This window comes from Heptranchias perlo, chromosome 9, assembly GCF_035084215.1.
Source record: "Heptranchias perlo isolate sHepPer1 chromosome 9, sHepPer1.hap1, whole genome shotgun sequence".
Classification (NCBI taxonomy): domain Eukaryota; kingdom Metazoa; phylum Chordata; class Chondrichthyes; order Hexanchiformes; family Hexanchidae; genus Heptranchias; species Heptranchias perlo.
The window spans coordinates 12,067,212-12,139,300 of NC_090333.1; the positions used below are offsets into that span (position 1 = coordinate 12,067,212).

General features: G+C 44.5%; 1 protein-coding gene across 1 annotated transcript; it reads right to left on the bottom strand.

The window, feature by feature from the left end:
• Positions 1-6,213: 6,213 nt before the first annotated feature.
• Positions 6,214-35,412, bottom strand: ptgfr (prostaglandin F receptor (FP)). The gene is made up of 3 exons (XM_067989646.1): positions 35,335-35,412; positions 33,248-34,106; positions 6,214-9,210 (listed from the first exon to the last, which is right to left on the bottom strand). The coding sequence occupies exons 2-3, from the start codon at positions 34,034-34,036 to the stop codon at positions 8,917-8,919; spliced, it is 1,083 nt and encodes a 360-aa protein (XP_067845747.1). The 5' UTR covers positions 34,037-34,106; positions 35,335-35,412; the 3' UTR covers positions 6,214-8,916.
• Positions 35,413-72,089: the final 36,677 nt, after the last annotated feature.

Sequence of the window (72,089 nt, forward strand, 5' to 3'; positions counted from 1 at the left end):
CACCCTCCCACAGCCCCCTGTAAATATTAACACTCTCCACAGCCCCCTGTAAATATTAACACCCTCCCACAGCCCCCTGTAAATATTAACACCCTCCCACAGCCCCCTTTAAATATTAACACCCTCCCACAGCACCCTGTAAATATTAACACCCCCCCACAGCCCCCTTTAAATATTAACACCCTCCACAATCCCCTTTAAATATTAACACCCTCCCAAACCCCAGTGTAAATATTAACATCATCCCACAGCCCCCTGTAAATATTAACACCCTCCACAATCCCCTGTAAATATTAACACCCTCCACAGCCCCGTGTAAATATTAACACCCTCCACAACTCCCTGTAAATATTAACACCCTCCACAACTCCCTGTAAACATTAACACCCTCCCACAGCCCCCTGTAAATATTAACACCCTCCAAAGTCCCCTGTAAATATTAACACCCTCCCAAAGCCCCCTGTAAATATTAACACCCTCCCAAAGCCCCCTTTAAATATTAACACCCTCCCAAAGCCCCCTTTAAATATTAACACCCTCCAAAGCCCCCTGTGAATATTAACACCCTCCCAAAGCCCCCTGTGAATATTAACACCCTCCAAAGCCCCCTGTGAATATTAACACCCTCCACAGCCCCTTGTAAATATTAACACCCTCCCAAAGCCCCCTGTGAATATTAACACCCTCCACAGCCCCCTGTAAATATTAACACCCTCCCACAGCCCCCTGTAAATATTAACACCCTCCCACAGCCCCCTGTAAATAATAACACCCTCCAAAGTCCCCTGTAAATATTAACACCCTCCACAGCCCCCTGTAAATATTAACACCCTCCACAGCCCCCTGTAAATATTAACACCCTCCACAGCCCCGTGTAAATATTAACACCCTCCACAACTCCCTGTAAATATTAACACCCTCCCACAGCCCCCTGTAAATATTAACACCCTCCCACAGCCCCCTGTAAATATTAACACCCTCCACAGCCCCCTGTAAATATTAACACCCTCCACAGCCCCCTGTAAATATTCACACCCTCCAGAGCCCCCTGTAAATATTAACACCCTCCAAAGCCCCCTGTGAATATTAACACCCTCCACAGCCCCCTGTAAATATTGACACCCTCCACAGCCCCCTGTAAATATTAACACCCTCCAAAGCCCCCGTAAATATTAACACCCTCCACAACCCCCTGTGAATATTAACACCCTCCACAACCCCCTGTAAATATTAACACTCTCCACAGCCCCCTGTAAATATTAACACCCTCCCACAGCCCCCTGTTAATATTAACACTCTCCACAGCCCCCTGTAAATATTAACATACTCCACAGCTCCCTGTTAATATTAACATACTGCATGCTCCCTGTTAATATTAACACACTCCACTGGCCCCTGTAAATATTAACTCCCCCCCACAGCCCCCTGTAAATATTTGCGGACTCGATAATCTGTTTTAGTGATGTTGATTGAGGTATAAATATTGGGCAGGAACCTGGGGGGATCTCCCCCCCTGTTCTTTGAAATAGTGCCATGGGATCTTTCACGTCCACCTGTGAGTGCCGATGGAGCCTTGGTTTAAAGTCTCATTCAATTCTCTGGAGTAGGATTTGAATCCACAACCTTTTGCAATGCAGTTGATGTGGTGTATATGGACTTTCAAAAGGTGCTTGATAAAGTGCTGCATGGTAGGCTTATCATCAAGATTGCGGCCCATGGAATAAAGGGGGCAGTAGCAACATGGATACAGAATTGGCTAAGTGACAGGAAACAGAGAGTAGTGGTGAACGGTTGTTTTTCAGACTGCAAGGAGGTGTACATTGGTGTTCCCCAGGAGTCAGTGCTGGGACCACTGCTTTTCTTGATATATATTACTGACTTGGACATGGGCGTACAGGGCACAACTTCAAAATTTGCAGATGATACAAAACTTGGAAGTGTAGTAAACAGTGAGGAGGATAGTGATAGACTGCAAGAGGATAGAGACAGGCTGGTGGCATGGGCGTTCATGTGGCAGATGAAATTTAACGTAGAAAAATGCGAAGTGATACATTTCGGTAGGAAGAATGAAGAGAAGCAATATAAACGAAAGGGTACAATTCTAAGAGGGGTACAGGAACAGAGAGATCTGGGGGTATATGTGCACAAATCACTGAAGGTGGCAGGGCAGGTTGAGAAAGATGTTAATAAAGCACACGGGATCCTGAGGTTTAAAAATAGAGGAATAGAGTATAAAAGTATGGAAGTCATGATGAACCCTTTTTAAATCACTAGCTCGGCCACAACTGGAGTATTGTGTCCAGTCCTGGGCACCGCACTTTAGGAAAGATATGAAGTCCTTAGAGAGGGCGTAGAAGAGATTTACTAAAATGATTCCAGGGATGAGGAGCTTTAGTGGATAGACTGGAGAAGCTGGGGTTGTTCTCCTTGGAACAGAGACAGTTGCGAGGAGATTTGATAGAGGTATTCAAAATCACAAAGGGTCTAGACAGAGTAGATAGAGAGAAACTGTTCGCATTGGCCGAAGGGTCAAGAACCAGAGGACATAGATTTAAGGTGATTGGCAAAAGAACCAAAGGTGACGAGGAAAAATTTTTTTACACAGTGAGTGGTTATGATCTGGAATGCACTGCCCGAGGGGGTGGTGGAGGCAGATTCAATCATGGCTTTCAAATGGGAACTGGATAAGTACTTGGAAGGAAAAAAACTGCAGGGCTACGGAGAAAGGGCGTGGCAGTGGGACTAGCTGGATTGCTCTTGCATACAGCCGGCGCGGACTCGATGGGTCGAATGGCCTCCTTCCGTGCTGTAACCTTTCAATGATTCTATTATTTAGACTCAAAGGCAAGAATGTACCAACTGAGCCACAGTTAACACCATGGCCAGAATGGGCACTAAACAGAATTAGAGGGAAGGTATGGGGAGGTGATTGAAGACAAGGTTAAACAGAAAGTTGGAACAAGTTGCAGGAAGACAGAATGGCCTCGGACGAGAGTTTCAGAATGCAGAGTGGTGATGGCTGAAGGGTCAACTGATGTCAGAGAAAATATAAGCAAGAAACTGTCACAGTAATGACAGTAGTGACTCACCTCCTGACTCCCCAAAGCCTTCCCACCATCTACAAGGCACAAGTCAGGAGTGTGATGGAATACTCTCCACTTGCCTGGATGAGTGCAGCTCCAACAACACTCAAAAAGCTTGACACCATCCAGGACAAAGCAGCCCGCTTGATTGGCACCCCATCCACCACCCGAAACATTCACTCCCTTCACCACCGGCGCACTGTGGCTGCAGTGTGTACCATCCACAGGATGCACTGCAGCAACTCGCCAAGGCTTCTTCGACAGCACCTCCCAAACCCGCGACCTCTACCACCTAGAAGGACAAGAGCAGCAGGCACATGGGAATAACACCACCTGCACGTTCCCCTCCAAGTCACACACCATCCGACTTGGAAATATATCGCCGTTCCTTCATCGTCACTGGGTCAAAATCCTGGAACTCCCTTCCTAACAGCACTGTGGGAGAACCGTCACCACACGGACTGCAGCGGTTCAAGAAGGCGGCTCACCACCACCTTCTCGAGGGCAATTAGGGATGGGCAACAAATGCCGGCCTCGCCAGCGACGCCCACATCCCATGAACGAATAAATAAAAAAAATATAAGATGTAGCAACACTCACTGGGTGTGTATTTATCTTTCTTTTATTTACCTTCATCGTGGCTTGTGCTGTTCTCTAGTTTTATATGAAATGTTATTTTTCACTATATTCCAACCAGACTGCCATTCCACCCAATAGCCAGCAGAGGGAGTGCTTTGCCTTAATATTGAATTTTATCCAGTTGGAGAATTGCACAGAATCTGCAGCACAGAAACAGGCCATTCGGCCCAACTGGTCTATGCCAGTGCTTATATTGCACATGAGCCTCCTCCCACTCTTAATACCTCTTCCCATCCTGCCCCATATATTCTCCTTCATTGCCTTCTCCCTCATCTATGCATCAAACCTCCCTTAAGCAGCTTGGGACGTTTTACTACATTAAGGGCGCTATATAAATGCAAGTTGTTGTTGTTAGATGTGTCAGCCGCTGCTTAAATGAATTCAGAAAGATCAGCTCAGAGTGAAGACGGAAACCCCAACAATGATTTTACTGTTTCTTGCTCTCCTGATATCCTAAAGCAAAAAATAAAAGTATTGCCCAGTGTAGCACTCAACTGTATAAATCGAATATCGCAGGTTCGAATCCCAGTCCTTGCAGAGTTAGCTGGCCGTAGCCAATGTGGTAAAACAGTTGGTCTCAGTTCCTCTGTTCTAGGTTTCAAGGTTCCTGGTGCTGAACATTGTCTGTGATCCCCAATGGAAAGTGAGTGTGTGGTAAGGACAGAATCAGGCTCAGCTTTCCAAAGTTGCATAGCCAGAAACATTTAGGCTCAGATTTCCCATTTACCAACCATTATGAGATACCTTCAGGTGGCCACCTCAGGCAGCCAATCCGGTGGCATCGGAAATATCTCAGGAAGATCCAACAAAATAACATAAAGCAGTACAAGTGTCAAACACATCTGTCTGTCTGTCAATCTATCTATCTGTCTATACCAATCTATCTATCGATCTGTCAGTACATCAGTCCATCTATTTATTCATCTATCTGACTATCTATCACTCTATCTGTCTATACCAGTCTATCTGGCTATCTGGCTATCTATCACTCTATCTGTCTATACCAGTCTAACTGGCTATCTGACTATCTATCAGTCTATCTGTCTATACCAGTCTATCTGGCTATCAGACTATCTATCACTCTATCTGTCTATCAGTCTATTTATTTACCTATTTACCTATCTGACTATCTATCAGTCTGTCTACATCAGTCTATCTGTCTATCAGTCTATCTATCTATCTATCCAACTATGTATCTATCAGTCTACCTTTCTATCTATCTGTTTGTTTATCTATCAGTCTATCTGTCTATCTGTCTAGCAGTCTATCTATCTATTTATCGATCTGACTATCTGTTTATCTACTGTCAGTCTACCAAAGGAGTGAGACTTTCCACTGGAGCCAACATTACTTGAAGAGAAAAATCTACGTTCTTTCACGTGCCAGCTGGGGCCTCAGAGAACACAGGGACTAGTAAGCAAAGCCACTGTCTGATATCGCACTGAACCATACAGGCCAAGAGGTCCAAGGTTCAGCTTCCAGTCTGAGGTAAGTTGGACTCAACATTCGTTGTCTAGGGAGGGAAAAAAAGTCAGTGAGGGTTCTCCACACGTCATCACTATCCAGTGACCCCTGCTGGAAAGTTTGTGTTACATAGAAACAGGAGTAGTCCATTCAGTCCCTCGGGCCTGCTCCATCATTAGATCATGGCTGATCTGTACCTCAACTCCATTTACCCGCCATAGCACCATATCTCTTGATACCCTTACCCAACAAAAATTTATCAATCTAGCCTTGAAAGATCTAATTGTCCCAACATCCACAGCCTTTTGAGGGAGAGAATTCCAGACTCCTACTACACTTTGTGTGAAAAAGTGCTTCCTGATTTCTCTCCTAAATGGCCTAGCCCTAATTTTAAGATTATGTCCCCTCGTTCTTGATTCCCCCACCAGAGGGAATAGTCTCTCTGAGTCTAGCCTATTGTTTTGACATTTTAAACCCCTCGATCAGATCGCCCCTCAATCTTCTACGTTGATGTCAAATGAGGTCAGGATGGAGTCTGGCTGCAGTGCCTTCTGGACCCTGCTGAAACTCACTGGGGGTAACTGTCACCTAAACTAGTTTATTGCTCAAACGGTCATTGATAATGGAAACGGTCATTGATAATGGAAGTTAAAATCTGGCAGGTTCTATAACGGGCGGACAATCCTCTCCGCCAGTTTGCCGCCCAAGCGGTGAAGGTAACAGTTACCCTCACGTTGCCAGCTCAGGCTTGAAAGCTGGCCACTTGGGCAAGGCACTGGAGAGGGTGGGGGGCAACCAGTGCCTGTGGAACTGTACCTCAGCAAGAGTCTACAGGAGAGGAGGGGACAAAACTGGCATCAATTAATAATGATTGCCATCTCATTCATGTAACCTTTCCTTCTATAAATATTGCACTTGGTTGAAGAAATGGTCAGTTAGATGAGCATGCAAGAACTGATTAGACCATAAAAATAAGAGTAGACAATCTGTTGACACTTTCCTATATAATTTGGAAATACATTTCCATTGTACATACAACCTGGGAGGAAAATATGAACAAAAATATTATATACGAAACATATTATAATATCAGCAACTTTAATTAAACTTCAATTAGAAAATGGATTCACATTAGCTCTCTATACAGAAGCATTAGGGGTAAAATTGATCGGTGCCGGTAGAGCGAAAGGCATTCGTGGTGAGTCGGCCGCCCGTTTTACACCGGGCACAATTTCAGCCGTGGCTCAGTCAATGGCACTCTCAGCTCTGAATCAGAAGGGCGTGGGTTTAAGTCCCACTCCAAAGACATGAACGCAAAATCTAGGCTGACACTCCAGTGGGGGAGTGCTGCACTGTCTGGAGGTGCCGTCTTTCGGATGTGCCCTCTCAGGTGGACGTAAAAGATCCCTTTCAAAGAAGAGCAGGGGATTTCTCCCCAGTGCCCTGGCCAATGTTTATCCCTCAAGCGACATCTAAAACAGATTATCTGGTCATTATCTCAGCTGTTTGTTGGACCTTGCTGTGCGCAAATTGACTGGCGAATTTCCTACACTACAACAGTGACTACATTTCAAAAGCACTTCTATGGCTGTAAAGCGCTTTGGGATGTCCTTTGGTCAGGAAAGGCACTACAGAAATGCAATCTCTTTCTTTCTTTTCCATTGAAGTGAACGGAAACAAAAATTGGACGCGGCATAAAACGGACGGCTGTCTCCTTTCCCGCCACTGGCGCTGACCTGTTTCACCCACATTGTCTCAGGCTCAGCCTTTACATTCACAGAGAAATAAATTAATGCAGCAGGTATCAAAACAAGAACACCGAGTGTGCAACCAAAATTTACAAAGAGAAAACATTCGTAATCCAGAGCAGAAACTTCAAATGCTAAGGGGGCCGATTTTACAAGCGCATGCCGTCAGCAGAGAGCTTGGCCCACCAGCCAGGCGCATTAGAAAACCGTGCGTAAACTGCCAGTGATTTCCCAACAGACGGTAGCACAGTGGCTGTAAAGTAGTCCTTAAAACTCCTCGGAAGGTTGACTTCCACTTTCCTTCATTCTTCACAACTTTTTTGAACTACTCAAATCTTTTTGTTCTTTCTCCATTTCTCCGCCCCCCCCCCCCCCCCAACTCTCCCAGTGTTCTTCTCTCCTGAAAGCGCTGACTTCTTGTTAGGGTACAACCCCCAGCCTCTGGACTACAGGCCTCTGCTTTCCCCAACCTGCGCTCCCTGTCGGTGCTGCTCTTTGATGACGGCGCCAAATCACGGAATCACTGTAACAGAGAACCGCATGGATGTACTGAGGTTCCAACAACCAGATCGGCGGCGGCTTCGCAGTATGGTCGCCGCCAATGGTGCGGTATAATATTAAGGAGGCGAGACCACGCCTCTGACGTGGATCCTCAGTGCTCATTTGGAGGCGCAGAAAACCCATGCCTCTTCCTATTAGCCCTCCAGTAGGAAGAGGGAGAGCTCTCGCCTCGTGGGTCAGCTGGTTATGTGTAATTTGAGGCATGACATGCGGTAAGTGTAGCATGCTTGGGAGGACAAGGTGACTTTGGACCTACGATTCCCAAAGCTTTCCACCACTGGGGGCTTTCCTCACCTCATGTCTGGGTCTGTGGTAGACTAACTGATAGAGATTGACTGCCATGACTAGTGAACAACTCCAATATCATATCATGCGACTACCAGGATGGTAGGAGGCGAAATAGATGGGCCTTTTTTCATCTAGCAATTCCTATGTTTGTATGTTATGGGTTCGAGCCCCACTCCAGGATGTGTGCACATGAAACTAAGCTGTTGTGCAGTAGCTAGGGAATGCTGCGTTGCCAGAGATGCTGTCTTTCACATGTCACGTTAAACTGAGGCTCCGTCTATCTGTTCAGGTCGACGTGAAAGATCTCCTGGTACTATTTGAAGAAGAACATGGGAGTTCTCCCAGTGTCCTGGTCAATGTTCCTCCCTTAACCAGCATTACAAAAAAAGTACAGATTCATTGGTCATTCATTCAAATGCTGTCAATGGGACCTTTTTGCATACGATTGGCTGATGTGTTTATCTATATAACAGTGACCACACTTCAAAAGTATTCCATTAGTTGTGGAGTTTGTCCGGATGTCCTATGGATGTGAGAAGCCATTCTATAAATGCAACTACTTTCATTCCAACAGGAACCAGCTCTGACGCTCAGAGGATTCTGCTTGGACATTGCTCTCCCAGAGCCCTGGAACCAGTATAAAAGTGCTTAAGTGTTTATGGAAACAGAGTTGGCAAAGACAGCCCATATATGCCTGTTTGATGATTTCAATATGAAGACTGTCAATTTGCTGTTGCCAACTGCTCAAATACATTAACAACTAAAAATCACAGGGGTGTCCAACCTTGTTATCTTCATGGACCACTTAGAAGGTATCTCACACCCCTGTGGGCTACATTTAAAACGTGAATCAACATTCCTGTTAATTTGCATATATCTCATGTGGCCAATACTAACAGATTCTGATTTGTGATTTATCCACCAAATAAAAACAGCCCTTTCCAAACCTCCGGGCCTACAAATCTCAAGTAATGGCAAACCACTGAGTAAGATATATAAGCGCAAATAAGGCTGAGTTGCCTGGGCTTTGTGGGCTGGATTGAATGGGTTTATAGGCCCCATGCGGCCTACCACTTGTGGCTTAGAAAGCCCTGATATAACACACGCATAAACCAATAAAACATCACTGGCTTTCAATTGTTCTGGATATCAGCGATTGATTTTTTAGCAGTAGACAGTGAGTTTTCCATAGCGGCTGTCTTAATGGTGCTTTGGAATGAGCTGCAGTCCCAACTATGGAGCTTAATGTCTTGTTTTCCCATGCATAGCTGAGTAATTTTGCAAATCCTCTTCAGGACCGCTTTCCGAAGGAGGATGTAAACCCAGGGATCTAAGATCTGATTCCAGGCTGCCATTCGAACTCCTAAGAGAAGTGAAGTGATGGCTTTTGGACCCGGATGTAAGCTGCCTATCGTCACCACGGTCACCTGAATGAAACAGAAAAAGGGGGCACAAAAAAAAGTTACTTATTAACAGCAACAATGATTAACGTTCAGCTGCGCATCTCAGGGCCAGTTTCATTCCTCTGGTCAAAGTAGACATTTAAAATTCTCAAACATTTACACTAAATTAAGGGCTTCTGAAATCACAGTTTGGAATGGTAGTGCCCAAATATGCAACATGTTCACCTGAAAGGCCTCTCTCAGCCATTTTGGCAGAGAAGTTAATGCCTCCATTAAAATGGCAGAGAGGGGAACTTCAGGATTACCGCCATTTTTTTTTGCGGGTTCCACCGGTCTCCCGGAGTTACGGCAGGAGATCGGGAGAATCCTTGCGGAATTTCAAGAGCCATTACAAGTCAGTCAGGATCTGTGAAGAGAAAAGTTTTGTTATGACATTGTAGGTGTGTACCCTCGATTAGAATTGACGTAGCTCCTTATCACATCCTCAAAGCCCTTCACAACCCATAAAGTACATTTTGAAGTGCAGTCACTGTTCTTACATTGGAAAAGGACGCAGTCCATTTGTGCACAGCAAGGTGTCACAAGCAATGAATGAGATGAATGGCCCCGTTAATCTGTTTTCTGGTGGTGTTGGTTGATGGAGGAATGTTGGCCAGGGCGTCAGGAGATCTTCGAGCTCTTTTCAAATGGTGCCACGCGGTTTTTAATCTCAACACGAACGGGCAGACTGGGCTTCAGTTTAACAACTCATGTCACCTCCAACAATTCAGTACTCCCTCTGGAATGCATTGAGGAGGCATCTTAGATCATAGGGTAAATTCTGCAATGCACTGAGCTGCAAACAAGGCCAGCATACTCGTGAAATCACGGGCCCGCTGTCCGTATTTGAGTTCGGCTATTGACAATCGGGCCTAGGCCCCCTCCCCCCTCCATCCCCTCTCCTGCCGATTTATCAGCAGGCCTGGTACAGGTGACAACAGAAAGCAACTCGGGGACATTCTTCGCTCGAGTCCCTGCCTCCCCAAGTCCACTGAGGGGGTAACTGTGCCCTTCCCCTCCACCATGCCATTTTCATTCCAGGATGGCTGGACTCAGGGCTTGCCTATTAAGCTACGGTGTGAACGTACAGAGATCAAAAGTGGAGGGGTCCCGGGCCAAAAATTAAAGAGGGGCATGTACAAGCATTTATAAATAGTTCTGTTTTGATGCCCACCACAAACTGTCTATATGTTACCTAAAAATCTTGCGTAGGCCGCACAAGTTCACAAGATGAGGAAAAGCCGCTCAGTTCAAATGAGTTCGTTCATCCGGAAAGAACCTACGGTCTCCCCATTCCAGCATCCAGCTGTTTCCTAAATAATTCCAGGCTTTTTTGTCTCCACCAACTTACCCTGAAGTTCAGGTCACCTTTCCATAACGCTGTGTGAAAAACTTGCTGTAGTCCTAAAACTGCCTTTTCTTAGTTTGAACCTGTGCCCCCTTGCCCTACTACTAGGTTTGCCAACTCTGGTTGGGCATATTCCTGGAGGTTTCATCACATGACCGCCTGCCTCCAACCGCTCCGCACCCACGTTCCCGCTATTGGTCACCCAACACGTCCATCCTCGTGGTGCACCGCCTTCTCATGCCAATTGGGAAAAGATCAGACTCTTTGTTACCCGATTGGATGATTCCTGACTCTTGGTCACACAGCATTTTTACCCCATCTCCAATATTTTCCAACTAATAAGCGAAAGTGTTCAAAGAAAATTAAAAGGAAACATTTTTTTTAATGCCCCGATGATTTTTCTCTCTGGTTGCTCGCTGCAGTGTCCTGGAGATTAAATTTCAATTGCTGGAGACTCCAGGTCAATCCTGGAGGGTTGCCAAAACCTTCCCTACTATCATAGTTTAATTTGAAGCAGTGCTCCAGATTTACCCTCCCTACACCATTTGCTATCTTATAGACCTCTACAAGATCACCTCTCAATCATTTCCTTTCAAAGCTTAAACGTCGGCCTGGTCTTTCGTTCCAATTCATTACAAGATTGATATGTATCTGACTGCTTGGCAATACCTTTGTGAGTTCAGGAGTTACACCAATATACAAAACAAATATTGTGTCAGTTGCTTAAGGGAACCAGGAAGAATCACAGGTTTTAAGGCCAGCTATATTTTTAAGAAACAGAAGCTTTCAAAGATTTCTCCTGTGATGAACTTAAACAATGGAGCAGGTGTCTCATAGCTTGTAAAACAGGACCAGCCAGCATCTAAAAATACACATTGAGAATTACTAGGAGGCAAATTGAAGGTGTTTACTGAGAGGCCTCACCCCTCTGAGAGGCCTCACCCCTCCCAATCTCTCAACCTCCACTAATCCTACCACCCACCGAGAACTCTGTGTTCCTCCAATTCTGGCCTCTTGTGCAACCCCGATTTCCTTTGCCCCACCATTGGTGGCCATGCCTTCAGCTATCTAAGCCCTAAGCTCTGGAATTCCCTCCCTAAACCTCTCTACCTCTCTTCCTTTAAGATGCTCCTTAAAACATACCTCTTTGACCAAGCTTTTGGTCACCTGGCCTAATATCTCCTAATGTGACTCGGTGTCAAAGTTTGTCTGATTACATTCATGTGAGGCGCCTTGGGACGTTTTACTACGTTAAAGACACTTTATAAATGCAAGTTGTAGTTGTTTGTTGCACTAAGCAACAAGTCCTTTATTTTAGGGCCCCTGTTGCCACAGAACAACAATGTGTCCAATAACTTTAAACAGCATTGAAAATGGACAAAATGCTTGGAATACATAAATAAGCAACAACTGAATATAGACTAACTCAAATTCAAGGGTCACATAAGCAAACAAACCATAAGGCCTTAAAACAAAAATAAACTGAAAGATAAAACCAGGAAATATCTACTGGCCGATCAGCCTCCTCTCAATCATCATTAAAGTGATGGAAGGAGTCGTCAATAGTGCCATAAGGCAACAGCTACTCACCAATAACCCGCTCACCGATGCTCAGTTTGGGTTCCAACGTAACGACTCAGCTCCAGACCTCATCACAGCCTTGAGCCACACATGGACACAAGAGCTGAATGCCAGATGAGAGGTGCGAGTGACTGCTCTCAACATCAAAGCAGCTCCTGACCAAGTATGGCACCGAGGAGCCCTAATAAAATTGAGGTCAATGGGTCAAGAAGGCAGCCCAACCCCATCTTCTCAGGCCAACTCGGGATGGGCAAAAAACTCGACTTTGCCAGCATCACCCACATTCAGAGAACAAATAAAAAATTGATCCACTGAATAAGAAAGCCAAACATTTTGGATACTTCCTCACCTTAAGAATAATTGATTGAGCAAAATCCGTACAGTAATGATGTCGGCTTTGGTTCAGTAGTAGTACTCTTACCTCTGAGTTCAAAAGTCATAGAATCAAAGAATTATAGAAAATTTACAGCACAGAAGGAGGCCATTCAGCCCATTGTGTCCACGCCGGCCAAAAATGAACCACACAGCCTAATCCCACTTCCCAGCAGTCATGGGTTCAAGCCCCACTCCAGGGAACCTGAGCACATAATCTAGGCTGACACATCAGTGCGGTACTGAGGGAGCGCCGCACTGTTGAAGGTGGCGTCTTTCGGATGAGATGTTAAATTGAGGCCCTGTCTGCCCTCTCAGGTGAATGTAACAGATCCAATGGCACTAATCGAAATGCAAGGGATTTCTCCCGTATCCTGATCAATAATAATTCCTCAACCAACATCATTAAAATGGATTATCTGGTCATTTATCTCCTTGCAGTTTGTGGGATCTTGCTGTGCACAAATTGGTTGCATCCGATTTTACTTTCCATTGGAGTCAATGCGCAATGGGGCCTGGTGTAAAACGGGTGGCCAATCCGATCCTGGTAGTTTCCTGCCTAGCGGGTTCGATTAAAATGATTTTCCCCACCCACCCCCCGATGTCTGTCCACGCCTGTGAAACACTTAAGCCATCACACTCCAAACATCAACTTTGAGATGTCATATTACAGATACAAAACAACTTTTTTTAAAAAAAAAGGAGGAAGAAAGCCAGTCACATTGATGACAGGTTCTTCTGACCCGGAGCCAGACCTTTACAAGTAGCTGCAACTGCCCCCTTACTAACCTAAGGAGTTTGCAAGCAAGTAAAATTACTTGAATGTGCCAGTTTAGACCAGTTCCCCATGTGGCATGTTTGAGCATAGGCCTTAAAAGGGACAGCGCTGGTTAGTAGCTAAACATCACAACAGTTCTCCAGATCCCAGATTAGCCAGGAGCGATGCCACGGAAGGACTGCTAGTAGTTAATGAGGAACGCATCGACCTGCATGCCCTGGAATGCTCACATTGGTGAATGGCATTGACTAAGTGCCAGGCTGTATCATGACAACAGTTCAGAAAAGTAAAGGTACAAACCACACTAACAACCTTCCCTGCTTTGTATGCAGATTCGACTTGCACTTACTGTCAACCACAACACAAGCTTCTTTGCCAGAATGCCATTATACTACACCTACCAGCCTGAGACTGGTAGTTACAGATTGCAACTGCATCCGGTCGCACCATTGCTTACACTTCAGTAAATTTGTAATGCCTTGCGAGTGCAAGCAGAAGCATCTGCATGCTCAAAACATTAAAAAGACCCTACAAGTAAGTTTAGAAAGTGCTATAAGACCATAAGACCATAAGAGATAGGAGCAGGAGTAGGCCATTCGGCCCCTCGAACCTGCTCCGCCATTTAATGAGATCATGACTGATCTGATTTTTATCTCAACTCCACTTTTCCACCCTTTCCCCATATCCTTTGACTCCCTTGCTGATCAAAAATGTGTCCAACTCAGCCTTGAATGTATTCAATGACTCAGCCTCCACAGCTTTTTGGGGTAAAGAATTCCAAAGATTCATGACTCTCTGGGAGAAGAAATTCCTCCTCATTTCTATCTTAAATGGGCGACCCCTTATTCTGAGACTATGTCCCCTAGTTTTAGATTCCCCCATAAGGGGTAACATCTTCTCAGCATCTATCCTATCGAGTCCCCTCAGAATCTTGTATGTTTCAATAACATACCCTGTCAAGCCCTCTCAGCCCTGTCAAGTTGTCGCATTCAAGTGATCTGATCCTCCCCAATGGATGATTTTCACATTATGAGCTGAAGTGACTAGCTGGTGTTCACAGAGATGGAGAGTTAAATCGAACTTGGAGGGAGAGGCACAAATACTGTCTGTTACCGCCTGTTCGATGATACTGAGGCCCGAGGCGCAATACTGAGTGCAGCTTATCTATTCAGATGCAGGGATCGCTCCCTGCCTACCCTGCGCAGCCATTTTTGGGCCTGCTCGAATTTCTGGGCAAGATTGTAAATCTGTTCTTTTGGGATGCTTGTACAAATTTGCTGCTAACTTGTGGAGATCTGTGCCAGACAAGTGCCAGGCAATGACCATCTCCAACAAGAGAGAGTGTAACCACCTCCCCTTGACATTCAACGGCATTACCATCGCTGAATCCCCCACCATCAACATCCTGGGGGTCACCATTGACCAGAAACTTAACTGGACCAGCCATATAAATACTGTGGCTACAATAGCAGGTCAGAGGCTGGGTATTCTGTGGCGAGTGACTCACCTCTTGACTCTCCAAAGCCTTTCCACCATCTACAAGGCACAAATCAGGACTGTGATGGAATACTCTCCACTTACCTGGATGAGTGCAGCTCCAACAACACTCAAGCAGCTCGACACCATCCAGGACAAAGCAGCCCGCTTGATTGGCACCCCATCCACCACCCTAAACATTCATTCCCTTCACCTCCGGCGCACTGTGGCTGCAGTGTGTACCATCCACAGGATGCAATGCAGCAACTCGCCAAGGCTTCTTCGACAGCACCTTCCAAATTCGCGACCTCTACCACCTAGAAGGACAAGGGCAGCAGGCACATGGGAACAACACCACCTGCACGTTCCCCTCCAAGTCACACACCATCCCGACTTGGAAATATATCACCGTTCCTTCATCGTCGCTGGGTCAAAATCCTGGAACTCCCTTCCTAACAGCACTGTGGGAGAACCTTCACCACACGGACTGCAGCGGTTCAAGAAGGCGGCTCACCACCACCTTCTCAAGGGCAATTAGGGATGGGGAATAAATGCCGGCCTCGCCAGCGATGCTCATATCCCATGAACGAATAAAAAAAAAAGAAATTGTTCCGCTAAATTTATGATGTTGCCAACACACAACAACCTGAGAAAATCTTCTTGCTACGTTTACAGTGTCATTAACACACAAGGCTAGAATGTACTGCGATCACTCAATGGTTTTAGTGACATTCCTTTATCTGCTATTTTAGCAGAGGCTATGATCCAATTTAAAAAAATAGCACCTGTGTTAAAATGGAAAGAAAGAATTTGCATTTATAAGGTTTAAAAACTCAAATCCAGAGACCTGAGCAGAGAACCTAGGCTGAGTATTTGTGCCTCTCCCTCCAAGTTTGATTTAACTCTCCATCCCTATGAATATCCAATACAATAGGGGGGAGTGCTTCACTGTCAGAGGTTCTGTCTTTTGAGTGAGGTTTTAAACAGAGATCCCATCTGCCCTCGCAGGTGGACATAAAAGATCCCTGGCATGGTTTGAAAGAAAGAAAAGAACTTGCATTTATGCAGCCCCTTTCACGACCTCAGGACCTCCCAAAGCGCTTTACGGCCAATGAAGTACTTTTTGAAGTGTAGACACTGTTGTAATACAGGAAACGCGGCAGCCAATTTATGCACAGCAAGCTCTCACAACCAGCAATGTGATAATGACTGGAAAATCTGTTTTTAGTGATGTTGGTTGAGGGATAAATGTTGGCCAGGACACTGGAGATAACTTCTCTGCTCTTCTTTGAATGGTGCCATGGTTATCTTTTACGTCCATCTCAGAGGTTGAAGGTCTCATCCGAAAGACGGCACCTCCGACCATATAGCATTCCCTCAGTTCTGCACTGGAGTGTCAGCATGGATTATGTGCTCGGGTCTCTGGGTTGAACCCACTACCTTCTGACTCCGAGGCGACAGTGAAGAGCAGGGGAGTTCTCCTGGTTTCCTGGCTAACATTTATCTCTCGATCAATACGACTAAAACAGATTAGCTGATCATGGATCTCATTGCTGTTGTGCACAAATTAGCTGCTGTATTTGCTTACACAGTGATTGCACTTCAAAAGTATTGCATTGCCTGTGAAGTGCTTTGGAGCATCCTGAGATCATCATAGGCACTATATGAATTCAAGTTCTTTCTTCCATATAGCACCCTCAGGATGTCCCAAAACATTTCAAAGCCAATGAAGTACGTAAACAAGATGGGGACATTGGCAACAAGTCTGCATTTATTGCCTGTCCTTAGTTGTCCTCAGAAGGTGGTGGTGGGCCTCCTTCTTGAACCATTGGCAGGGGTTTGATACAACTGAGTGACCTTCTAGGCCACTTCACAGGGCAGTTATGAGTCAACCACATTGGTGTGGGATTGGAGTCACATATAGGCCAGACCAGGTAATGACGGCAGGTTTCCTTCCCTAAACAACATTAGTGAACCAGTTGGGTTTTTACAACAATCCGACAGATTCATGGTCACTTTCACTCATATCAGCTTTTTTTTTTGAGGTTTTTTTCAAACTGAATTCAAATTTTCAAACTGCCATGGTGGGATTTGAGTGCACATTCACTGGCTTATTAGTTCATGCTTCATGGTTTACAAGTCCAGTAACACAGCCACTACACTATCATACCCAGGTAATGAAGTGTCGTCACTGTTGTAATCCAGGCAAACACAATAGCCAACTTGTGCACAGCAAGGTCCCATAAATAATCAGATAACCTGTTTTGGTGATGTTGGTTGAGGGATAAACATTGGCCAACACAAATAGTGCCACGGAATCTTTTATAGCCATTTGAGCTCAAAAGGCAGGACCTCAGGTTAACGTCTCATCCAAAGGATAAGACCTTCGTCAGTGTAGCACCACCACAGAATTACACTGAAGCAACAGACTATATTATGTGCACAAGTATCTGAGATGGGTCTTGAACCCATGACCTATTAACTCAGGCACAATTGCTACCACTGAGCCAAGGCTGACACTTGACTGGAAAGGAAGGAATGTCATATGATCAGGTTAACCATTCCTCTGCGCCTATCACCAACAACTTGTATTTATATAACACCTTTAACATAATAAAACATCCCAAGGCATTTCACAGGAGTGTTATCAAACAAAATTTAACACCGATCCACATAAGGAGATATTAGGACAGGTGAATAAAAGCTTGATCAAAGAGATAGGTTTCAAGGAGCATCTTAAAAGTGGAGAGAGAGGTAGAGAGGCGGAGAGGTTTAGGGAGGGAATTCCAGAGCTTAGGGCCTAGGCAGCTGAAGGCACGGCCGCCAAAGGTGGAGCAATGAAAATCAGGGATGTGCAAGAGGCCAGAATTGGAGGAGAACTGAGTTCTCAGAAGGTTGTAGGGCTGAAGAATGTTACAGAGATAGGGAGGGGTGAGGCCATGGGGGGATTGGAAAACAAGGACGAGAATTTTAAAATCGAGGTGTTGCCGGATCAGGAGCCAATGTAGGTCAGCGAGCACAGGGGCGATGGGTGAACGGGACTTCGTGCAAGTTAGGATACGGGCAGCAGAATTTTGGATGAGCTCAAGTTTACGGAGGCTGCAAGGTGGGAGGCCATTCAGGACAGCATTGGAATAGTCAAGTCTAAAGGTAACAAAGGCATGGATGAGGGTTTCAGCAGCAGATGAGCTGAAGCCGGGACGGTGACGGGTGATATTACGGAGGTGGAAGTAGGCGGCCTTAGTGATGACGAGGATATGAGGTCAGAAACTCATCTCAAGGTCAAATAGGAGGCCAAGGTTGCGAACAGTCTGGTTCAGGCTCAGACAGTAGCCAGGGAGAGGGATGGGGTCAGTGGCTAGGGAACGGAGTTTGTGGCGGGGACTGAACAGTACTCTCCAGGCTACTGTGGCCAGAGGTAATCTACTCCCCAACCCCTCCTCCCTCATGGGTAACGCGCCCAGTGAAATCAGGGTGCTCCGCACGCAATTACAGGATAACTGGAGCCACTTACCTCTTGTTCCGGGTTTCCTGCTGGGAAGCTGCGCAGCGGGCGGACTGCGCATGTGCAGCAAGGTCTGTCAGCTGGAGGAGCCCTATTTAAAGGGGCAGTCCTCCACTGACTGATGCTGCAGAAAATAGGAAAAATTACAGCATGGAGCAGCCCAGGGGGAAGGCTGCTCCCTGATTTAATGATGCCTCACTCCAGGTATCATTGGATGGGGCGAGGAGGAGGGGGAGGACAGAGATCCTCCCCCCGGCAGGCGGGAGGAAGCGGCCTGCCTCTGCCACCAAGAAGGCCTGGCTCGAGGTGGGAGAGGAGGTCACCAGCACCACCAACATATCACGCACCTGCTTACAGTGTAGGAGGCGCTTCAATGACCTAAGTAGGTCAGCCAAAGTGAGTACACTTACTCATTCCCCTACACTCCGTCTGCCACATCACCGCCCCCACCCCACATCTCCTTCTGCACTGCGAACACTATTCTATCACATCACCCCTCACACCCAATCAAAGCTCATCCTCATCTTACCTGCACTTACTCACCTCGCCAGTACTCATCCCACCACTACCACTTAACCCAATCCTCATACAATCTCATGGCTCTATCTCATACTCACCCTCTCATGCATCTCTTTCTCGGTCAGCCTCACTCAACCTGCCACTACCTGTGCTGCAGCCACAGGGCATGAATCACATATGTGCAGTAGGAAGCGTAAGGCAAACGTGTCGTGAGTGTGAAGGGGATGCACAAGGGTGTTTGAGGGTTTGTCATGGTGTTTACCTATATTTAATTTCTGATCAACTCACATTACATATTATATTGTCACCACGACTGCCACGTCTTTGCGAATCTTGTCTGGTTTGTGCAATAATGCCCTTTCCTGAGGATCACTATGAAGACCCACACCTGATGCCACCCATTGTGTCACTGCAGAGTGGGTGTAGGTGTATTTGCAGGGCTCTTTTGTGCAGACGACTGAGAGACGTCAGCGATGTCCCCGGTGGCACCCTGGAAGGATGCGGAGAAGAAGTTGTTGAGGGCAGTGGTGACTTTGACAGCGGCAGGTAAGAAGATGGTGCTCGGGCCAGCCGGGAGCAGCTCAGCATGAAGGAGGCTGCAGATGTCCATGACTACATGTCCACGGAAGCTGAGCCTTGGTCTGTGGACCCTGTGGCGAGGGTAGTGCCCTCTGCGAAGCATCTCTCTCTGCGGTTGCCCTCCCTCCTGCTGTGCAGGTGCATGTGTCACAGCACTGTGTTGTGGAGCTCCACGTGTTAGAGATGGACGGCGTGGCCAGCGAGACTGGTGATGCTGTTCGCTCTCCGAGGAGGTCATGACTGCAGCTACGGCGGCCCCCATCTGGAAGATGTACATTTGAGGGGGTCCGCAAGGTAGGTACATGTCTCTGGACCCCGGGGTAAGTGTGCAAGTTTATGCATTTGATTGTTAGGAGGAGGGTGGTGGAGGCCAAACTTTGTCCAAAGTGACAGAGTGGCCTCCTGCAATGAGTGAGGGTCTCCACCCCCCCCGCACCTGTCAAATGGACCTTTGCAGCTGCCACAGGCTGGTGGCTGCAACACATCCATTTCAACTGGGAGTGTTTCCCCCAGTACGGGAAACAGTCTCAGTTAATTGCAAAATCCGATCCCTCCTAAAATATCAGGTCAAACAGGTCTGTGAACAACCTGAAGTACCTGTTCAATTACTTTAAGTGGCACCCCGCTGGCTTTAATTGCCGGCGGGGGCCCCACATGCGGGGGCTGCGCGCGCATGTGAGCGCATCACTGGGGAACCCGGAAATGGGGCAGGTTGGAGCCGGGCTCCGGACCCGCCCTGGGAATCCCGGATTTTCGCAGCCCCCCTGCCACAAACGCACCCGATCGCGGGTGCGAAAATAGAGCCCAATGTCTCTATCCTTTTGTTCCATGACTTAGGAATCATATCTGGTTTGAATCATAGTGATAAGTTGGGCATCAAACTGTCAATGTCCCTTTGTCTTCTCTTGACTACCATAGTGAGTTGGACTTCTGCACTGTAAACAGTATCCATCTACCTAGTCAACTATCTGATAATGTTGTTTGTTGTAGCGAGATCAGCGAACCAATAATCCTTACAATGAATGGTATAGGTTGGCATGACCCTTTATATTACAATACGTATATTCTCTGCCAAGAGCAGTGAGTCAGTAATGGTGAACTACTTTTTCTGGAAGCGTACAGAAGTAGTCTATTCTTTTGTCTTCCAATTTCCAGTTCTGACAAAGGGTCCACACCAAGGACATTAACCCTTCTTTCCCCTTTTCCGATGTTGACAGACCTGCCGAATATTTACAGCTTTTTCTGTTCTCCGTTCAGGTTTGGAGCTTTTGCGCTTCTTTTTATGTAAAGATGTAGATGGTCTACCTCCTGGGACATCTGTTCACCTTTACATCTCAAAGCACCTAGAGATATTTATTTACTTTAAAGGCGATTTATTGTCAACAAGTTTATGAGCGCTGTTTCACCACTGCTACAAAACAGCTCACAGCCAGCTTCTTTTTAACACAGTTGCAGTCTGTACCCATGAGAGGATAACCCGGATTTTGTTTTCGACTGGGATCTGAGGTAGTATGAGAGTTCTGTTCATTAAATTCATAGAATCACAAAAATTGCACCACAGGAGGGGGTCCTTTGGCCCATCGTGCCTGTGGCAGTGCTAACTCTTTAATTGGAGCTGTCTATCCTAATCCCAATTTCCTGATCATGCACACGAGTGGTGAATAAACTATCGGGAATTTGCAAAGTTAACTGGTTGGTTAATGACACATTATCACTGACCTTAAAGAGCAGCCAGAACACTTCAATATGATTCACAAGTCAGCCATTGTCCGTGAAGGATATATATGCGCTGTGCCTGAGCTTGTTTCAGTACAAGAGATTCCAGAGTTGCACAGTTACTCAGAGTGGAGCTATACTGCTGCTTACAGCTTGGCTCACGGATGGTACAGTGTCAGAGGTTATGGATTCAAGCCCAACTCCGGGAATTGAGCACGTAATCCGGACTATTTACAGAATTACATAGAATGTACAGCACAGAAACAAGCCATTCGGCACATGCTGGTATTTATGCTCCATATAAGCCTGCTCCCTATTTCATCTGACCCTATCAGCATATCCTTCGAGTCCTTTCACCCTCATGTGTTTATCTAGCTTCCCCTTAAATACATCTATGCTATTCACCTCAACCACTCCATGCGGTAGCATTTCTCCTGAACTGGACTTATTAGTGACTATCAACAACAACAACTTGCATTTATATAGTGTCTTTAACAGAGTAAAACGTCACACGAGCGATTACCAAACAAAATATGACAACGAGCCATATAAAGAGATATTAGGACAGGTGACCAAAAGTTTGGTCAAAGAGGTAGGTTTTAAGCAGCATCTGAAAGGAGGAGAGAGGGAGAGGTAAAGATCTTAAATTTATGGACCCCAGTTCTGGACTCCACCGTAAGTGCAAACAACTTCTCTATGTCTACTCTATCAAACCCTTTCATTATCTTAAAGATCTCTTATCAAGTCACCCCTCAGCCTTTTCTTTTCCAGAGAAAAGAGCCCAAGCCTGCTCAATCTTTCCTGATAGGTATAACCTCTCAGTTCTGGAATCATCCCGTAAATCTTTTTGCATCTTCTCCAGTGCCTCTATATCCTTTATATAATATAGGAACACAGGAACATAGGAACAGGAGTAGGCCATTCAGCCCCTCGTGCCTGCTCCGCCATTTGATAAGATCATGGCTGATCTGTGATCTAACTCCATATACTCCATTTAATCCTGGAACTCCCTTCCTAACAGCACTGTGGGAGAACCGTCACCACACGGACTGCAGCGGTTCAAGAAGGCAGCTCACCACCACCTTCTCGAGGGCAATTAGGGATGGGCAATAAATGCTGGCCTCGCCAGCGACACCCACATCCCGTGAATGAATAAAAAAAAATAACCGCCTTTGGCCCATATCCCTTAATACCTTTGATTGCCAAAAAGCTATCTATCTCAGATTTAAATTTAGCAATTGAGCTCACATCAATTGCCGTTTGCGGAAGAGAGTTCCAAACTTCTACCACCCTTTGTGTGTAGAAATGTTTTCTAATCTCACTCCTGAAAGGTCTGGCTCTAATTTTTAGACTGTGCCCCCTACTCCTAGAATCCCCAACCAGTGGAAATAGTTTTTCTCTATCCACCCTATCCGTTCCCCTTAATATCTTATAAACTTTGATCAGATCACCCCTTAACCTTCGAAACTCCAGAGAATACAACCCCAATTTGTGTAATCTCTCATCCTAACTTAACCCTTGAAGTCCGGGTATCATTCTAGTAAACCTACGCTGCACTCCCTCCAAGGCCAATATGTCCTTCCGAAGGTGCGGTGCCCAGAACTGCTCACAGTACTCCAGGTGTGGTCTAACCAGGGTTTTGTATAGCTGCAGCATAACTTCTGCCCCCTTGTACTCCAGTCCTCTAGATATAAAGGCTAGCATTCCATTAGACTTATTGATTATTTTCTGCACCTGTTCATGACACTTCAATGATCTATGTACCTGAATCCCTAAGTCCCTTTGGACATCCACTATTTTTAACTTTTTACCATTTAGAAAGTACCCTGTTCTATCCTTTTTTGATCCAAAGTGGATGACCTCACATTTGTCTACATTGAATTCCATTTGCCACAGTTTTGCCCATTCACCTAATCTATCAATATCGCTCTGTAATTTTATGTTTTCATCTACACTGCTTACAATGCCACCAATCTTTGTAAGGAGACGTACAACACCCGGTTATAGTCCAACAGCTTTATTTGAAATCACAAGCTTTCGGAGCTTTGCTCCTTCGTCACCTGTGTATCTGTACCCACAGATCCCTCTGCTCCTCTATTCCATTTAGACTCTTAGGGCCCGATATTACCATGGCGGCGGGTTTGTGGCGGGGGCGATTGGGCACGTGGGTAACGCGCCCGGTGAAATCAGTCTGCCCCGCGCGCAATCGCAGGCTGATTGGAGCCACTTACCTGTTGTTCCAGGTTCCCTGCTGCTAAGCTGCACGGCGGGCGGGAGGACAGAGACCTCCCCCCCGGCGGGCGGGAGGAAGCGGCCTGCCTCTGCCACCAAGAAGGCCTGGCTCGAGGTGGCAGAGGAGGTCACCTGCACCACCAACATATCGCCCACCTGCATACAGTGCAGGAGGCGCTGCAATGACCTAAGTAGGTCAGCCAAAGTGAGTACAATTACTCATTCCCCTACACTCCGTCTGCCACATCACCGCCCCCACCCCACATCTCGTTCTGCACTGCCAACACTACTCTGTCACATCACCCCTCACACCCACTCAAATCTCATCCTCATCTTACCTGCACTTACTCACCTCGTCAGTACTCATCCCGTCAGTGGGGAACCCGGAAGTGGGCGGGTTGGAGCAGGGCTCCCGACCCGCCCCGAGAATCCCCGATTTTCGTAGTCCCCCCACCAGGAACGCACCCGATCGCGGGTGCGAAAATCGAGCCCTTATTATCTAAGAAGTATGAGGCCCCCTTATTTTTCCTACCAAAATGTAACATCACACACTTATCTACATTGAATTTGATTTGCCAATTACATGCCCATTCTGCAAGTTTATTAATGTCTTCCTGTATTTTGTCACAGTCCTCCTCGGTATTAACTATACCCCCAATTTGGTGTCATCCACAAATGTTGAAATTGTACTTCCAATTCCCGAGTCCAAATCGTTTATGTAAATGGTGAACACAATGGTCCCAGCACCAATCCTTGTGGAACACCATTTCCCACCTTTTGCCAGACTGAGTAACTACCTTTAACCATACTCTCTGTTTTCTGTTTTGTAGCCAGCTTGCTGCTGGTCACCTGACTCCACATGCCCTGACATTAGTCGTGAGTCTACTATATGGTACCTTATCGAAGGCCTTTTGAAAATCCAAATATAATACATCTACTACGTTAATCTTGTCTAACCATCCTGTTAGTTCGTCAAAGAATTCAATAAGGTTGGTCAAGCATGAATTTCCCTTTTGGAAATCCATACTGACTATTCTTTGTTACATTTTCGGTTTCTGGATGTCTTTCTATTACATCTTTGAGTAAGGATTCCATTATCTTTCCTACCACCGACGTTAAGCTAATTTGTCTATAGTTCCTTGGACTTGTTTTATCTCCCTTTTTAATATTTCTGCCATTTTGCTGACATTACCTGTGAGTTTATTGTGTGTATCCCTTAGTGGCCCTATCCCTATCCTGATTTTTCTTTTGTTATTTATGTGTCTGTAGAATACTTTATTATTTCATTTTGTATTCCTTGATAATTTAATTTTGCAGTTTCTCTTTGCCTTCCTAATTGTTTTATTAACTTCTTTCCTAACCTTTTCGTATTCCCTTTTGTTATCCTCTCCTTTGTTAAGAGTTAAGAGAGAGTGCTACATTGGTGAAGGTGTTGTCTTTATGGATGAGACAAAAAAGGATATCGAGGCACTGGAGAAAGTGCAAAACAGATTTACAATGATAATACTAGAACTGAGAGATTATAAATATCAGGAAAGATTGAACAGGCTTGGGCTCTTTTCCTAGAAAAGAGAAGGCTGAGGGGTGACCTAATAGAGGTCTTTATGATAATGAAAGGGTTTGATAGGGCAGACATAGAGAAAATGTTTCCGCTTGTGGGGAGTCCAAAACTAAGGGCCGTAAGTGTAAGATAGTCACTAGTAATTCCAATAAGGAAGTCAGGAGAAACATTTTTACCCAGACAGTGGTTACAATGTGGAACTTGCTACCACTTGGAGGAGTTAAGGCAAACAGCATAGATGCATTTAAGGGGAAGCTAGATAAGTACATGGGGGAGAAAGGAATAGAAGGTTATGCTGATAGGGTTAGATAAAGGAGAGTGGGAGGAGGCTTGTGTGGAGCATTAACACCGGCGTGGACCAGTTGGACAGAATGACCTGTTTCTGTGCTGTCAGTTCTATGTAATTCTATGAGACACTAAATCAATTGAACGTGAAAGGTGCCATGGTACGATTCAGAGAAAAGCAGGGAGATATCCCTGTGTTCTAAGCAATAGTTATCCATCAATCAAGACTACAGAAACAGGGGTGGCTCTGAAAGTCTACAGGGGTGCGATTCCAGCTCTTACTCACGAGTGCACCTGCCATGGAGCTACACTACTGACCGCTACCCCCCACCCCCCACGCAAGACACCAGAAATTCTGGCAATTGCTGGCGGACTGAGAAGGCCAGATCAAGCCCCTGAAAATAAATTCTGCCCCTCTCATCTTCGGCGATTCAGGCCCTGGGCCTCCAGGGGGGCCCCACGTCTGCCTCTTTTAGCCAGTATTCCAGTGCTCTGTCAGTGATTGATAGTGTGCACTCTGTTTTGGGAAAACAGAAGAACAACAACAACTTGAATTTATATAGTGCTTTCAATGTAGAAAAACATCCCAAGATGCTTCACGTTTCACTGAGATGTACTGAAAAAATGGACACCAAGGGAAAAAAGGACAGATTACAAGGGATGACCAAATTCTTAATCAAAGAGGTGGGTTTTAAGGACGGTCTTAAAATGAGTATAGAAAGGTGTCAGCCTTGGCTCAATGGTAGCACTCTCGTCTCCGAATTTGAAGGCTGTGGGTTTGTCTCACTCCAGAGACTTCAGCACATAATCTAGGCTGACACTTCAGTGCAGTACTGAGGGAGTCCTGCACTGTCGGAGGTGCCGTCTTTTGGATGAGATGGTAAACCGAGACCCCGTCTGTCCTCTCAGGTCACTGTAGAAGATCCCATGGGAGTATTGGAAGAAGAGCAGGGGAGCTCTCCTGGTGTCCTAGTCAACATTCATCCCTCAACCAACAACATGAAAACAGATGATCTGGCCATTATCACATTGCTGTTTGTGGAACCTTGCAGTATGCAATTTGGCTGCTGCATTTCCCTACATTACAACAGCGACTATACTTCAAAAGTACTCCATTGGCTGTAATGTGCTTTGGCACATCCTGAGGTTGTAAAAGTTGTCATGTGAATGCAAGCTCTTTCTTTATTTTCTCTGTAGCTTGATATGGTGACTCTTATATGTGGTGATGGGATTCCCTGCATGTCTGGCCAAAGGAAAATTTCCTAATGAGCACGAATCCAAGAACTGATGCTATCTAACATTATAAGTTGAATAAATCAACCCCAAAGGCTTTTGTAGCTTTGAATTTCTTTGAAGTGATCATTCCTCTCTTTAATATGATAAATTAAATAATATTAAGATAGAGGGTTGCCGAGTTACAAAAATGAATTGGACTGAATCCCAATTTGCTCTTCATTATTCCATAAAAAATACATTTCAGGAGTTTGATTAAAATCACCCGTTATGTGTTTTATTGGGCAACTGCTAATTTTATGCAGTTTTAAAATGTATGATTAATATCGGAAATTTCATAAAGAAATTACTTGGATGTATACTTGAGGTGCCTTAATCTACAAGGCTATGGACCATAGAAACCATAGAACCATAGAAAAGATACAACACAGAAGGGGGCCATTCGGCCCATCGTGTCTGCGCCGGCTCGAAGAACAACTGGTGCCCATTCTAATCCCACCTTCCAGGACCCAGTCTGTAGCCCTGCAGCTGACAGCACTTTAGGTGCAGGTCCAGGTACTTTTTAAAAGAGATGAGGGTCCCTGCCTCTACCACCAATTCGGGCAGCGAATTCCATACACCCACTACCCTCTGGGTAAAAAAGTTTTTCCTCATGTCCCCTCTAATCCTTCCGCCAATCAGCTTAAATCTATGTCTTCTAGTTCTTGAACTCTCCACTAGGGGAAACAGGTATTTCCTGTCTACTCTATCTAGGCCCCTCATAATTTTGTACACCCCAATCAAGTCTCCCCTCAGCCTCCTCTGCTCCAAGGAAAACAACCCCACCCAACCAATCTCTCCTCGTACCTGCAATTTTCAAGCCCTGGCAACATTCTTGTAAATCTTCTCTGCACTCTCTCCAGAGCAATTACGTCCTTCCTGTAATGTGGTGACCAGAACTGTGCACAGTACTCCAGCTGTGGCCTTATCAACATTCTATATAGTTCCATCATTACATCCCTGCTTTTGTATTCTATACTTCGGCTAATAACAGAGAGCATTCCGTATGCCTTCTTCACAACCTTATCTACTTGTACTGCCACCTTCAGGGACCTGTGCACATGCTCTCCAAGGTCTCTCACTTCCTCTACCCCTCTCAATATATTCCCGTTTACTGCATATTCCCTTTTACTGTTTGCCCTCCCTAAGTGCATTACCTCACACTTCTCCGGGTTGAACTCCATTTGCCACTTTTCCACCCACTCCACCAACCCATTGATATCTTCTTGGAGTCTACAGCTATCCTCTTCACTGTCAACTCCATGGCCAATCTTTGTGTCTGCAAATTTGCCAATCATGCCCCCTACATTCAAGTCCAAATCCAAACAGCAAGGGACCCAACACTGAGCCCTGTGGCACACCACTGGGAACAGATTTCCATTCACAAAGACATCCATCGACTTTTACCCTTTGTTTCCTGTTACTGAGCCAATTTTGGATCCAATTCGCCGCATTTCCCTGTATCCCATGGGCTTTTACCTTTCTGACCAGTCTGCCATGTGGGACCTTTTCAAATGCCTTACTAAAATCCATGTAGACAACATCCACTACCCTCATCAATCCTCCTTGTCACTTCCTCAAAGAATTTAATCAGATTTGTAAGGCATGATCTTCCCTGAACAATTCCATGCTGACCATCCCTGATTAAACCATGCCTTTCCAAGTGACAGTTTATCTTATCTCTCAGTATTGATTCTAATAGTTTGCCCACCACCGAGGTAAGACTGACTGGCCTATAATTGTTCGGCCTTTCCCTCTTACCCTTTTTAAACAATGGTATTACGTTTGCAGTCTTCCAGTCCTCCGGTACCTCCCCTGTATCTAGTGAGGATTGGAAAATGATCCTCAGAGCATCCTCTATTTCCTCCCTGGCTTCCTTCAAAAGCCTAGGAAACAATCCATCCGGCCCTGGTGACTTATCAACTTTCAAGGATTCCAGTCCCTCTAGTACGTCCTCTCTCGTTATGTTTACCTTATCCAATATTTCACACCTCTCCTCTTTAACTACTACGTCCGGATCATCCCTTTCCTTTGTGAATACAGAGACAAAATATTCATTTGAAACCCTACCCACATGCTCTGCTTCTACACATAAGTTACCCTTATCATCGCTGATAGGTTCCACCTTTTCCTTGGCTATCCGCCATCCAGTTTAAAAGCTGGAAAGTGGGATTAGGCTGGATAGCTCTTTATCGGCCGGCACAGTCACAATGGGCCAAATGGCCTCCTTCCATGCCATAAATTTCTATGATTCTATTCTATGAAATACTTGATTTAATAAATCGCGGCATTACACCATCAAAATATCTCAAAGGAGCTGATCACAATGAATTACTTTTTGAAGTATCACGACTGTTGTGATGGGAAACATGGCCAATTATTCTCCACCAGCTACATCCCACAAACAGCCATGAGATTAATGACCCAGTTAATCTGTTATTTTTGCTGGTATTGATCGAAGGAACAATGTAGAATTTTCTCCAAATTGTGCCGTGGGATCTTTAATCCTCCGCCTGAACAGGCAGATCAGACCTCAGCTCAACAGTTCATCCAAAGAAGAATGAAAAGTTATACACGGGGCAAAATATCACGTCATTTAGGAAAAAACAGTCAGCCTGGGAATCGACCAGGTGATATTCTCAGGTCAGCCCAAAACATCAAATAAATGGCAAAATTCACTGAAGCACTCATTCCCCTGTCAAATGTCATTGTGCTATTTATTTAATAAGTATTGGTGTGTTATTCACCACACTTTAGGAAGGATGTCAAGGCCTTGGAGAGGGTGCGGAGGAGATTTATTAGAATGGTACCAGGATGAGGGATTTCAGTTGTGTGGAGAGACTGGAGAAGCTGAAATTGTTCTCCTTCGAACAGAGAAGGTTATGGGGAGATTTATTAGAGGTATTCAAAATTATATGGGATTTTAATAGAGTAGATTGGGAGGAACTGTTTCCACTGGCAAGAGGGTCGGTAACCAGAGGATACAGATTTAAGATAATTGGCAAAAAAGCCAGGGAGCAGATGAAGAGCAATGTTTTTACTCAGCGAGTTGTTTTATGATCTGGAATGCGCTGCCTGAAAGGGCGGTGGAAGCAGATTCAATAGTAACTTTCAAAAGTGAATTGGATATATACTATCAGGAAGTAGTGATTAGGCGATACCATGCTTGGGTTTTAAAAACACGGAGGCTGTAAGAAAAAAGAAAGACTGAGTTCTGAAGTATAATCCTTAATAAATGAAATAATTAATGCTTTAACGCCATAAGCCTGCCTGTGGTATTTCAGATAAAGAATTTCAGTGCGGTTTTGGTCCTGTCAGTGCTGTGTCAGTACATATGGAATCCGAGTACAAAAATACCATTAGGTCCAGTACTAGTGCGGATATTTGTAAATGTTAAAATCCACAGCTCCCCTGTGAGATGTTACTTTGCTTTCTCAGTCACTGCAGACTGACATCAATCAAATTATCACTGTCACTCACGTCATAATTTATTGTTAGTCATAAAACATGCAATGCAGAGAACTGGGAAGCTAACATCTTGGTTAAGGAATTTTGCAGTACATTGATTTTCACACTAACTTAAAAAATGAAAACCTAGAAATTGGTATTGGTGATATCAGTGCACAACTGCAGAGACTCTCCTTTTTTCTGCCATTTTAAGAGAGGCATTAACCCATTTAAATAAACTAGTTAATAACCCATCAAAATAGAGAGCGGAGAAATGTCATCCAAATGCATAAAGCTTTGTAATATCACAAACCAGCTGAGGAATTGAACTTCTACTGTGTGATGTTAATGATGAGGCCATTGTCATGCATGATAGCCGCAGCTCAGTGGCAGCACTCTTGCCTCTGTATTTCATGATAGTTGTGGGTTCAAGTCCCACTCTAGAGACTTAAGCACAAAATCTAGGCTAGTGGTGTTAGATGAGACCTTAAACTAAGGTGCTGTCTGCCTTCATGGCACTGTTTTGAAGAAGAGCAGAGCAGTTCTCCCCAGTGTTCTTGCTGATATTTATCCCTCAACCAACATCACTAAAACATTAGTTTGTCATTTATCACATTGCTGTTTGTGGGATCTTGCTGTGCGCAACTTGGCTGGCGCGTTTCCCTACATTACAACAGTGACTACACTGCAAAAGTACTTCATTGGCTGTAAAGCGCTTCGGGACGTCCTGAGGTCATGAAAGGTGCTATACAAATATGAGTCTTTCTTTATATGAAATTCCTCAGTCCATTATTTTAATGAAGACACTAAAGCATTCGAAATAAATTTGCATCCCAAAGCCAAAAATAGCACAGCTTAAAAGCAGAAAATAAACTGTTGTTTTAGACTGCTGCATTTTGAGAATTAACGCAACTCTGTGTTCCTTTTGAAACCAGTGCAGTTGATTTAACTCTGACAAAAGCCAACATTCGCAGCAAGGCTTCTGATAACTCATGTGATTGCTGACCAAAGTCATTGTTTTGTAACAGTTGGGCCAGGGATCGAAATTGTGGAGCTGGGACACGAGTCCTTGCATCTGCCTAGGCCTTAATCCCCTGGGCTCGGTAGAAAGAGCGCCGAAACCACCAGAAAAAGCGAAGCAGCTGCCGAGACATCTATATTTTGGGCAGACCCTACACTCTTACCGCGTGAATCAGGGCGGTGCAGTGAGTCAACGAGCCAATTTTCTAAACGAGTGCTGCCGGCACAGCCGCGTATATTGGCATATCACAGGCACACTACCTACAGTTTTTAGCACAATCACTTTTTACATAGATTTACAGAACCGAAACAGGCCATTCAGCCCAACTGTTCTATGACGGTGTTTATGCTCCACACGAGCCTCCTCCCATCCTGCTTCATCTAATCCTAACAACATATCCTTCTGTTCCTATTATATTTATGACCCCTAATTTTGGACTCCCCCACAGACAGAAAATCATTGAAAGCGTGCGGACGACTTCTCAGTACATGAACGATGGACGAGGCTACCCACGTGTAGTGGTTGTGTTACTGGACTAGTAACCCAGAGAACCTAAGTTTAAACCCCAACATGGCACTTTAAGAATTTGAATTCAGTTTTTTTAAAAACCTAGAAATAAAAAGCTGGTATCAGTAAAAGTGACCGTGAAGCTGTCGAATTTTCATAAAAACCTCGACTGGTTCACTAACGTCCTTTTAGGGAAGGAAATCTGCCACCTTTACCCGGTCTGGCCTACATGCAATTCCAGTCCCACGCCAACGTGATTGATTCTTAACTACCCTTTGAAGTCTACTAACCACCACCTTCTCAGGGCAACTAGGGATGGGCAATAAATGCCAGCCATGTCAACGAAACCCACATCCGAAGAATGAATAATAAGAATAAACTCGTAACGCCCATTCAGAAAATCGGCCCTTTAATTTTACTTCAGATACTCAACCGGGCTCTCGATGCTTTTTATTAAAACCATTTTTTCCTGCCCTTCTTCCCCTTCCTTCTCTACTGAAGGTCTTGGCATGTTGCTTGGGTTTCTCCCATACCTTGCGCAAGTGTCCATTCTTCCAGGATGAGTCCAGCTAGTAAGCATCAGATGCCTATTCAAAGTAGCGGCATCACAGGAGCCCAATCCCTCCCAGACTGGCAGCTATGCTGTAAGTGCATCTTAAATTATGGCATCGAAGAGGGGAAATTTTTTCTCTTTCACTCTTGGACATGGGGTCATCACATGGATAGAGCGCATGTGGCAAAATCGAGCATAAAGGACTGCACGCCCCTGACATCGGCTTTTCTGATTATTATGCCTCAGTGAAGTGTCTTGGAACGTTTTTCTGAAGAGCAAGTTGTTGTTCTTGTCATGGTTTTTTTCACATAACTTTCACTTACTAAATATGTCCTTCAATTTTTATATATATATACACTACTACGTCTGAGAAAAAGAAGGCTCAGGAGAGATGTTATTGAAGTATTTAAGATTCTTAAGCGAATAGATAATATTGAACCCTGATAATATGTTTAAGATTGCCACAAATTCCATAACCAGGAGAAACAGGCTCAAGTGTAGAAGGGGGAATTAAGGCGGAACTGCTTTATGCAGAGCACAGTGAACATGTGGACTGGACTTTCCCAGGGAGTCAGTGGGGGCAGATAGCGTGGGAATTTGATCAATATTTAAGGAAGTGGACGATTGAGGGAATACTTACTATAATTCAACATCAATTTTCCATGCTAAAAAAATTGAATTATCTGAGAATTTCAATTAAATCATTTGAATTAAGAGGAGCATTAAGTTTTGGCATCAGGCAGACAAACTGCAGTGCCGTTTCTGGCCCTGCACTTTCCTATGTTCCTGTATTCACTGTGCCCTAAAATTTATTCATTGTTATATAAATACAAACTGGACTTGTAATAATGTAGACATATACTAAATGGTTTTAAGATTTCCTATTAAATTATATAAAAGGTACATTATTTAACTAAGGTTTAAGATAAGAGCAGTGAGTTTACTTTGCTAGTTGCCATACTTGCCATTTAAAACAATTCAGCATTCAACAGATGCCCTTATAAATAGCGATGAATCATCAGCATAAATAGGTACCAATGACCAGCTAATATCCTTGGGTAGCACACTGGTTCATGCGTTCATATTCACTTCTGCACATTACTATAGCACAGTTGTTAATCCGTTTACCAGATCTCATTGTCAACGGGGTTGACAACTGCATAAACATAGTGCACAGGGGAATTTTATGCAAAGATGTTAACCAGTGATGATAAATATTTGGAGACAGGTATTTGGTACACAGAGAGATAATATAGGTGGGATATCTTACCAGGAATGGGCCCCAGCAAATACAGGAGACACACATTATGCTCATTAACTGGACCAACATTTCTCCATGGTGAGATTTTCCTGTCCTGTGGGGTTTGCTCTTGACTCGAATTCTCACCAAAGCCACACCACTAATTATATTACATAGCAAGGAAATGCCAAGTGCAGTCAATCCCAAAGAGGAGAACAGGAGCAAAATCCCGCTCTCCATCCCATATGTAACATCTTGCGTTTTTATGAAGCACCAAGTCTGAGTGCACTGAACTGTATATTTGCCAAAGTGCAGGTTGGGAAGCAAAGCGACGCTCAGTGCAAACAGCCAAGTGTAGCCCAGGATAAACTTGGCGCGTCGGGAGGTCATCTTGGCAGAGTGAAGAAGAGGCATCGTGATGCCCAAGCACCGCTCAATTGCCATGACACTGCCGAGGAACAAAGCCGAGAGGCCGAAGAAAACCATGCATGTTCCTAAAAACGGACAGAGGTACCCTGAGGGGTCGATAGTCTCCCAGTCCTTCTCCAGTGCATACACTCTGATCGTTATCGCCCCGTTGATGAGGTGCCCCAAGCAGTCTGTGAAGACAAGGCCACTGGCAAACAGCAGGAAGGACGCTTTCCATTTCTGTCTAAACCTATTGTAAGCTTTCACCAGGATCACTAGGGCGACGATATTCGATAGGATCCCAATAGTCATGAATGTAATCGGAACATTAACTGACACTGAGTTTTTGGCGCAAGTGTCGTTGGTTGCATTGGAAGCCGATTCTGTTGAAGTGATGTTGGAGTTAGACATTGTAGAGGAAAATGCCCATTCATGACAGTTTATCAAAATCCATCCTGCAACATCCTTCAAGCACTGTGGTCTGCAACCGAGACAAAACATTAACAACAGCGCATCTTCACCGCAAAGTCACAGGGGATGAGATTCGACTTGGGCGGGGTCACAAAACCAGCGGCATCGCATCTGCCATCCATTATACGCCCTGCCCGATATTCAATCCCACTGGAGTCAATGGAACTGGAAATTGGGTGGGCGTTTAATGGGTGGCAGATGCAATACCTTTGGTTTTACATCCCTGCCTAAGGCAAATTTTACCCCCGCAATCTTTTTTTAAATACAATAAAGTTGCAAAATAAACCTATTGAATACAGACTATTCATATGGATTTATATATATTTGAATATGAATATTAGCTGCCTTGATCACCTCAAGAAATCCATCCATGCCTCAGTCTTTCATTCCACGCAATAATAATTATACCCCAAGATGTGAATTAATATGAATCAACAGAGTCCCAGTGCAGCTAAAGGAATAAGTGTGACGTTCAAAACTAATTCTGAACTTGAAAAAAATAAGAAATCACACTAATTTGCTATAAAAATATATAAGCAGGTGAGAGTAAGACCTGAAATATTAGTTTTGAGATTTGGGAAAGGTATCTGAAGTGCCACCGTGTTCATTTTTACACAGTAAAAATACAGACTCCGAGTGGATTATTTCTTCTGTGAACGATAACTCGGACTGTGTGCCCCTGCGAATTCAAATGCAGTACTAGACCATCTAGTTAGCTTCGGTTTAAAAAGGAAGTTTTTGTTTTCTTCTACTAATTCTCTGGTTATTTGCAAAGGGAGATGCTCCAAGGATAAAAGGTTTTTTTTAAAAAAAACCTGGTTTGGTTACGAGAGTCAGTGTGGATACTGGAGGGATATCTCCTGACACAAGGGAGAGCTCTCTCTCAAAGTCAGTGAGAAATGCAGACACGTCCACATAAGCTGCCTGGCGTCAATGGGACGTTAGTAAAAGTCCACCACCTCGACCTAGTTTGTGTGTTTTAACCCGAATACCCGTTTTAAATCAGAAATCTGTACGGGGCATACCGCGGAAGTTAAGACTCATTCGGAAATAAAATGAAATTCACTCACTTTATATTTCACCGCTGCACAAACTGCACCCATATTTAAATGTTTTTGGCAATCTCTTTTTAATCATAATTCTCACTCTCTAATATTAACCTTTCTGGAGTATTTATTTTTTTTAAAACTTATTTCAACTTTCTAAAATTTGTGCAACAAAACAAAAACAATACTTACTTTTACAGTTCACACAGACTGACAGACCCGACAGCGCGGCGGCTCTGGGTAGTGTTCCAATGACTGTACACGCGTAACCGGTCTGCCAAGTGTGGGCAGAACTTGTCATTCTGTCTCTTATTTGACTGTAGGTTGTGCCCGGCATTGGGGCCAACAACTGGAAAGACCGCCCCGTTACCTCGGAGACGGCTCACTCCACCTCCCCCACGAGCCACTGACAAACTAGGAGAGCAGAGAGGAAATAAAATAAAATGACTTAGTGTTTTTCTGCCGGTAACTAAAAAAAAAACCTTAATTGAAAGACTTCCATTCATGTAGCACCTTTCACAATCTCAGGATGCCCCAAAGTGCTTTACATCCAATGAAGTACTTTTGAAGTGTAGTCACTGTTGTAAAGTAGGAAACTGTAGCAACCAATTTGCACACAGCAAGGTCCTACAAAGAGCAATGAGATAATGTGCTTTAATGATGTTGGCTGAGGGATGAATATTGGCCAGGACACCAGGGAGAACTCCCCTGATCTTCTTTGAAACAGTGCCACAGAATCTTTTACATCCACCCAAGAGGGCAGATGGGGCCTCATCTGAAAGATGCCACCTCTGACAGTGTAGTACTCCCTCAGTACTAGCACTGAAGTGTCAGCTTGGATTACGTACTACAAATCTCTGGAGCAGGACTTGAACCCACTACCATCAGAGGTGAGAGCGCTACCACTGAGCCACCTTGACCCTGAGCATGTGGACTAACACAACCCTTGTTTGATACAAATAATCCAGGCAATCCATCTGTGGGTGTCAAAAGAAAGAGTGAAGAAACTGCAGAGCGCATTCATTCTAATCTCCCAAGCCTCACTGGATTTGGGGATAGTACCAGTCTGATAAATATGTGGAACAGACTCCCGGTAGCCAGTTTCAGCAAATTCAAGAGAAAGTAGCAGATATTTGGTGGAGTAAGCAGATTACATAGGATCTACAACACAGATACAGGGCATTCAGCCCAACTGGTCTATGCCAGTGTTTATACTCCACAGGGGCATTCCCCAACACTAATTACCTCTTCCCACCCTGTCCACCATATCTCTCTATTCCCTTATCCCTCATGTATGCATCAAGCCCCCCCTTAAATGTGTCAATGCTATCTGCTTCAACTGTTCCATGTGGCGATGAATTCCAAGTTCTCATCACTATATATGTAAAGAAATTCCTCCTAAATTCTTTATTTGATCTGTTAGTGCTTTTTTTTTTAACTTTGGTGCCAGCAAGATGGATTGCAATGGTCACTCCCAGTCCTGCACATTCCTTACTTCAATACATACACACATTATCATAAACCTAACGGACAGAAAACCGTGTGAAACAGTGGTGGGAATATTTAACCTACCTCCCAGATTGTGATGATTTAACAGGAATGCATACAGATCAGGGAGGCCTTCAAGAACAAAAAATGTTAGGTAATAATGAGAGATTTTAACCTACATATGGACTGGGAAAGAAACAGCAGCACAAGAAGGAAAGGAATCTGTTCAATGCATTGAAGATAATTTCCTAACGCCAGCATGTCTTCAACCCAATAAGGGAGTAGGCAATACTTGATTTAGTTATGAGTAATGAACTAGAAATAGTTAGCAATCTGGTAGCAAGGAAGCATCTAGGGAATAGTGACCATAATGAAGTGAAATTAGAAAGGAATCTAACAAGATAGGATGAGATTAAAACTCCAATCTGTTTTGACATTTGGGATTTTCAAAAGGAAAGGACATTTGCTTCTTTAAAATAGAGATCTATAAAACCAGATGGCCAAAACTTGAGAAGGAAGATATGGAAAGGGCCAAAGGGACCAAACTTTATTTTTAATTACTCTTGACCCTGAAAGGCCCCTTAAAAAACAATTGGCTCAACTTTTCCATGATCAATAGCCTGTGTTATTCCTTATAAGGAAGTACTTCCTGCAAAAAAAACTTCCTTTGGTGGCCTTTGTGGTCAATAGGGACCTCGATCAGCACCGATAGAACCTATCACAACATGTATTTCAGAAATGTTCTTGTCTCAATCAAAGAATTCCTTGATAAGACACATTCCCTTGGCTCGCTTTGATGTATGGAAAATATTATTCAAGTATTTGGAACGTTAAGAAACAGACTCAGAAGAAGACAACAGACAGAGGAAGATTAAGTCTGACTAAGAAAGAGTCAAGAAAAACTGGTAAAGGGTCCAGTAAGAACCAATATTAGGTAAAAGGAGGGGAACAATGGCAAAAATGATAAAAGGGTGAAAAAAAAGTATTAAAAAACACTTGCAGATGATATCAAGGGTGTCATCAACATTTTTCAAGCACTGTGCTTAAAAAGACCAGTAAATCAGGTGGGCCCACTAAAAACAGATTCAGGTATGACAACAGTAGAGGTTAAGGGCATGGCAGAACTGCTAATTTAACACTTTTCTTCAATCTTCACATTGGAAAAGGAAGTTATGGTGCAGAGGTACTGAACAGCGTGGAAACTAGTAAAGGGGAGAAATTTACAAGTGTTAGTAAAAATAAAACAAAAAAATGAATAAAATAATTAGATTCGAGTCAGGAAAATATCCACGTTTATTCAGCAGCACCTCCCAAACCCATGACCTCTACTACCTAGGAGGACAAAGGCAGCAGGTGAATGGGAACACAATCACCTCCAAGTCACACACCATCCTGACTTGGATACATATCGGCCATTCCTTCATCATCGCTGGGTTGAAATCCTGGAACTCCCTACCTAACAGCACTGTGGGACTACCTTCACCACACAGACTGCAGCAGTTCAAGAAGGAGGCTCACTGCCGCCTTCTCAAGGGCAACAAGGGATGGGCAATAAATGCCGGCCTTGCTAGCGAGAACGAATTTACAAAAAAGATGGTTCAAACCTGCAGGTATTAAAAGAAGCAAAATGGGGTTCATTAATTATAATCTTCCAAAGGTCACTGGATTTGCAGATAGTACCGGAGCTATGGAAGGTGGCAAACATCATGTCAAAAAAAAGGAAGCAACAATGCAAGGAGTATAGTGAATAAGGCAGATGAGCTAAGGGCACAGACAGACACATGGAAGTACGATATCTTAGCTATTACAGAAACATGATTTAAAGAGGGGCAAGAATGGCAGCTCAACGTTCCTGGTTACAGGGTTTTCAGACGAGATAGAGAGGGGGATAAAAAAGGAGGGGGGGTGGCAACATTGGTTAAAGAAACAATTACGCCTGTGAGGAGGGATGATATGTTAGAAGGATCATCAAATGAGGCCGTATGGGTTGAGCTAAAGAACAAAAAAGGGGTAGTCACACTGCTGGGAGTGTACTATAGACCCCTAAACAGTCAGAGGGAGATTGAAGAGCAAATATGTAGGCAAATTTCTGAGAAGTGCAAAAACAATAGGGCAGTAATAGTAGGGGATTTCAACTACCCGATTATTAACTGGGATACAATCAGTGCAAAAGGTATAGAGGGTGCAGAATTCTTAAATTGCATTCAGGAGAACTTTTTTAGCCAGTACATAGCAAGCCCAGCAAGAGATGGGGGACAGTTCTGGACTTAGTTTTAGGGAATAAAGCTGGGCAGGTGGAAGGAGTATCAGTGGGAGAGCACTTTGGTGGTAGTGATCATAATTCAGTTAGATTTAGCATTGTTATGGAAAAGGGCAGAGATAGAACAGGAGTAAAAGTTCTAAATTGGGGAAAGGCCAATTTTATTAAGCTGAGAAGTGATTTAGCAAAAGTGGACTGGAAACAGCTACTTGAAGGTAAATCAGTGTCAGAGCAGCGGGAGGCATTCAAGGGGAAGATTCAGAGTAAACATGTTTCCACAAAGAAAAAGGATGGGACTGCCAAATCTAGAGCCCCCTGGATGACAAGGACCATACAAGGTAAGATAAGGCAAAAAAGGGAAGCTTATGTCAGACACCAAGAGCTCAATACTGCAGAAAGCCTGGAGGAGTATAGAAAGTGCAGGGGTGAAATTAAAAAGGAAATTAGGAAAGCAAAGAGAGGGCATGAAAAAATACTGGCAAGTAAAATTAAGGAAAACCCAAAATTGTTTTGTAAATACATAAAGAGCATGAGGATAACTAAGGAAACAGTAGAGCCTATTAGAGACCAAAAAGATGACCTATGTGTTGAGGCGGAAGATATGGGTATGGTTCTTAATGAATACTTTGTGTCTGTCTTCACAAAAGAGGGGGACAATGAAGAGATTGTAGTTAAGGAGGAGGAGTGTGAAATATTGGATGGGATAAACATAGTGAGAGAGGAAGTATTAAGGGGTTTAGCATCTTTGAAAGTAGATAAATCACCAGGACCAGATGAAATGTATCACAGGCTGCTAAGAGATGCAAGGGAGGAAATAGCAGAGGCTCTGACCATCATTTTCCAATCCTCCCTGGCTACAGGCGTGGTGCCAGAGGATTGGAGGACTGCTAACGTTGCACCGTTGTTCAAAAAGAGAGAAAGAAATAGACCGAATAACTATAGGCCAGTCAGTCTAACCTCGGTGGTGGGCAAATAATTGGAATCGATTCTGAGGGACAGCATAAATCGTCATTTAGAAAGGCACGGGTTAATCAAGGACTGTCAGCATGGATTTGTTAAGGGAAGGTCGTGTCTGACTAATTTGACTGAATTTTTTGAGCAGCTAACAAGGAGGGTCGATGAGTGTAACGTGTTTGATGTGGTGTACATGAATTTTAGCAAGGCTTTTGACAAGGTCCCACATGGCAGACTGGTCAAAAAAGTAAAAGTCCATGGGATCCAAGGGAAAATGACTAGTTGGTTCCAAAATTGGCTCAGTGGCAAGAATCAAAGGGTAATGGTTGACGGGTGTTTTTGAGACTGGAAGGCTGGTTTCAGTGGGGTCCCGCAAGGCTCAGTACTAGGCCCGTTGCTTTTTGTGGTATATATTAATGATTTGGACTTGGATGTGGGGGGGCTTGATCAAGAAGTTTGCAGATGATACAAAAATTGGCCGTGTGGTTGATAGTGAGGAGGAAAGCTGTAGACTGCAGGAAGATATCAATGGACTGGTCAGGTGGGCAGAAAAGTGACAAACGGAATTCAATCCAGTGAAGTGTGAGGTAATGCATTTGGGGAGGGCTAACAAGGCAAGGGAGAACACAATAAATGGGAGGATACTGAGAGGTGTAGAGGAACAAACGGACCTTGGAGTGCATGTCCACAGATCCCTGAAGGTAGCAGGACAGGTAGATAAGGTGGTTAAAAAGGCATTCGGGATACTTTCCTTTATTAGATGAGGCATAGTATATAAGAGCAGGGAGGTTATGCTAGAACTGTATAAAACTTGGTTAGGCCACAACATGAGTACTGCGTACAGTTCTGGTCACCACATTACAGGAAAGATGTGATTGCATTAGAGAAGGTACAGAGGAGATTTACGAGGATGTTGCCAGGACTGGAGAATTTTAGCTATGTGAAAAGATTGGATAGGCTGAGGTTATTTTCTTTGGAACAAAGGAGGCTGAGGGGAGATTTAATTGAGGTATATAAAATTATGACGGGGCTAGATAGAGTGGATAGGGAGGACCTATTTCCCTTAGCCGAGGGGTCAGTGACCAGGGGGCGTAGATTTAAAGTAATTGGTAGTAGGATTAGAGGGGAGCTGAGGAGAAATGTTTTCACCCAGAGGGTGGTGGGGGTCTGGAACTCACTGCCTGAAAGGGTGGTAGAGGCAGAAACCCTCAACTCATTTAAAATGTACTTGGATGTGCACTTGAAGTGCCGTAACCTACAGGGCTACGGACCAAGTGCTGGAAAGTGGGATTAAGCTGGATAGCTCTTTTTCGGCCAGCACGGACACGATGGGCCGAATGCCGAATGGCCTCCTTCTGTGTCATAAACTTTCTATGATTCAATGAAAGCAACAAACTTACAGGCCAGTGGGTTGATTGTCAGTAGTGGGGAAATTGCTTCGATCCATTGGCAGGATAGAGCAAGACATGGAAAAGGAGAAGCTGATTGAGGAGAATCAGCTTGATTTTGTGAAAGAGAAGTCTTGTCTAACCTTATAGAGTTGTTTGATAGGGTCACTGAGGTGGTGGATGAAGGAGGATCGATGGATGCTACGTATGTGGATTTTCAGAAGTTGGTTGATAAGGTTTTGCGCAAAAAAATTGCAGCTAAAGTTGAGTTGGGTGGAATTGGAGGCAATCTTGTGGCATGAATAGGAAATTAGTCGGGAGGTAGGAAGCAGAAACGTGCGCACACGTCCTGCTCGCCATATTGGGGCATTAGTAGCCCAAGTAGCGCCTGAAAAACGATCGCTGCTCGGACCAATTTCTGGACCAAAGGTGTCCTGACAACGTGATCGCCAAGTGCACAAGCTAAACCTAATTAATCAGCAGATTTAGATTTTTGACTCCTGTGAATTTATGAATTCAAGGCTTGTTACTGTGTCTTTGGTTCTCAAAAGCCAGATGTGGACTATGATGTCAATGTATTTTATATCAAGCATCAGCTTTTAGTGCTCACATGAAATGTTTGAAGGAATTTGGTATAAAACCCTTTACCACAACAACTTGCATTTATATAGCACGTTTAACGTAGTAAAACATTCCACAGGATCATTATCAGACAAAATTTGACACGAGCGACGTAAAGAGGTAATGTGACAGGTGAACAAAAGCTTGGTCAAAGATATAGGTTTTTAAGGAGTGTCTTAAAGGATGAGAGTGAGGTAGAAAGCAGAGAGGTTTAGGGAGGGATTTCCAGAGCTTAAGGCCTAGGCAGCTGAAGGCACGACCACCAATGGTGGAGCGATGAAAATCGGGGATGCACAAGAGGCCAAAATTGGAGGAACGCAGAGATCTTGGAGGGTTGTAGGGCTGAAGGAGGGTATAGAGATGGGGAGGGGCAAGACCATGGAGAGATTGAACACAAGAATGAGAATTTTAAATTTGAGGCGTTCTTGTCTGTTGCGCATCCCCGATTTTAATCGTTCCGTCATTGGCGGCCGTGCCTTTAGCTGCCTAGATCCTAAGCTCTACAATTCCCTTTCTAAACCTCTCCACCCTCCTTAAAAACCTATTTGACCAAGTCTGTCCTAATATCCCCTTATGTGGCTTGGTGTCAAATTATGTTTGAAAACACTCCTGTGAAGCACCTTGGGACATTTTACTACATTGAAGGCGCTATATAATTGCAAGTTGTTGTTACTGGACTTTTTTTTAAAATTTGTTCATGGGATGTGGGTGTCGCTGGCAAGGCCAGCATTTATTGCCCATCCCTAATTGCCCTTGAGAAGGTGGTGGTGAGCTGCCTTCTTGAACAACTGAGTAGCTTGCTAGGCCATTTCAGAGGGTGATTAAGAATCAACCACATTGCTGTGGGTCTGGAGTGACATATAGGCCAGACTGGGTAAGGACGGCAGGTTTCCTTCCCTAAAGGACATTAGTGAACCAGATGGGTTTTTACGACAATCTGGAAGTTTCATGACCACCATTAATGATGCTAGTTTTTTTTAATTCCAGATTTTATTTAATGAATTAAATTTAAATTCCCCAGCTGCTGTGGTAGGATTTGAACTCATGAATCCAGAATAATAGTCTAGGCCTCTGGATTACTAGGGTCCAGTAACAAAACACTATGCTACCAGGGGATGAACAAGAATCCAGAATTGGAGGAGCACAGAGATCTCAGAGGGTTGTAGGGCTGGAAGAGGTTACAGAAATAGGGAAGGGCGATGTCATGGAGGGATTTGAACACGAGGATGAGAATTTTAAAATTGAGGCATTGACGGACGGGAGCCAATGTAGGTCAGCGAGCACAGGGGTGATGGGTGAGCAGGACTTGATGCAAGTTAGGATACGGGCAGCAGAGTTTTGGTTGAGCTGAAGTTTACGGAGGGCGGATAATGATAATCGGAAATTATAAACTGATACTCTTAGTCGACATGTGGCCTTTGACGTCTGATTTTACAGTGACCTAATAAAGAATCTTAACAGCCTTCTGTGTGTTGAAATGTCCAAATTATAAAAGGTATAGCTGCAACATTTTTGCTGAGTACTCTACCCTCAGCACCTGTTCAAATAATGCCTTAGTATTGTCACTAGTTCTTAATTTTTACATTGTCCCTTCTAGCCGCTGGTAATTTTCACTGCTCCATTTAAAACAACTGTAAGCAGTGATCACTCAGACCACAAAAAGAAGAGAAGTAGGCTTCACTTCTTAAAATATATTCTGATACAAGTGAATGTGCAATGAAAGTGAATGAAATTTTAAAAAATTAAATATAAAATAATTACTGGTCTATAAAGACTGTAAAAACTCCTGTGGTGAATATTGGGCAGTGTGGAATCTCGGCCTGTCGCATGGCTGTGCCCCTCGACTCCTGCCCATTTCAGGGGTAAGGGACACTTACACATTCCCCTCAGTTCGCCTTCAGCAGGCCTCAGCAGAACTAACCCCAGCTGAGAAGTGGCGTGAGTCCTACTGAGCCCCAGGGAAGGCCCCAGAACTCCTACAGCTAGAAGGTAATCGATTACCTTCAAGAAATGTCTCACTGGAGCCATTGAGAGCTGAAGATTTGAAGCACTTTGCCAATGAAACCCTAGCTGGGCCTCTTTTCCTCCAGCGGAGTGGCACGGCGCCAGCGGTGCGGGGCGAGTGCCGCCGAGTTGCCCTCACAGGCGCGGACTCTGTTCCCCGAGTACGCAAATGACCCCATCCCCACAACTTGGGAACAGGCTCTGTGGCTTTCAACTCAGGCACACTTTGGGTCCACTCTGCTGCATTTCCTCCAGCAGAGCGTTCCTATCACAATTTCGGGCCCACATTCTAAATGGGGAAGCACTGTGTGGGGGGGGGGGGGGGGGGGGGAGGGGAAGAGAGTTAGACGATAAAGGGGATTTAGGGTCAAGATGCGTAAGACTTTTAAAGGTAGTTTGTAGGTACAAAAAAGGCAATCAAAAGGTTAATGGGGTACTGGGCTTCATTACAAGTAAAGGGGCTGATTTTCCTCCATCCACTCCCCTGAGCTAGGGGGAGTGATTTTAAACCCCAAGAACGGGTGGGTTGGGGGCGGGTGGGAGTTGAAAATAGTTGTTTTTTGGGTCGCGACCGCAACCCGGCTTTATTTCCGGGTTTAAAACGGCGTGTAAAAGTACAGGCTTCCGACCGGGAATGCAAAGTCCGAAAACTTTGCGGTTGCTACCCCAAAAAACCAACTATTTTCAACTCCCACCCGCCGCCAACCCATCCGTTCTTGGGGTTTAAAATCACCTCCAAAGTCTCAGGAATTAGCATAGCACAGGGGGCATCATCAGTGCAGTCCTGTTCCCTGGCAGGGAGTTGCGCCGGGAACCGGGGTGGGGGTGGGGGGTTGAAACAGTAGCAAAGCTGTAGGCCTGAGAGGCCCCAAAAAGCCCAAAGGTCCTGTTGGGGAAAAGTCAGAAATAGATTTTCCTGATCTGCTGCTCCTCCTTGGCTTGCTCCCAACCCAATCCTCACTAACAGCCCGTGTATTTGGGCATCCCTTGGATTTATCTGGAGGAAACTGAAGTAAGAGAACCTGGAATGCCCCCTTCTGCCTCATTTCCCTATGAACGCTGGCCCTGTGCATATTGCAGGCACAGACCCAGGTCTTTGTCGCCTTCTCCTCTACGCGGTAACCTGAGAACTGAACATTTCCCAGGCCCTGCAAAGAGGATAATTGGCCCTATACAATATAAGGTCAAGGAAGTATCACATCTGGAGGAGTCAAGCGTCTTCAACGTAGGTCATGGTATCATCTTCAATTTGTGACATCCACTTCCTCTAGGCCGATATCTGAATCATTGATACACACAGTGAACAGAAGTGGCCCCAAACTAAACCCTGTGGGACACCACAACTCTCTTCCAAACCACTCTGAAAAACTATCCTTAATCCCTACTCCCTGTTTTCTCCCTTCCAAACAATGTTTAAATCCAGTTGGCTGTTCTTTCCCCCTAATTCCATACCCCTTAATCTTCTCTAGTAATCTCCAATGTGGCACTTTATTAAAGGTTTTCCTAAAGTCCATGTATACTATATCCTCTGCATTGATCCCATCTATTTTTAGTCACAGTTCATATGGATTTAGAACATGTAGTTGTGCTTTGCAGCTCTCTCCAGAACTTTTCTCTTGGTGGATCTTTCCTTATTTCTGATGAATAACTATTACTACTTTCTTAGCTCATCTAATTTCCTTGTAATTTAGCCCTGTTGCTTAGCCTTTTTTTGCTCTGAATTCCAGTTTACACACTTTTTACAAATAGCTTGGATTTTATTGTCACAAGTGCAAAGAAAAACCTTCAGAGTGGATCTTTTACACCCTAAATACTGAAAATCAAAATGAGTTTATAGGATTATAGAATCATAGAATGATACAGCACAGAAGGAGGCCATTTGGCCCATCGTACCTGTGCCAGCTCTTCGAAAGAGCTATCCCAATAGTCCCACTCCCCTGCCCTTCCCCATTGCCCTGCAAATTTTTCCCCTTCAAGTATTTATCCAATTCCCTTTTCAAAGTTATGATTGAATCTGCTTCCACCATCCTTTCAGGCAGTACCTTCCAGATCATAACAACTGGTTGCATAAAAGCAATTCTCCTCATTATTGCCTCTGGTTCTTTTGCCAATTATCTTAAATTTGTGTCCTCTGGTTACAAACCCTACTGCCTTGTTTGAAGGATAATTTATTTTCCATTGTTTTGTTGAATTCCTATCATGCTGGAAATTGGAGTCCGATCTCACAAGAAAAATTAAATATGTGCCTGGAATTATCGCGGGGTTCTGCTGTATCTTCAGCTGAAGATTCGCAAAGAAATGGCGTAAATTTACTCTCTTTTTTCCTGGATTTCGGACAATCCGCCAGAGATCAGGAGAACCTCTGCAGAAATGTTAGCCCATAGTTGCTTATTTTTGAGATAGAATTTGTGGAGTTTATTTTTTGAAGTTCAGAATATGAATAACGACAAGTATATCGCAACTTTAATATAGAGAAATATCCCAAGGCGCTTCACAGGGGGCACAAACAGAAATGGACATTTTTCTATCTTAAATGCCATGATGTGGAGATGCCGGTCGGGGAACACTTCAGCAGTCAAGGACATTCAGCCACCGATCTTCGGGTAAGCGTTCTCCAAGGCGGCCTTCGAGACACACGACAACGCAAAATCGTCAAGCAGAAATTGATAGCCAAGTTCCGCACCCATGAGGACGGCCTCAACCGGGATCTTGGGTTCATGTCACGCTACACGTAACCCCACCAGCGAATAAAAGTTATCTGTTTTTAATACAACGGGTCATTCTCTGTCTTTCTCTTCCTTTCGGATGTTTCTCCCTCTCTCTGTCTTTTGTTCTGGCCGTTTGTATATTCGGTGGTCCTGTAGGTAACACCTCTCTGTCTGAACACTTTGATTACCTTGACAACGGGCAGTTGGAAAGATTATCTGTAATCACCAGGTATTGTTCTCTGACTATAAATGCGAAACGTTCAAGGAATCCCACTCACTCACCTGACGAAGGAGTTAATCTCCGAAAGCTTGTGATTTTCAAATAAAACTGTTGGACTATAACCTGGTGTTGTAAGATTCTTTACATTTATCTTAAATGCGATATCAATGCAACTTGTTGCTTTTGTTGTTGCTAATTAAGTAACTTTTGGCCTGAGTGTCAGTCTTCTCTGGACACTAGAAGAAAAACCAATTATACTTTTGTAGGTCCATTTCCTTTCACACAAATGAATCTGACACAGCGGAGATGACTTGAGGGGCCAGAACTTTGGCAGGAAAAATCGGAGAGCAAGTTATTATCTCAATGGCGAGAAACTGGAAAGTACTGCAGTACAAAGGGATCTGGGGGTCCTAGTGCAAGAAAATCAAAAGGTTAGTATGCAGGTGCAGCAGGTGATCAAGAAGGCCAACGGAATGTTGGCTTTTATTGCTAGGGGGATAGAATATAAAAACAGGGAGGTATTGCTGCAGTTATATAAGGTATTGGTGAGCCCGCACCTGGAATACTGCATACAGTTTTGGTCTCCATACTTAAGAAAAGACATACTTGCTCTCGAGGCAGTACAAAGAAGGTTCACTCGGTTAATCCCGGGGATGAGGGGGCGGACATATGAGGAGAGGTTGAGTAGATTGGGACTCTACTCATTGGAGTTCAGAAGAATGAGAGGCGATCTTATTGAAACATATAAGATTGTGAAGGGGCTTGATCGGGTGGATGCGGTAAGGATGTTCCCAAGGATGGGTGAAACTAGAACGAGGGGGCATAATCTTAGAATAAGGGGCTGCTCTTTCAAAACTGAGATGAGGAGAAACTTCTTCACTCAGAGGGTGGTAGGTCTGTGGAATTTGCTGCCCCAGGAAGCTGTGGAAGCTACATCATTAAATAAATTTAAAACAGGAATAGACAGTTTCCTAGAAGTAAAGGGAATTAGGGGTTACGGGGGAGCGGGCAGGAAATTGGACATGAATTTAGATTTGAGGTTAGGATCAGATCAGCCATGATCTTATTGAATGGCGGAGCAGGCTCGAGGGGCCGATTGGCCTACTCCTGCTCCTGTTTCTTATGTTCTTAAATGAGAAATGGTCCTGCTCTGAAAGGTTACTAAAAGGGGAGCAGCTTATCCAACTTGGCTACACTTTGATCTGCAATAATGCAGTGCGCGCCAGAGTTATGTTAAGATCAGCCGACATTTATGACCACTAAGCCCCCCAATTGCGGCAGAACAGAGGCGGCTGCACTCTCTTTTCCAAACAGTTTGATCCAGCTGCGCTGTGGAAAAGAGTCATGCCTTGTGGTATTCACGAAGGGCGATACATTTCTCGGTAACGTCTGGATTCAATGTTTCCAGTTAATCTTACGGCAGTGAAGCCAAGAAAGAAATTCACCAGACGCATCGCAGGAGATTGCAACTAATCCTCACGGGCTGGATCCGTTGATTTATTTGTGGTTGCACGCTAACTGACACAGAACAGCACCCCTAACAAGATTAATAAATGTACATTTTCATAGGATTCTAAAAATATATGTTTTCCTTCTCAATTGGGCAACCAAAAATAGCGATGGAATCCGCATTAGCTTTTAAAATAAAGAAACATCTGAAAGGGCAAGGGGATGGGACCAAGCGGAGAGCTCTTTCACAGTTATTTCAGTTTTCGTGTCATTAATTTGGTACCTGAGGTCGGACCCTTTGAACGCAAACTCCTGCCATGGAGCTCCGCCCGTCGGAAACACAAAATAGAGAAATCAGGGGCAGCGCTCCCCACTACTTTCTACCCAATTGAACGAAAGTCATGAGGCATTCGACAGCGATTTCTCGACATGCTTCCTACGGGTGAGGGTCCCACCCGGAGATCGTGCTTTCAAAAACAAAATCAGTGCGATTATGACAGAGTGTAAAACAAAACGATTCAATTTTATCGTTGGAAAGAATCATGAGAAATAGCGAAAAGATGTAAAAGTCTAACTGTCCATTTTCTAATGTAATTCTGATGGTAAGACTTCTTCATTTATTCATCTGACTGCACATGTTTTCCTTCATATAAACCAGAAAATGTTATGATCCATAAAATTGACTCAAATGTACCCATTTCAAAGCCAACCAGAAGATAAAAGTAATTGAACACATTTGTACAATGTGAACTAAATCTATTTCACTTGACATATAATTTATAGTCTTGTGGTTGAGTTAAGCTCTACTCAGAAAATATAAGGGTGGATTTTTACTGTCTGGGTGTTCAGAGTTGCTTGGGTGAGGAAATGAGAGGATCACACACAGTTAATAGCATTGGCCTGATTTTCCTTCCATTTAAAGTAAAGAAAAACCATGCACGTTCTGTAACAGTCCTGCAATCCTCCCTGCCCAGTTGTCCCCTTTCCGCTCTCCCCAGGTGAAGCTTAACGGCCAAACAGCAAAAACAAAAATTTACATCGTAGGTGGGGAGAAGGGCAAAGTTTGATTTTTGTGCTCACCAAGCCGAGGGATTTCAGTGGTGAGGAACTGAGCGATTTTCTATTTTGTTCACGTCAATGTCGAGCGCTTCAAGACCAGATAAAATGTAGGGCGTAGGTCCTTTTCCACTGCCCCAGCCATGTATCTAAACCTCACCCTCAGAAGTGCACCACTTGCTCCACGGGTGCTGCATTTCCTTTACCCACACAAGCTATACACATGACCTCTCTAAGCTTGATTGGTGACATGGAAAGAAAGAGCAAAAGACTTGTATTTATATAGTGTCTCACCTTGTCTCTCAGAAACATCACCTGCAATGAATCACTTCAAAGTTCACCAACTGTTGTTATGTAGGCAAGGGCGAAATCCACTTTGCACACAGCAAGCAGCAATGATTAGTTAATCTGTTCTTGATGGTGTTGGTTGAGGGATGAATGTTGGCCAGGACACCAAGAGAACTCCCTGCCACATGTATAAATGCGTAGGCTTCAAGGAGCTCCTGAAACATTTACCTGAGGAAGGAGGAAGTCTCCGAAAGCTTGTGAATTTAAAATAAAATTGCTGGACTATAACTTGGTGTTGTAAAATTGTTTACAATTGAATAGTGCTGTGGAGTCTTTAACTTTCACTGGAACCACCACAACAAGCAGATGGGGCTCGAGGCAACAAAGAGTGGGCAGTCATCACTTTCAAACTCAACACTGACATAGCCTAAAAAATGATATTTTGTTCCATTCGATAATTTCCCTGTCACAAAATAGGGGGTGTGATAGAGTAATGGTTATGTTCCTGGACTAGTAATCCAGACGATGTGAATTCCCACCATGGGAACCAAAAAAATCTGGAAATGAAGAGCTGGTATCAGTAAAAATGACCATGGCTTGTTGTAAAAACACAACTGGTACCAATGTCCTTTAGGGAAGGAAACCTGCCGTCCTTAACCTGTCTAGCCCAAATGTGACTCCAGTCCTACGACAATGTGGTTGACTCTTAACTGCCCTTGAAAGTGACCGAGCAAGCCACTCAGTTGTGTCAAACCATTACAAAGAATCTGCAGTGGTTCAAGAAGAAGACCACCCACTTTCTCAGAGCAACTGGGGATGGGCAATAAATGCCAGCCTTGCCAGTTGGGTTTTGGAATTCACTGAATCTAGAGCACCATTGGACTATAGAGTGGGTGTTTGTCCATTTTTCAATGTGAACATACATCAGGCCCAGTTTATTGCCTTAGGTTTCCCTTCAGCAAAGCTTTGATCCACAAATCTGCTCCCTCTAGAACAAGTGTATCCATGGAATTTGGTTTGTTGCTAACTATATTTTAGGGATTATCTGACCAATAATGAGGGGAGACAATGGAAAGATGAGAAGAAAAGGTAACCCAAAATACAAAAAGTTGTTTTGGTACAGGACTCGTGTACTGTTCACTGTTAGAAAGACTTGCATTGGTATAATGCTTTATCGCACCTCCAACAATTTCTCAAATATATAATGTATTACTTTGAATGTTGTTAAGTAGGTAAACTGGCCTTCATTTTATGCACAGCAAGGTCACACAAACAGCAATGTTGTGACCTTGCTGTGCATAAAATGAAGAGATGAATGACTATCCAGTCCTGGTTTTTTTTGGTGGTGATGGTTGAGAGATGAATATTAGTCAGGACACTGGGAGAACTCAGTGCTCGTCTTCGAATAGTGTTGTGGGATCTTTAGTGTCCATCCGCGCAGTGAGTGTCAGCTTACATTATAGGGTGTGATTCTGTGATCTCAGGCAGCACATTTCAGCAAATCATGGATGCCAAGCCTGTGATATTTTGTGCATTATTTAAAGGGAGAGAAAATCACGTGAAGCAAGCCTTGTACTTTCCCAAGATGTGCTACTCTTAACATGCTACTTGTGACTGGGAGCACTGAATTACACCATCACCTATTATGCATGCAAGTGCTCAAGAGGAACTTGAACCCACAACCTACAGCCTCAGAACCAACTGGCAGCTCCTGTAATAGCACAATTAAAAAACGGAGTAAATTTTGTGAGGTTCCTCGGTGTCTAATTCTCTTATCTGCAATCCTGTGCCTGGAGTAGAGCCTCACCCAATTCATCCGTAAATGCGGCAACAAAAGATTTGTAGCTGATCATTCCCCTTTATACACAGGAACAGGAGTAAGGCCATTCAGCCCTTCGCTATTCAATTAGATCATGGCTGATCTGTACCTCAACTCTATTTACCCACCTTCAATCCATATCCCTTGATACCCTTACTTAAGAAAAAAAATCTATCGATCTAAGTCTTCAAAGCTCCAACTGTCCCCCAGCATTCATAACCTTTTGGGAGTCAAGAGTTTCAGATTTCCAGTATCCTATATGTGAAAAAGTGCTTCCTGATTTCACTAAATGGCCTAGCTCTAATTTTAAGGTTACCCCGCCTTGTTCTGGACTCACCCGCCAGAGGAAATTGTTTCTCTGTGTCTACCCTAATGAATCTCTTCATCAATTTAAAGACCTCGATTAGATCACCCCCTCAACCTTCTAAACTCAAGAAATGGGTAGACACTGTTGTCGTATGACAACTCAACACACTCCTTCAATCTCCTCTCCCCATTATTTTTACAGAATTATTAGCCTGCTTAAGGGCAGACCCTGAAAATCCACAGGGCCAGGCTGCACACTCCCAACGTAAAACAGTAATGCGGTGGAGGGGGTCGGGAAATTGGCCGGGACCAGGATGCACCGAGTCCTCCCCAAATGTGGTCCATTGACATTGGAGGGAGCAGAGTTGGGGGAGAAAATTCCCATGCTGAGAATTTCCTCTGTCCTGGCTTCCATTCTGCTGAGGCATACTGGCAGGTGTGGGGACCCCTACAAAAACTTGCCTCATTGTCACTGAAACCGGCCCTAGTTGGGCTGAAAAGGTTGTAGAGGGATAGTGTGGATCCACCGTCCGCTGCAGTAGTGACTGGTCAGCACTGCATTTCCCAACCCCAACCTCCCCCCCCTCCACCGTCCCCTGGTAGGCATCCAAGATGGGTGTCCACCATAGAAATACTAATCTGGTGCGCACCCCCTGACCCCATATACTTTAGTGGGGTCAGGAGGAGGGAAAAACCAGCAGACACTCCCATGTGATTATACTGAGGAGTGGTTCCACAGATTTTCAAGGCCATTGATGCCTCCATTCAAGTAAAAGACAGGAATTTACCATGAACATGTGAATTTGGTAGGAAGAATAAAGAGAGGTAATATAAACTAAATGGTACAATTTTAAAGGGGGTGCAGGAACAGAGACACCTAGAGATCTATGTAGACAAATCTTTGAAGATTGCAGGACAAGTTGAGAAGACTGTTAAAAAGGCATACGGGATCCTTGGCTTTATTAATAGAGGCATTGAGTACAAAAGCAAGGAAGTTATGCTAAACCTTTATAAAGCCTGAGCTGGAGTGTTGTGTTTAATTCTGGGCACCACACTTTAGGAAGGATGTCAAGGCCTTAGAGAAGGTGCAGAAGAGATTTACTCGAATGGTACCAGGGATGAGGGACTTCAGTGATGTGGAGAGACTGGAGAAGCTGAGCTTGTTCTCCTTAAAGCAGAGAAGGTTAAGAGGAGATTTGATAGAGGTGTTCAAAATCATGAACGGTTCTGACAGAGTAAATAAGGAGAAACTGTTTCCAGTGGCAGAAGGGTCGGTAACCAGAGGACACAGATTTAAGGTGATTGGCAAAAGAACCAGAGGCGACATGAGGAAACATTTTTTACGCAGCGAGTTGTTCTGATCTGGAATGCACTGCCTGAAAGGGTGATGGAAGCAGATTCAATAGTAACTTTCAAAAGGGAATTGGATAAATACTTGAAGGGAAAAAATTTACAGGGCAATGGGGAAAGAGCAGGGGAATGGACTAATTGGATAGCTCTTTCAAAGAGCTGGCACAGGCACGATGGGCCGAATGGCCTCCTGTGCTGTATCATTCTATGAAACTATAATATTAACAAGAAGCCGACAGTAATATCTGCACGTGCAAGTGTTAAATTATATTTGTAACATAAAGAGAAGTAAAAGTCTTTTCAACAGAAAGAAAATTGTCTCTGATGTCCAACTAACAACTGTTGCCATATATACATTACAAAGTCAAGTTTGGATGTGAGTTGGAGACCAGCTGTCTGTAGAGTACCTGCAGTCAATTCCAAAGGGAGCCATCAGATAGGCTTTACTGTACTTCATAACAAAGATTTGTTTCCTGCCTTGCAAATGGAATCTTGGCAGCCTGCTGAGATCAGGCCACATGGTGCTAAAATTCAACTCTCCGAGCAATTGCAAATTCCCATTCAAAGTGGCAGAAATAGAACTAAATGGCAACGTTTTTACTTTGTCGGAGAAGCTTTGGAAAATGATACACGGGGTCTGAATCTATGGTCAGCTATTTATCAAGGACATCTCAAGATCTATTCAGACAAGGAAGGATATTCAGACCGTCTTAATTTATCCATCCAGAAAGATCCTATCGTCATCCTATTATAGCATCCAGCTGTTTCTTAAGTGATTCCAGGTTCTTTGACTCTGCTATCCTAATCATACATGGATCACTCATTGAAGACACTTCCTGATATCAGTCCGAAATTTGCCTTTCACTATGACCCCATGTCATCTTGCCACACCTTAGTTTGTGTTTGTGTTCTAGATTTAACTCTTCTATGCCAAGAGAAAGTGCCCGCTTCCACCTCCGTTAGATCGCCTGCCAAGCTCCTATTTCACTGCCACCAGTGCCAAAACAAAACATTCACCTCACAGCTTTATTATTCCAACTCCCTCCTAACAGCTTCCTGAGCTTCATCCTACACAACCTGGACCAGCCACATAAATATTGTGGCTACAAGAGCAGGTCAGAGGCTGGGTATTCTGCGGCGGGTGACTCACCTCCTGACTCCCCAAAGCCTTTCCACCATCTACAAGGCACAAGTCAGGAGTGTGATGGAATGCTCTCCACTTGCCCGGATGAGTGCAGCTCCAACAACACTCAAGAAGCTCAACACCATCCAGGACAAAGCAGCCTGCTTGATTGGCACCCCATCTACCACCCTAAACATTCACTCCCTTCACCACCGGCGCACCGGCGCTGCAGTCTGTAGCATCTACAGGATGCACTGCAGCAACTCACCAAGGCTTCTCCGACAGCACCTCCCAAATCCGCAACCTCTACCACCTAGAAGGACAAGGGCAACAGCCACATGGGAACAACACCACCTGCACGTTCCCCTCCAAGTCACACACCATCCCGACTTGGAAATATATCGCTATTCCTTCATCGTCGCTGGGTCAAAATCCTGGAATTCCCTACCTAGCAGCACTGTGGGAGAACCTTCACCACACGGACTGCAGCTGTTCAAGAAGGCGGCTCACCACCACCTTCTCAAGGGCAATTCGGGATGGACAATAATATGCTGGCCTTGCCAGCGACGCCCACATCCCATGAACGAATAAAAAAAAAAGCCGCCAACTCACGCAGAACTCAGCCCCTTGTATCCTACCCCATTCAGAGTCCCACTCAACTATTACCCCATCTTTGCAACAGCATCAACTTTACAATCCTCATTCTCTTTTTCAAATCTCTATCTATCTGTCTTACAGCTCTTCTGACTCTGGTCAGCTGTGGCTCAGTTGGTAGCACTCTCATCTCTGAGTCAGCAAGTTGTGGTTTCAAGTTCCACTCCAGAGGCTTGAGCACAAAATCTAGGCTGACACTCCAGTACAGTACCAAGAGAGTGCTGCACTGTTGGAGGTGCCGTCTTTCAGATAAGACATTAAACTGAGGCTCCTGTCTGCCCTCTCAGTTGGATGTAAAAGATCCCCTGGCACTATTTAAAAGAAGAGCAGGGGATTTCTCCCTGGTGTCCTGGCTGATATTTATCCCTCAACTAACATCACTAAAAAACAGATTATCTAATCATTACCACCTTGCTGTTTGTGGCATCTTGATGTGCACGAATTGGCTGCCGCATTTCCTACTTTACAACAGTGACTACATTTCAAAAGTACAGGATGTGACTAGTGGAGTCCAACAGGGATCTGTCTTGGGGCCTCAATTATTCACAATATTTATTAACGACTTAGATGAAGGTATAGAAAGTCTCATATCTAAGTTTGCCGATGACACAAAGATTGATGGCATTGTAAGCAGTGTAGATGAAAACATAAAATTACAAAGCGATATTGATAGATTAGGTGAATGGGCAAAACTGTGGCAGATGGAATTCAATGTAGACAAATGTGAGGTCATCCACTTTGGATCAAAAAAGGATAGAACTTTCTAAATGGTAAAAAGTTATAAACTGTGGATGTCGAAAGGGACTTCGGGGTACAGGTATATAGATCATTGAAGTGTCTTGAACAGGTGCAGAAAATAATCAATAATGCAAATGGAATGCGGCCTTTATATCTAGAGGACTAGAGTACAAGGGGGCAGAAGTTATGCTGCAGCTATACAAAACCCTGGTTAGACCGCACCTGGAGTACTGTGAGCAGTTCTGGGCACCGCACCTTCGGAAGGACATATTGGCCTTGGAGGGAGTGCAGCATAGGTTTACTAGAATGATACCCGGACTTCAAGGGTTAAGTTACGATGAGAGATTACACAAATTGGAGTTGTATTATCCAGAGTTTTGAAGGTTAAGGACTGATCTGATCGAAGTTTATAAGATATTAACGGGAACAGATAGGGTGGATAGAGAGAAACTATTTCCGCTGGTTGGGGATTCTCGGAGTAGGGGGCACAGTCTAAAAATTAGAGCCAGACCTTTCAGGAGCGAGATTAGAAAACATTTCTACACACAAAGGGTGGTAGAAGTTTGGAACTCTCATCCACAAACGGCAATTGATACTAGCTCAATTGCTAAATTTAAATCTGAGATAGATAGCTTTTTGGCAACCAAAGGTATTAAGGGATATGGGCCAAAGGCAGGTATATGGAGTTAGATCACAGATCAGCCATGATCTTATGATCTCACTCACCTGACGAAGGAGGAAGCCTCCGAAAGCTTGTGATTTCAAATAAAACTGTTGGACTATAACCTGGTGTTGTAAGACTCCTTACATTTGTCCACCCCAGTCCATCACCAGCATCTCCACATCATGATTTTATCAAATGGTGGAGCAGGCACACGGGGCTGAATGTCCTACTCCTGTTCCTATGTTCCTATGTACTTCATTGGCTGTAAAGCTCTTTGGGACATCCTGAGGTTGTGGTAGTGCTATATGAATGAAAGTTCTTTATTTCTGTGCATTCTAACTTCTCCTCCACTCAACATCGATGTTGTTGTTGCTTTGTATCCATAGTCAAGTGCAGGAAGCTCTTTGTTGGTTCCCTCTGACTTGGGAGCGCTAGTATGATGGAGAACTTCACGTGGTTAGTTGAAAACAGCTGAGCTGCAAAATCTCTGAAATCTTGTCATATATATCATCAACTGACCTTAATAACATCACCCGTTTCACAGCCTTCAGACATCATGAAATTGTGTTCCTTTGGGGCCACCGGCACAGGTGTGTCGTAGAGGGAGTGGAAAATCTGAATTCTGCAGCTGCCTCAAATTTTGTGCTGCCCCATGGTGCAAGCCTCACTAAAAAATGCACTGGGGGGTCTTCCAGGGGCTCCCTCAGAAATTGCTCTATCTTGTACCATCGGCGTAATGTCATCCTGGTGCACCAAGAAAGGGCTGGAGCAGAGTGCAGGGCTGCCTGCTCGGGTGGCACCCGGACCTCTTAAAGATGAACTCATTGTCTTCATAGTCAACTTTTACTGAGCCTGCTTTTCCCTCGATCTGTCCGTTTATTTTTTTGGCATTCCTTGACTTGGGATTTCTGTGTATTTCCTTTTAATACGGAGTGGAGCAGCCATCTGGAATCATTTGTTTGCAAACTCGATTTGAACTCTCTTTTCGACCACGCCTCCAATCACCTCCCCTAACTTCTTTCCCATGCAGTTGTCAGCCTTGGTTCAGTTGGTGGTACTCCAGCTGCAGAGTCAGAAGGTCATGGGTTCATGGTCCCACTCCAGAGATTTGAGCATGTAATCTAGGCTGACACTTCAGTGCAGTACTGAGGGAATGCTGCACTGTCGGAGGTGCCGTCTGATGGATGAGATGTTAAACCGATGCCGCATCTGCCCTCTCAGGTGGCCATAAAAGGCCTTGTGGCATTATTCGAAGAGGAGTTCTCCTGGTGTCCTGCCCAACATTGATCCTTCAACCACTACCACCAAAACCAGCTCATCTGGTCATTTATCTCATTGCTGTTCATGGGACCTTACTGTGTAACAATTCACTTCTTCATTTCCCTACATTATAACAGTAACTACATTTCAAAAGTACTTTATTGGCTGTGAAGCACTTTGAGACATCCTAAGGATATAAAAGATGAAATATAAATGCAAGTCCTTTCTTTCTATTTCCTGCTAGGTATCTTTGATGCTCTGTGGGCCATTTCTTCATGTGAAAGGTGTTGTACAAATGCAATTTGTTGTCTCTCTCTAAGTAATTTGCTTTAGAAACTAGGGGGGGAAAACTGAATAAGGGCCATTTTTGGGCGTAGGTAGCGTGATGTGCTATTACCCCGCGCCCAATGACCCCTGCGCAGTCAGGACACGCGTTTCGGCCGGCCCGAGTACTAACCTGCAATCAGAGTTCCATTCCAGGCCTTGCGTGTGGAATCAATGCAATTTGCACTTTCCACCACCAGGGGAGCTCAATCTCTTAAAGTGAGGATGTTGCTTAGAAATCTCTTAAAGGTAGCTGGTACCTGTTGTTTGATGAAAATAACAGTCTACTGTCTGAACGGAGATCAGACATCGCACACGTAAAACACAGATGCAGGTACCATCCCTATGTTTACACACTGATGAGTTATGTTAAAACATTGAATAAAGGTTGCGCACTACTAAATCCCACATCCTCCAATCTGCACGCCAGACCTCACCAATCTACTGATCTGAGTTGGTACCAGGCCTGCGAGAGTGCGTGGACCAAGGTTCTCTGCTGATGCACTAGAGGCCTTGGTGCAAGAGGTGGACAGAAGGAGGGACATCCTATATCCGCAGGGGCGGTAGGGGGGAGGGGGCCAAGAGGCACTCCAGATATATATCCAAAAGACAGTGGGAGGCAGTGGGGGACGAAGTCAATGCCAGGCACACAGCATCATGAACATTGATGCAGTGCAGGAAGAAGTTCAATGCTTTGACATGAGTGGTCAAGCTGAGTGAGGTCAACTGTCAAGTGGCATCTCATACCAACTGCACCACGCAGTACACCCCCCATCACCCACATGCCAACAAACTCTTTCCATCAGTACTCAACTCTTCCAACCAGATGCTTCCTCTCACCCTTACACATTACCACTGTTTCAAGCCGCCCACCCACAACTCACAGGCCACACACACTGGCAGCTATTTAACCATAACAGGCAAATCACCCAGACACACATCCTGCTTGCTTGAAGGAGAAGGTGGCGCATATCAGGAGGCAGCAAGTGGCAGTGGCATTTAGCCCCTCGAGCCTGTTCCACCATTCAATGAGATCGTGGTGGACATGTGACCTGACTCCATGTACCTGTCTTAGCCCCATATCCCTTAATACCCTTGGTTCACAGAAATCTATCAATCCCAGATTTAACATTCACAAGTGAGCAAGCATCAACTGCCGTCTGCAGAAGAACGTTCCAAACCTCTCCCGCCCTTTGTGTGTAGAAGCATTTCCTAACTTCACTCCTGGCTCTAAATGTTAGGCTATGTCCCTGCGTCCTAGTATTCAAGTCTAGGAGACCTCCAAAAACGGTTACAAGTGTCTCAGCAGCCAGAAGCAATAATCCAGCCACTAACCTGTAAATCCTGCATGGTTCCTTTAAATAGCGCTGGTGGGGGGTCCGCCAGGCACTCTAAGACACGTTCAGATGATTGGGTTTAAGACTGTGCGTTGAGTTGCGTGTTAAGTCCCAAAATGGTGTCTTATCACTTTAAATCAGCGTTGCACACTGATTGAAGCTATTTTCTCCCGACTTTACACGATTCCAGCGTTCGTTATCTGCGCCTGCTCTAACTCCCATACCAAGGTGGCGTCTGACTCACGTCACGCTGGAAACGTGTGTGCGCATCCAAGACGCCATCTTGGATGTCGGAGACGCCGAAACGACGTGCGCTACACGGCCCAATTTAGTGCGCTAGAAATCATAGCAATTTTCACGTTTTTTAGAGCTGCTTAGCCAGGGTTAGCATTGCAAAAATGATTCTACGCTTCAATGTTTTCTCACTTATTCTCCCCTCTCCCAGACTCTTCCTTCTTGATCAATAAGCAAACTCCAACAACATCTCACATCTGGTCCATCCACATGTTGTTGTTCTTTAAATGAGGTAAAGATAATACAGGAACACCCAGCAGCCTGGGAGATCAGCACTTGAAGCTCTGCCAATCTAGGAAACTCCCACGAAGGTCCGGAGCTCCCCCCAAGAAAGTCAAAGTAACAACCCGCTCCGAGCTGTTCCTCAAAGGACAGGACCCAGGCCTTACAAGGCCTACCTACCCTTGATACTTCCTGACCCAATCAAACCTCAGCAATCAACCTACAGCAGTGTTCCTGACATATGCGCATTGAAGTGACTATCCCCATCTCTGTCTGTAAGCACCATGTGACAAACTGTACAGTGATTTCAGGAAAATTAGCGCACCTTTAAAAAATGATAAAACCGCGATATTTCAATTAAACTTTTTTTTCCACTAACACGTATAACGAGAATACTGGGATTGCCAACAACTTGCATTTATATAGCACCTTTAACATAATAAAACATCCCAAGGTGCTTCACAGGAGCATTAGCAAACAAAATTTGACACCAAGCTACATAAGGAGATATTGGGACAGGTGACCAAAAGCTTGGTCAAAGAGGTAGGTTTTAAGGAGAGTCTTAAAAGAGGAGAGAGAGGTAGAGAGGCGGAGAGGTTTAGGGAGGTAATTCCAGAGCTTAGGACCTAGGCAGCTGAAGGCACGGCCACCAATGGTGGAGCGATGAAAATCGGGGATGCACAAGAGGCCAGAATTGGAGAAGCGCAAAGATCTCGGAGGGTTGTAGGGCTGGAGGAGATTACAAAGATGGGAAGGGGCGAGTCCTTGGAGGGACTTGAAAACAAGGATGAGAATTTCAGAATCGAGGCGCTGATGGACCGGGAGCCAATGTAAGTAAGCGAGCAAAGGGGTAATGAGTGAACGGGACTTGGTGCGAGTAAGGATAGGGGCAGCAGAGTTTTGGATGAGCTCAAGTTTATGGAGGGTGCAAGATGGGAGGCCGGCCAAAAGAGTATTGGAATAGTCCAGTATGGAGGTAAAAAAGGCGTGGATGAGGGTTTCAGCAGCAGATGAACTGAGGCAGGGGCAGAGACGGGCGATGTTACAGAGGTGGAAGTAGGCGGTCCTGGTGACAGAGTGGATATGGAGAACATACCCAAGCATTGTAATATTATGGAAATGAGTAGACAGGGACTTAATGACAAAAGGTACAGGTGCCTGCCAGGGAGGGGAGTGGGATCAGGTCATTTAAGACGGAACGCACTTCAGGTGTGAACAGCCTGACCTGCGCCCAGTGAGAGGGGAGAAGGATTATCAAGGCATTGACTACCGCTGTGGAACAGCTCCACGGGTGCCCCATATCATCTTGCTCAAGTAGCCATCTGTCATATGTCAACCTTTACAGTGACTGTCGGGTGGCTCTTCCACTGTAGAGGCATTAAAACTCAATCATGTCCTCAGCTGATGTGTCTACACATACACATCGGATAGTGATCAGATGTATGAACCCTGGTTTTCCATAACCCAGGGCACTGAGACAAATTGTTGCGTCCCCAGTTGCCCCCCCCACCAGTGAATCAGCGAACTCAGGCTGGAGCAGTAATTGAACCTGGGACTTTCTGGTCTTTATTGCTCACTTGGTCATGATCAATGACCCTACTGTGTGCAGATCAGGTCCCGGCGTGATGCCATTCGTTGTCGAATAGCCCACCGGCACTCATTATGTGGTTACACATAAGGACAAGAAGGCTGCTGGTGTGCCTTGCTGGGAGTCAACACCTCAGGGGGAGGGGAGGGGAGGGTAGAAGATTGGAAAAATAAATTAGTAGATGCGACCTTTCAAATAGAGTATGGGTTGTTTTTGGTGCGAGACTCAATCTTGAGTTCTGGGTTATTTTCCAGCCCGATGTGGAGAGTAGCCAAATACCAAATGTGTGTTCAGGAGCTAATTAGGATTCCTGGCATTTTTTTGCATTGGTATTTTGGAGTTCACAGTGCACGTTTAGTTAAAGAGGTTTGCTTCTCCTCAACTTAAAAAGAATGATATCAACTTCAAAGTAGAAGAAGCCCCTTTGGTACCCCAGCCCTGTCTGCATCAGTGAGTTGCGGATATAATTTTCTTTAAAATTTATACAGTCAGGTGTGATGTAATGTTAACCCTGAGGCAGCAATATTGACAGCACAGGCTCAAGGCTGAGAAAAATATTTCATTTTTCCTGCCTTCCAGTTTTAGGTTCCCATGTAGCACTTTTAAAGACAAAGGAAGAACTTACATTTCTGTAGCAGCTTATCACATCTTCAGGACGTCCCAAAGGCTTTTAGAAGCAGTAAATTAATTTTGAAGTGTGGCCACTACCAAAACATAGGCAAGCAGAGCAACCAATTGCACACAGCAAGATCCCACAAACAGCAAAAGGAATGAATGACTGGTTAAGCAGTTTTTGCTGTTGTTAGTTGAGGAGCTCAATGTGTCTAGCTCTTAACTGCCCGCTCAAGTAGCCCAGCAAGCCATTCAGTTGTATCAAACCGCTGCCAACGGTTCAAGAAGGTAGCCCACCACCACCACCTTCTCAGGGCAACTATGGGTGGGCAATAAATGTTGGCCTTGCTAGCGGCACCCACATCCCAAGAATGGAATATTTTTTAAAAAGGGAGGAATATTGACCAGGACAACTCTGTGCTTGTCTTTTATCTGATCAGACAGATGGAGCCTCAGTTTAACAGCTCCATCCACAGGGCAACACCTCCTGCAAACCATTGAAGTGTCACCTGATTTATGTATTCAAGACCTTGTGTAGGGCTTGAACCCACAATCGTCTAGACTAAAGACAAGTGTTCTAGCAAATGAGCCAAACTGACACTTCAGGGTGCAGAAGCAATCTGGGTTCGTTCATTCGCTGAGTTTTACTTTAAGCTATTAGAGATGTGCCTTGCTTTTTTTAAATTCATTCTTGGGATGTCGGTGTAACTGGCAAAGGATGACATTTATTACCTATCCCTAGTTGCTCTGAGAAGGTGGTGGTGGTTTTGATCCAACCGACGGGCTGGCTGGGCCACTTCAGAGTTAAGAGTTAAGAGTCAACCACGTTGGTGTGGGACTGGAGTCACATATAGGCCAGACCAGGTAAGGATGGCAGGTTTCCTTCTCTCAGGACATTAGTGAAGCATTTGAGTTTTTACAATAACCCGCCCAAGGGAAAGGGGGAATCTGCCTTTAACCATTTTCTGATCTTATGTGTGTGGCCATTGTACGTGTGGGGTTTTTTTGGAGGGGAGAGGGTTCTCCCCTCTTTCCCTTGCTCTCTTCTTTCTGAAATGCTGTTCAGCTGTAATACCTTTCAGTTCTGAGGGAGGATTAATACCCGAGACGTCAACTGACTCGTGACAGATGCCGTCTGACCTGCTGAGCGTCTCCAGCCTTTTATGTTTCTGTTTGATGATATAAGCTTCTTGAGTTCCCTGCCCCACATGACCCCATTCTTCCAAGAACTGCATTCTAATTCCATGGTATGAAAGCTCATCTGAAATGAGTCCTAATAAGGACCTGTGTTTCATGCAATGTCTATCTATTGCATGAGTAACATTAGTTTTTAACACTACGGTGTTACAAGTAAAGACCGTAAACAAACAAAACAACTAAAATTTAACATGACGTCCTGAATGTAAAAATATTTGCAAAGTAAAAGTTAGCCTGGGACCTCCTGGGAGACCCGACAAGGCAATGTGTAAATGTTTTCTTTCCTCTTTCTAGCCTTAGTTATGAGTTGGAATGTGGACCCTCTGAGGACAAACAGATTATGACAGGACTCACATCAGTCTAAAGAACTCCCTCAACCCCCCCAGCCCACCTATCAACACTATAAGTCCTGTTTTCAGTTCCTTCAGGTTGGCCTCAAAACTGGATCAGTCTGGACTCCAATGTTTGTTTTTGTAATATCCCAGCTGAATTGTTTAGTCCCCTATTGAGTTGCCAGTCGAGTCTGGTCCCACCAGCCAAATAAATACCAAAGCATGATCTTGCATCAACATTTTGTTCCTTTCTGTTGACCCTTTAGGGTGAGTCCTTGAACCATTCTATTTACTTTGAATTGGTCATTTTTCTACCTCTACTCCATTGATCATTGTGCTCTAATCAGACATTTGTACCCAAAGCCAAGGATAACCTGAGAGAGGAAGTCGTGAGAGAAAGGCATCGTGTCCATTGGAAGCAAATGAATTTAGGGCCACTTGCCTCAACAGCAGCAACCCTCAGGCAAATCCCGGAGAGGAACAGGGGGAGGGCAACGGGAAGAGTGCCGATCGTAGGTCAGCACCGGACCTCAGGAGTGCTGGGAAGCCCGGAGATAACTCCGCCACTGACCTCCGTGCACTTCACAACTAATTCATTGGCTGCAGAACACTTCAGGATGTCTTGAAAGTCTTTCTTGCTTCTTCAAGACTAATTATTACATTAAAGCAGTTCTGCAGCTCTGTATCGCCGTGTAAAATCAATTTTAAAAATAACTTAGATTTCTAAAAAGAAATACAAACCACATGGGAAGGCTTTCCCGTAACAACATATTTCTGCCCTGAGCTACTAAGGTGTGAACCAGATGTTCTTTACAACATAGAGCTGGTTGAATCAAACAGCAGAGATGCAGATTTCAGATGCCAAGGGAAAAAGTTACAGTTTCAGGGCAAGTGGCGATTTTCTTTTTCTGTTCCTATCTGAGGAAACATTGCATTAGAACTGTAGGCTATGTTAATGCAGAGAAGATGCCATAGATTGCCCTCTTGAACATCAATTTAACAAACTCAGTGTCCACAAGTTCATGGAATAATTTTTTTGTGGCCCTGGTTGTGTTGGTCTATTTTGGCACACTGAAGTCTTTCACTGAAGTAAAAAGTGAGGAGGATAGTAGCAGACTTCAGGAGGACAAAGACAGACTAGTGAAATGGGCAGACACATGGCAGATGAAATTTAATGCAGAGAAGTGTGAAGTGATGTATTTTGGAAGGAAGAATGAGGAGATGCAATATAAACTAAATGGTACAATATTAAACGGGGTTCGGGAACAGAGAAACCTGGGGGCGCACATACACAAATCTTTGAAGGTGGCAGGACAAGTTGATCGGACTGTTAAAAAAGCTTATGGGATTTTTGGCTTTATAAATAGAGGCATGAGTACAAAAGCAAAGAGGTTATGCTAAACCTTTATAAAAATCACTGGTTAGGCCTCAGCTGGAGTATTGTGTCCAATTCTGGGCACCACACTTTAGGAAGGATGTCAAGGCCTTAGAAAGAGTGCAGAGGAGATTTACTAGAATGGTACCAGGAATGAGAGATTTCAGTTATGTGGAGAGACTAGGGATGCTGGGATTGTTCTCCTTGGAGCAGAGAAGGTTAAGGGGGGATTTAATAGAGGTGATCAAAATGATGACGGGCTTTGATAGAGTAAATAAAGAGAAACTGTTTCCACTGGCAGAAGGGTCGGTAACCAGAGGACACAGATTTAAAGTATTTGGCAAAGGAACCAGAGGGGAGATGAGGAGAATTTCCACAGCGAGTTGTTATGATCTGGAATGCACTGCCTGAAAGGGTGGTGGAAGAAGATTCAATAGTAAATTTCAAAAGGGAATTGGATAAATACCTGAAGGGAAAAAAATGCATGGCTATGGCAAAAGAGCATGAGAGTGTGCCTAATTGGATAGCTCATTCCAAGAGCCGGCACAGGCACAATGGGCCGAATGGCCTCGCTCTGTACTGTGTGAATCTATGATTCTAATATGGATTGCTTTATCACGAGTAGCTATTAAAGTATTTAAACGTGAATTGGATAAGGATTTGAAATGGAAGGATACAGGGAAAGGGCATGGAATTGGAATTAGAGTAAACAGTTCCAGCTTGAAGAGCTAGCACTGGCACGGAACGATGGGCCAAATGGCCTCCTTCTGTGCTATAAGTTCTATAATTAAATGCAACTTGATGAAGTCAGATAAGCTTGGTTACGTTGCGAGGCCTGCTAGTCAGAATACCACATGTAGAATATGGAAGAACCAACAGCAATTCCGATTATCCTTCACATGGGAACTAGTTATCAGGCTGTTCGTGAGTTGCACTACAAGGCAGGAGAAGATCAATTCAAATTTGTGTAGGATGTGAATGTAGGTGCATGGCAAATCTGCAGAAGTCACATTCTAGGACCTAAGTATGGAAGAAGAGAGGGGCATTTGGTCCATCCAGCGCTAATATTCCTCACAAGAAATTCACTCCAGAATTACCTGTGGATTCTCATTGACATTTCTGATTGTGGGGTAGAATTTTCGCAAGGGTTCCCCAATCTCCCACATAACTTTGGCAGAAGATCAAATGAAACCCTTGAGAGATGGCGTAAATCGCCATTCACACTATTTTGCTGGGGTTTCCGTTGGTCTTCTGCCAACTTTACAACAGGAAACCAGGGAGGCTCCTGCAGAAATTCTACCCCTGTCATTCAGAATCTACACTTTCTTTTGTAAGTGCATCTTTTGTGATGCACAATGTAGGCCCTTCTGTTTAAGCCAGCTTGCTGTTATAAGGCCATTAAGTCTAATTGCTATAAATAAGGACATCCTGAGGTTCTTTCAAGGTTAATTACTGTTGGTGAGGGAAGTTTCTAGACTGGCGGATGCTTGAAAATTCCTAGCCTCAGGTCAGAAGAAATCAGCATGAAATGATTGCCTTTCTTTCTCTGTTTTCTTAGTACTTTTGATATCTTAGAATGTGATGTCCATAGTGTGAAAGACTCAAAATGTTTTTATACATATTAGTTGATCTCCCGTGGCATTGTGCACGAGGAGTCAAGACCCATGTGTAGTCTTCAGGTGAAGCAGGTTTGAGGGTCGGGGAAAATTGGGTCAGAGCCCGTAGAGGTCATTCAGTCCATATACTCTGCCCTAATTTTTATATAATGCTTTGATTTCACATTATTATTTATAGTTAAGTCACAAAACTTATTCCAATTTGAGGAAGCAGAGAGGTTGAGTTGGTTGGAGCGTAGTAGTTTCTTTACAGTACAAGCAAAGGAGCTGGGAGATGCAAAACTAAGGCACTACAGCACCACCACTGGTGGGAGGGTGTAAATTCAGCATGACAAGTTTACATCAACAGTTCCCATTATAAATGGGGACATGGGAATGTATATGGGAAAAGGTGACACAAAAGTGTGTCAAAATCATGACAGCTGGAAGTGAGGTTTTGTGGATAGGAAATGTACGCAGACTTATGTACCTAGAAAGTTGATCATGCTGTGCCCGTTTTACAACCATAAAATAGGCACCTAAGGGTCCAATCTGTCAGGTGGCATACGCTTGCTCATTCCACACTGGAAGTGCGCTGTCTACCATATTAGATCCAGCTGGTCAGTAGGCATCCAGGGCGCATGTCAGAAAGTAATGTTGACCCCATTGCATATTGAGATCGGGGCATAACGTTTGTTTGTGAAGTGCCTTGGGGCGTTTTAAAGGTGCTATACAAATGCAAGTTGTTGTTTTGTAAAATTTGTTTGCGACTGACCGCAGCATGCACGTAATGTGGCAGAGAGCAGGAAAGTTCTCCAGGATCCCAGGCCCTGCCCCTTGCGGCAGGCAGGAAAGGAGCAGGAGGCGACAGTCTCTGCGGGGTTGGGGGGGGAGGGTCAACCCAGTCAGACGGTGAGGAGATGTTAGACCTCACCGCCCGAATCTTCCGACATTCTCCACTGCAATCCCGCCCGACTCTGGACAGGATCGCAGAGGACAATTCCCCACAAAGAGTGGCCACTTGGGTAAAATACTGGAGGACTGGAGGATCAATACCTTAAAGTGAAAATAGAAGAAAATTGCCAACAGTTGATTGAGAAAAGAACAACACAGACTCAACATGTTCAGTAGGTAACTGAACACGGGTTAGGTTTAGTTAAGTCGATCAGCAAACCTATCAAGTTGAGAAGCTGAGACTGAAATGTTTGGCTAGACTCGCCACACGGCCTGGGACCGGAGCTAAAATGGGACCTAACATGGGACTGTGTTCAACAGCCTCCTGAGGATTCTTTTTACAACAATCATAGCTCAGAACCAGGCAGAGTACGAACACAAGCAGTTGAATCTTACCAAAGCCAAAATCCTTTTGGCAAAATGAGGCTCCTGAGTTTAGTTCCCACATCATTACTGGAAAAGTAAACATGGTAGCTAGCAAGTGAAATTTACTTTGTTATAGCGCAAAGCTCCACAATGAAACACATTCCTTGTTTGAAATGATTTATTTCTGTGACTTTTATCAGGTGTCTGCCCGAGAAATTAATTCATAAATATACAGCAGATCTTTCAACAAGTCGCTCATGACAAGTCGGAGAATACAATAAAGTGCGATGTCTGAAGTGTGACATCCAAGGTGTGACGGCTAACATACAACAGGAAGTGTGTGAGTCCCTGAGAGGAAACATGCTCTACATGCAAGATTGCTGTTTGCCTCCGGCTCTCCTCTTCTGCATCCATCTCACTATTTCTCTTTGCTTCTGCTTCTTTCCCCATAACCCTTCTTTTTGCTTCTCTCACATCGTCCTCTTCTACGTCTCTGTCGTTTCCCATTTTGGGTGGGAGGTGGTAGGTGGCATGTTGTGGTCTGCTGGGGAAAGGAGCTACCAACTGCTCTGCTGTCACTCACCTAACCTTTAACCCTCTATCCGCTCTCCCCACTTCTTCTCGTTTCTGCCAAAGATGAGTGGCAACCGCTTTCCTCTTCCCTTACCCTCCCTTCCTTTGTTGTGTAGCCATACTTTAGCAGTTATCTTAAGAGCTGCAAAATCCTTCCACTTCCATTCCCGGGCCCAGTGGATACAATGCACAGCATTGACCTTGACCATCAGCTCTTGCAAGGCACGTTGCATTGCTGCCCTCTGTGGAGGGTACCCTGCCGGAGCAAGTAAGGCTACCCTCCTCGCACGTAACTCATGCAGGTTCAGTTGGTGCTTCACTCCATCCCCTGCCCACGGAATCTGTTTCCTGCCTCCACATTTACTTTAACGTCCACTCTTCTATTCCAGCTTCTTCTTTTGTCCCACAGAGCCTTCGGAAAGCTAGCCAAAAAGTCTTTGTCACCGTGGGAAGCCACTTACCTTTAATCAGTCACATCCCTACAGCTCTTCTAGAGCTGCTAATGCGCCCCCCCCCACCCCAATCCTCACAACCCTTCCAGCATTAGGTCCAATCCAGGCAGGGAGGTCTCCATGCATATTAAATGAGGGCAGGCCCCAGAAAATCCAACAAGGTCAACCATTCCTAGGTCAGGCGACCACAAATTTTGCAGCACGTTGGTCAGGTAGCCAGTTTGCTTGGACCAGAAAGCCCCACAAGAAGCCAGGCCACCACACCCTGTCCAAGGGTCCAGAAACGGCTCAAGTTGGCAGGCTGTAACTAGTGGGGTGCCACAAGGATCGGTGCTTGGGCCTCAGCTATATACAATCTATATTAATGACTTAGATGAGGGCTCCAAGTGTAATGTATCCAAGTTTGCTGACGATACAAAGCTAGGTGGGAAAGTAAGCTGTGAGGGGGACAGAAAGAGTCTGCAAAGGGATATAGACAGATTAAGTGAGTGGGCAAGAAGGTGGCTGATGGAGTATAATGTGGGAAAATGTGAGGTTTCACTTTGGTAGGAGGAATAGAAAAACAGAATATTTTTTAAATGGTGAGAAACTATTAGACGTTGGCGTTCAGAGAGACTTGGGTGTCCTTGTACAAGAAGCACAAAAAGTTAGCATGCAGGTACAGCAAGAAATTAGGAAAGCAAATGGCATGTTGGCCTTTATTGCAAGGGGGTTGAAGTACAAGAGTCAGTAAGTCTTACTACAGTTGTACAGGGCTTTAGTGAGACCTCACCTGGAGTCCTATGTACAGTTTTGGATTCATTATCTAAGAAAGGATATACTTGCCTTGGAGGCAGTACAATGAAGGTTCACTAGATCAATTCCTGGGATGAGAGGGCTGTCCTATGAGGAGAGGTTGAGTAGAATGGGCCTATTCTGTCTGGAATTTAGAAGAATGAGAGGTGATCTCATGGAAACATATAAGATTATGAGGGGGCTTAACAGGGTAGATGCTGAGAGATTGTTTCCCTTGGCTAGAGAGTCTAGAACTAGGGGCCATAGTTGCAGGGTAAGAGGTCGGCCATTCAAGACTCAGATGAGGAGGAATTTCTTCACGTGGAGGGTTGTGAATCTTTGGAATTCTCCACCCCTGAGGGCTTTGCATGCCCAGTCATTGATTATATTCAAGGCTGAGATGGATAGGTTTTTGGACTCTAGGGGAATCAAGGGATATGGGGATTGAGTGGGAAAGTGGAGTTGAGGTCGAAGAACAGCCATGATCTGATTGAATGGCGGAGCAGGCTTGGGGGGCCGTATGGCCTACTCCTGCTCCTATTTCTTATGTTCTTATGTAAGCTGCTGCACTCACTTAAAAAAAGCAACTGCCAAGGAAACCTCTCGCGCATGAAAGATGTTCGCAGAGTACAACCAAACTACAACTAAATTTGGTAATATAGCGGTGCAACCATTTATACAATAAGAAGTCCAGATTCAAAAGGGATTACTTCCATGGTACAATGTTCTCAATAAATTATTGTTTTTCCAGTGAAAAATAGTATGCCTGTCACTATGTAGGAATGCTACGTTTGTTAGCTAATGCCTATCTGTCTTTATAGACAAACAATTTACATTTTAAGGTGCACTTAATGCATCATTCTGAAGTGGTTTTGGCTGGATATCAATGAAAAAAGTGGCAGTGTTGCTCAGGTTGTCAGGTTCCAATCTGCTTCACCAAAGCCAAGTGGCGTGAGACCCATCTGCAGATCTTGCCGGCCCCGGTATAACTCCGGTCTAGTGCGGGGTTGCATTTCAAAAGTGCCCAGCCAGCCCATTGGATGTACTGGGGACTTCAAGTTGAATGGCCTAATCCTGTTTCTATGTTCCTATGTTATAAGGGGACAGACTCCCTCACATTCTCCTAACATTACGAATCAGCGACCTGGGCATCCAAGCACCCAGGTACAAAGTTCCATTTTTCTGTACTAACGAGACTCGGGTCCATTGTAGTACAACTCCAGTTCACCTGTATAGGATGAAAAATCAGCTATTGCTGGCTGACGTGGTACTGTTCTGGCTCCAAATCATTTTATGCTACCCCCTCCCCCGTATCTATTATTATAGTCAATGCTCCTTTGAACTTTCCTCTCTTGTTCATTCCAAGCTCCAAATATGCAGAACTACTCCCTACTTTATCTCACTTTGCCAAAATGTAAACTCATTGCATAGTCTCTATTTCTTTTCTTCCCACACAACAAAACTACAGGATTTCTACCTCCCTCAGTCTTTGTTACCTCTGAAATCTTCATGTTTTATGTGTCAGCTTGTGAGCCAGCGGGCTTCAGTCCCACTTGAACACAAAATCTAGGCTGGCACTACAGTGTGATACTGAGGGAACATAGAAACAGGAGTAGGCAATTCAGCCCCTTGGGCCTGCTCCACCATTCAATTAGATCATGGCTGATCTGCACCTTAACTCCATTTACTCGCCTTTGCTCCATATCCCTTGATGCCCTTAGCTAACAAAAATCTATCTCAGTCTTGAAAGCTTGAATTGACTCAGCATCCACAGTCTTTTGGGGGAGGGAGTTCCAAATTTCTACTACCCTTTGTGTGAAAAAGTGCTTCATCATTTCACTGCCGAATGGCCTAGCTCTAATTTTAAGATTATTTCCCCTTGTTCTTGATTCCCCCACCAGAGGAAATAGTTTCTCCATATCAACCTTTGGAGATATTTTTTCCTATATTTGTTCCATAATCTGCATTAAATCATAGCGGCACTCTGACTTTAACAGTGAAGTGTCTGTACTGCCAAACACAATGGATCCCATTACATTCAGTTTGTTTACCAGAATTGTACAAAACGTGTTCACTTGTTGTGCCAAAATCTTTCTACTTGGAACAGGATACTTATGCTGTGAAATAGCAGATACCTACACATCAGAAAAAGAGATTTGCCTTTCTATAGTGCATCTCAGGTAAACATCATTTCATATCCTGTTAATTGCTTTTGAAGAACTGTGATTATTGTTATGTAGCCATTAGGTACATAGCAATATCCCACAAACAGCAGTAAGACAAACAAGCAGGTTTTTTTTCAGTAGTGTTGGTTGAGGGAGGAATGTTGGCCAGGACACCAGGAAAACACTCTCTGCTGTTCAGACATGGCCTCTGTTTAGTATCTCATCCAAAGGACAGCACCTCTGACAATGCAACACACCCTTGGCACTGTGTTGAAGTGTCAGCCTAAATTATATGTGCAAGTCCTGGAGTGGAACTTGAACACACAACCTTCTGACTCAGAATCAAGAGTTCTACCAACTGAACCAGGTAGAATTTGTCCTTTTAAGATGTTAAACACCTCAATCAGATTACCATTCAACTATCTATATTCAAGTGA

Bases quoted from the DNA above. Each gene is read 5' to 3' on its own strand.
- ptgfr (XM_067989646.1), bottom strand. From the start codon at position 34,036: ATGTCTAACTCCAACATCACTTCAACAGAATCGGCTTCCAATGCAACC. The intron at 9,211-33,247 runs GTAAGATATCCC...TGTTTCATTCAG, and splicing joins TTTGCTGGGGCCCATTCCTG to GTGACCGTGGTGACGATAGG.